A 72089-nucleotide genomic window follows, 5' to 3' on the forward strand; every position below is an offset into this window, starting at 1 on the left:
TGATAGATTCTTTGACTAGAAGGAAATGAGCCACTTTTGTAAGCTTGTCGATGACAACGAAGATAGCATCATTCCCTCGCTTGGACTTGGGAAAGCCAGTGACATAGTCCATTTCGATATGATCAAACTTCCATTCTGGAATAGCAAGAGATTGGAGGAGACCAGATGGTCACTGATGTTCTGCTTTCACCCTACGACAGACATCATATTCATTCACGAATTGAGCAATTCTCGCTTCATGCGAGTCCCCCAATGCAACTGCTTGGGGTCATGGTACATCTTTGAACTGCCTGGGTGGATGTAAAGAAGAGAATTGTGCGCTTCGTTCATTATGACCTTCCTTAGATCGCCCTTAGGAACCACTAGCCGGTCCTCGAAGAATAAGGTGTCTTTGTCATCAATGCGATAGCACTTGTATTTGGGAAGGCCCTTGGCAACACCATGTTTCACCTTCTTCACCATGGTATCAAGGAGTTGTGCCTCACGGATTTGATCTTCTTAAGTTGGAGTGACTTTAAGGTTGGCAAGAAAACCTTGAGGAACAACTTGGAGGTTAAGCTTGCGGAAAGCTTCACAAAGATCAGGTTGGAATGGCTTGAGAATTAAGCTGTTGCAATATGCCTTTCTGCTCAATGCATCTGCAATCACATTAGTCTTGCATGGAGTGATTCAATGCTTGGATTGTACTCTTGAATCATTTCGACCCAACGAGTTTGTCGGAGGTTGAGGTTGGGTGGAGTGAAGATATACTTGAGGCTCTTGTGATTGGTGAAAATGTCCACTTGCCTTCCCAACAAGAGATGTCTCCATGTTCTTAATGCATGGACAACTGCCGCCAACTCAAGATCGTGAGTGGGGTAGTTCCTTTCATTTGGCTTCAACTGACGAGAAGTGTAGGCCACAACTTTCTTCTCTTGCATTAACACAGCACCGAGACCTTGCAATGAGGCATCACAGAAAACTTGGTAGGGTTTGGACTCATCAGGAGGAGTTAGGACGGGAGCTGTGACGAGTTTCTCTTTGAGAGTGTTGAAAGCAACGTCACACTCAGTAGTCCAGGAGTACTTGACATGCTTCTAGAGGAGGTTAGAAAGAGGCTTAGCAATTTTTGAGAAGTTCTCAACAAATCTTCTGCAATAGCTTGCAAGCCCAAGGAAACTGTGGAGCTGCTTGACATTCTGAGGAGGCTCATAGTTCACAATTGCAGAAACCTTCTCCGTATAAACAGAAATGCCCTTGGCGGAGATGATGTGACCAAGGTAAAGAACTTCATCAAGCCAAAACTCACATTTGGAGAACTTTGCGTAGAACTGATACTCTCTGAGCTTGTCGAGCACCAATCGCAAATGCTTGGCACGATCATTTTTATTCTTGGAGAAAACCAGGATATCATCGAGATACACCAGGATGAATTCATTGGTGTAGGGGTTGAAGATGAAGTTCATCATGCGAGAGAAAGTTGGAGGGGCATTTGCAAGCCCGAAAGACATGACAGTATATTCATAAGAACCAAAGCTCGTTCTAAAAGTTGTCTTTGGGATATCTTCTTCACGAATGCGAATCTGGTGATACCCCATACGGAGGTCAAGCTTGGAAAACACCTTTGCACCTTTGAGTTCCTCGAATAACTCGTTGATGTTGGGAAGTGGGTATTTATTCTTGATTGTCTTCTTGTTCAATGGGAGGTAATCGACGAAAACTGCTCCGTGCCATCCTTCTTCTGGACAAAGAGAAGACCACAACCCCACGGAGATGAACTTGGTCTAATCAGACCCAGACTTTCTTGTTCATCGAGCTATTTCTTCAATTCTTTCAGCACTTTTGGCCCAATCTTGTGTGGGCACATGCAAACGGATTCTGTACCGGGCTCAAGATCAATAACGAACTCGACTGGCCGATAAGCAGGCATACCCAGAAGCTCTTCAGGAAAGACATCTTGATACTCACAAACCACTGGAATATGAGAAATAGCGTCGATGTCGCATTTCTCATTGAGAGAGAACAAGCGAATGGTTTCATCACGAGCGGCAAAGATGATCACATCTTCAGAAGGATGTGTCAATTTAATCTCCTTGGCAGCACTATCAAGAAAGGCCTTGTGCTTAGAAAGCCAATCCATGCCAAGAATGAGATCCATATCGGAATCGCCGAGTACAATTGGGGAAGCCGGAAATTTATAATTTCCCATCTTGATGCTAACCTCAGGAACTATCAGGCGAGAATTCATGATCTTCCCCTGTCGGTACAACAGACCCCGGGTATGTTGCCCAACTATGCACCATCTCAAGACAGGGATTGAAGGCCCAAGAGATTTGAAGAGCCTATATACAACCAAGGAAGACCAAGGATGGGTCAGAGAACAAGATATCTACGGGGAAGAGCCTCCCTCGTCGGGCAGGCGAGCCCGGCAAGGAGCCAGGCCACCACCAGAAGCAAGCAACCAAGACTCCCCGGCAGCGCCTGCCAGGGCTTGCGGGGTCTGAACCACCCCGCCAACCGTGCAAGTACGACCCACGTCGTCAATCAGTGCGGTGTCAAGCTGCAAGGTGATTAAGTGGCAGCATTTGCCACATGGCGGCCATCTCTTATAGAAGAAACCCATAGGTGACACCCGTCCAGCGATGTGTCAACAGAACAGATGCGGAGCTGGCAAGATAAGCCTGGCAGGCCTTGCGGGGAAGCTAGTGATGTGACACAGAGCGGTGCATTTAATGCATCCTTTCAGCCCGCAGAGTTAGGTATGATAGCAGTGTTTGCTATCATATCAGTGGGTAATGACCGTTTTTCCACTGTGGTGACCCCTTAATCTATAAAAGGAGGCCCATGGCAATCGTAGGAGGGGGGTAGAGCGATGGAAACTTGACAAACCCAAGCCACCATACGCTTGTGGTCACCGTAGCCCTGAGGCAGGGCTTGTCGGGCGAGTGTACCACGCACCACCATCAATCCACCAAAGCAGGAGTAGGGTCTTACGCCTCGCGGTGGCCCGAACCTGGGTAAATTGCTTGTGTGCTCTCTGTCGTGCTATCGCGCGCTGGTCTGCTCTTTGAATAACGCGATGTCCGCCACTGAACCAACAAGGGGCCACCCAGTCCCATAGGTGGCCGCAGATATCCCACGACATCTTTGGCGCGCCAGGTAGGGGGCTCGCTTGTGCGAACCTGAAAGCGTGCACAGCGCGTCATCTTCGCCGCCATCTTCATCTTCGACGACGCCATCGACCATGGCACCCAAGGAGAAGAAGTCCGGCCCTTCGGCCCAGCCATCTACCTCGAAGGCCCCTCCGCCCGCGGCCTTAGATGCCGCGGGGGATGCGGGGACAAGTGAGGACGTGAGCGCTGATGGGGGTGTGGCAGGAGCAGGTCGCGCCATCGCTACTCCCCCTACGGCCCACACGGGGGCTGAAGGCATCGGAGGAGAACAGCTTCAGCAGCATTTTGACGGTCAAGCTCCGCAAGGTATGGATGGGAGGGTGACTCCGCTTGCATCCCCTCCTCCCACCGACGGGCATAGCCACAGCAACGGCGCTCGGTCCGGGGCTAGCCTCCGTCGCCCGGCCGTCCCTGCCACGGGGGCGATCACGGCACGTGTGTCTCCTCCCGAGCGAGCCGACCCAACCATTGCACCTAACGGAGCTGCAGACCCTAGAGCGCCATCACCGCGCGACCCCGCTTCACAGGTGGCTGCCCCACCGCAGCGCGGGCACGCCACCGACGCCACCACGGGCACCGTCAGGAGCCAGGCGATGGTGCGGTTGACATCATCAACTTCCATGCCAAGCACAGCCATGGAGGCTATGGCGCGGGCCCGGCTGCTACTAAGGTTCCTGCCAGCAGGCGAGCAAATGGATGAATGGCGTGCCACCATCAAGAGTCTGCTCGGTTTCGCTGAGGCTGGGGGCTCACGGCGCGTTGGCCCGCCACGACCTCCCCAAGTGACAACAACTGCTCGTACTGCTAGCCGAATGGAGGGGGTTGTCCCCACCGTGCAGTCCCCACCATTGTAGCAGGCTCTAGCGCAGCAAGATCAAGATCTCGACGATGTCTCGATGGCCTCGTCCGACCCTCGAGCATGTCCGGGCCAACGGCGAACCCTAGAGGATAGGCGGCGGGGAGACGCGCGCGTCGTCGTGGGACGGGCTCTCGATGACCCCCGCCAGACCGACGGGTGCGGTGGCCTCAATGTCGACGAGCCTGCGATCGGTGTTGGCGGGTGCCTACCTTTCGAGGTCGGCTGCCCTTCCTTTACACACGAGTTGCGGCAAGTCCGTTGGTTGTCCATCCACACGTTCAAGCCGGAGATACCCGAGAAGTACGACGGGATACTGAATCCGGCAGAGTTCCTGAGCATCTACACCATCATTGTTCAGGCTGCCGGGGGAAGAGACGAGAAGGTGTTCGCCAACTACTTCCCGTTGGCTCTCAAGTCCAATGTGAGATCTTAGCTCATGCACCCGCTGGAGAACTCCATTTCATCATGGGCAAAACTATGCCACGAGTTCATTGGTGCCTTCACCGGTGGCCACCAGGAGCCCGGCAGGCCCAACGACCTACAGCTTCTCCAGCCGAAGGAAGGAGAAACACTCCATAAGTATTTAGAAAGATTCAGTAAAGTCCATAGGAATATTTTGAATATCCATCCAGCACCTGTTATAGCCGCCTTCCAGTACAATGTGCGCAACCGTCGCATTCGTTCTAAGATGAATGTGCGGTTACCCAAGACTGTGAAGGAGCTGTACACATTAGTGGATAAGTGTGCTCGGATAGAGGAAGGAAGGAAGGAAGTTGCCCGGGGAGGAGGATTGCATCAATGTTGATTCAGAGGAAGAAGATGAATCAACCAATCAAAAAAGGGCAAGAAGCGCAACAAGAAGCCAAGAGATAATACAATGATGACTGTGGAAGGTTCTGGCACACCTAGTACCGGCAAGAAGGACAAGGCTAAAGCCCCTGGCAAGGAAGTTGCCGCATGCACTGCCTGCCGGGAAGCCGCTGCCGTGGAGAATGCCAGGAAAGGTGATGGGCCGTACAGCAAGATCCATCGGACCAAGGGCCATGACCTTCATGAATGTTATCAAGTTGAGCAGCTTGTCAAGAGACAGAGAGCAGAGTATGATAAGCGTGATAAGGAGAAAGGTCAGAATGCTGCTGGCGGAAAGGGCCGAGGCGGTGAAGCAAACCGCCCCAGCAAACCCTTTTGGAACCAAGGAAAACCTGCCAGGGGCCAAGAGAAGGAAACATGTGATGATTTGAGTGATGGAGGGAATGAAGAGGAAACCAGTGAGCAGGAATTTCAGAGGGACACTGATGCCCTATGCATTGATGGGGGTGCGTCTTTGCACTCCTCCCATCGCCAGCTCAAGCGATGGGAATGAGAGGTCAATGTTGTGGAGCCAGCGCCAGAGGCCCGGAAGCCGCTCAAATGGTCCCGCACGCCCGTCATCTTTGATGAGGAGGACCATCCTTGCCGCACCACCGCAGTAGGGTGTTTGCCGTTGTTGGTCTCCCCAACAATTCACAACCTCAAGGTCACAAAGATGTTAGTGGATGGTGGGGCCGGGTTGAATCTAATTTCCCCAACAGTTATTAACAAGCTTCAGATACGATAGGAAGAGCTGGAGGTTACCGGCACGTTTCAAGGAGTCAATCCCGGCAGGAGCCGTCCCAAGGGAAAGATTATGTTGCTGGTGACGTTTGGGGGAGAGATGAACTATAGGACCGAGAAAATTGCGTTTGATGTGGTTGAGCTCCCCCTGCCGTATAATGGGATTCTGGGACGACCGGCCTTGGCCAAGTTCATGGCAGCATCCCACTATGCTTACAACACTTTGAAGATGCCTGGGCCGTTGGGAGTCATCACCATCCCATCAGATGAGAAGGATGCGATTATCTGTGTGGACAAGATGTATCAGGATGCCGTCGCAGCAGAGGCTGCGGCAGCAACGGTCCCCGCCAAGGAAAGCAAAGGAAAGAAGAGGGATTTTAGGACCTCCGGGAAGGAGTCCGGGAAGCGTTCCCCCTCCGAGTGCACAACACCCATTGACGACGTGCCGGAGTGTTCCAACAGCAAGAGATCCAAAGTTGCAGCCCCCCAAGTGAAGAAGGTCCCGGCAGGGCTGGCTGGTGTTGATGGTACTTTCACCATCAACGCCACCCTTGACGACAAATAGGAAAGCGCGCTCGTTGCCTTCCTGCGGGCGAATATCGATGTGTTTGCCTGGAAACCATCTGATATCCCCGGTGTTCCCAGGGAGGTAATCGAGCACCACCTTTCTGTCTGCCCACATGCCCGACCTGTCAAGCAGAAAGTTAGGAAGCAAGCCTTGGAGTGGGAGTAGTTCATTGCCGAGGAAATCAAGAAGTTAGAGGCAGATGAATTGGTCAGAGGAGTGCTACACCCTACATGGCGGGCAAACCCAGTGGTAGTTCGGAAGGCGAATGGGAAATGGAGACTTTGCATTGATTTCACAGATCTCAATAAGGCTTGCCCAAAGGACTCATTCCCCTTGCCATGCATCGATCAGATTGTGGATTCTACTTGAGGGTGCGATCTCCTCTCCTTTTTGGATGCTTACTCCAGATATCACCAGATCTTCATGTCCAAAGAAGATGAGGAGAAAACTTCATTCATCACTCTATGTGGTAGATACTGTTTTGTGCACATGCCTTTCGGATTGAAGAGTGCCGGGTCTACTTTTGCAAGAGCAGTCCAGATTGGTTTTGAGCCACAACTACACAGAAACATAGAAGCCTATATGGATGACATTGTGGTCAAGACCAAGGATAAGGCCACCCTTATCCAGGATTTGGAGGAGACATTTGCTAATTTGTGCAAGATCAACCTGAAGCTTAACCCGGAGAAGTGTGTATTCGTTGTTCCCTCCGACAAAGCTACTTGGATTCTTCGTGTCCCACTGGGGATCGAAGCCAACCCCGACAAGATCAAGGCCATTGAGTAGATCCAAGCGCCAAGGACAGTCAAATATGTAAGGCGTTTGATGGGATGCGTTGCCGCGCTGAGCAGATTCTTCTCCAAATCCGCCGAGCGCGCCCTGCCGTTCTTCAAAAAATTTAAGAGGGCGGGACCAATGAAATGGACCCCGGAAGCAGATAAAGCCTTGCAAGAATTGAAGGCTTACCTGTCATCTGTGCCCACCTTGGTTGCACCCAAACACTGAGAGTCGTTGTTGCTCTACTTGGCGGCAACCAACCAAGTGGTCAGTGCATCTTTGGTAGCACAGCGGGAAGCAGAAGATGCGGAAAGTGGCTAGATCACGGCAGAGTCAGCAGAGGAATAGGACAGCAGTAAGGACGGCAACGAGAGCAGCCCCAAGGACGTGGCAAGGAAGAAAGTGGTGCGGCGCCTAGTTTACTTCGTCAGCTCCTTGTTACAAGGAGCTAGGTCGAGGTACTATGGCGTGCAGAAGTTGATCTTTGGCCTCATCATGGCCTCAAGAAAACTGCGCCACTACTTCCAAGCCCATGAGATCACGGTTGTTACTCGTTTTTGTGTTGCAGAGGATACTCCGAAACCCTGAGGCTACTAGCAGAATAGTGGAGTGGGCTTTGGAGTTGTCCAGCTTTGATTTGAAGTTTGAGAGCACTTCAACCATTCTAAGCAGGATGCTGACGGAGTTTATTGCAGAATGGACACCTATCCCTGATGAGGAAGCAACAGAAACAGCTCTCCCCGGCAAGGAATCACCCTAAGAATGGATTATGTATTTTGATGGTGCTTTTTCCCTACAAGGTGCAGGAGCTGGCGTGCTTCTTGTTGCCCCCTCCGGGGGGCACCTGAAGTATGCCATCCAAATGCACTTTGCCCGGGAAGAAGCCACCAACAATACAGCTGAGTATGAAGGGCTCCTTGCCAGGCTCAGGATTGCAGCATAATTGGGAATCAAGAAGCTGATCATTCGAGCAGATTCACAGTTAGTGGTGAGAAAAGTCAACAAGGATTACCAAATCCCATTGATGGAAGCATGCGTTGAGGAAGTAAGGAGGTTCGGGGAGCGCTTTGATGGGTTGTAAACAGAGCATGTACCCCATGCGGAAAATAGCATAGCTGATCACCTGTCAAAGTGTGCTGCGCAGAAGCTTCCTGTGGAACCAGGAACTTTTGTTCTCCACCACATTCAACCCTCCGTATCTCCAACCACAATGGCCCGGAAAAGGAGAAAGTTGGACTACGGTAAGCCTCTCCTGATCGAGCCATCCACTCCTGTGAGAGACCCTGCCGGAAATAACTCCTCACAGCCTGTCGGATCACCCCCTCCAGCCGAGCCTATGGACCCCGCAAACGAGGCTGGTGCTCCCATAGCCGAGGAGGAGCCGCTAGTCCTCGTTGCCGAGCCTCAGGCTCCAACTTGGGCAAGGCACATCATCCTCTTCCTCCAAACCGGAGAACTCCCCGGCAACCTAGATGAAGCTGAGAAAGTAGCCCAGAGGGCCAGTATGTATCAGTTTGTCGATGACACTCTGTATAGAAGGAGGCCTAACGATGTGAAATTGAAGTGTGTCTGCCGGGAGGACGGAAAGGAACTGCTAGCTGAAATTCACAGCGGAATGTGCGGCTCACACATTGGATCAAGGGCATTAGTTGGGAAAACATTCCAGCAAGGATTCTATTTGGCCACAGCCCTCCAAGACGCAGTTGAGCTCTTCACGACTTGTGAAGCCTGTCAGTTCCATTCTAAGAAAACACACCTGCCTGCCCAAGCTCTTCAGACAATCCCTCTGTCATGGCCATTTTCGGTCCGGGGGCTAGATATCCTCGGCCCCTTCCCCTGAGCAATCGGGGGCTTTGAATTCTTGTTCGTTGCCATCGACAAGTTAACAAAGTGGCCAGAAGTGACTGTCATGAGGAAGGTGACTGCTCAGTCAGCTATCAAGTTCTTGAAAGAATTGGTGTGTCATTTCGGAGTTCCGGCAAGGATCATCACTGACAACGGCACCCAATTCACGAGCCACGCCTTCATGCAATATGTTCAGACCCGCGGATGCAAGATCTCATTTGCCTCTGTGGCACACCCCCGGAGCAATGGATATGCTGAGAGGGCGAATGCTAAAGTGCTTCGTGGACTCGACGGAAGGACTTTCTATACGTTGCAGAAGCACGACAGGCGCTGGATCGAGGAGCTGCCGATAGTTCTGTGGTCCCTCGGAACGACACCTAATCGAGCTACCGGGCAGACTCCCTTCTCCCTGGTCTATGGGACATAAGCAATTATCCCCACAGAACTCATTTACGGGTCTCCCCGGGTGCTTGCCTACGATGAAGTAGGGCAAGATCAGCACCGGCGTGACGACGCTGTGCTACTCGAGGAGATCCGTCTCCGGGCCGCTACGTGTGCTGCATGCTATCAGCAAGCCCCGCGTCGCTATCACAGCCACAGGGTTCGTGCCCGGTGTATTGAGGAAGGTGACCTTGTCCTTAGGCGCGTTCAGTACACCAAGGGTACACACAAGTTATCACCGAAGTGGGAAGGCCCTTACCGGGTAGTACGAGTCTCCGGACCCGGCACAGTCCGTCTAGAAACCGGAGATGGCACACTGTTGCAAAACTCATGGAACATTAAGCATCTCCGTAAGTTCTACCCGTAAGGCGCAGAGGTTGTCGGGCCCTGCCCGACAGCCACCCATTGTACATGGCATTGCCGAAGTTGCATGTAACCCCTTGTACAAGCCGGGGCGATGACCCCGTGCAAGAGAAAATAAAGAAGCACTGTAGGGGGGCCAACTAAGATCGCATGCATGCACAAGCACACCCAGATAATTGCATGAGCACTTCTTGAGCATTTGCATATGCATATAGATAGGATTGCATCCTGCTTTCATTCTCATCTACATGGAGTTGCAGGTTCTTGCCGTAAACCTGGCTTCAACAAAGGACGAGAAGATTGCACGACACGGGGATCCCTGGCAAGCCAAACAGATAAGTTCACCTTTTGTCCATTAGTATTCTGTAAAGCTACAACTTTGCATGAGAAAACCTTGCCTCTCTTTGAAACTTATGTGCTCCCATCCATGACTCGAACGCTGCTTCGGTCAGGGTGGTCGCAATGACCTTTGGGAAAAAGGAGTTGGCAGGGGGCTGGCCCCTCTGTCTGTTCCCCGGTAGACGAAGAGGGTGCCGGCAGGATATCTTGCCGGGGAAAACTCGTTTATTTTATTAAAGAGGCACTTTTGCCTCTGCATGGACATACACATGCATGAGTTCCCGACAAGATACATCTTTTTCATTCATATGTAGTTACAAGTACAAGCATTACAGAATACAAAGATGGACTCGAGAGATTACATTATTTGAATTAAAATTTGGCAATTGCCGGCAGATTTAAGATTAAAAAAGATAAGTGCCCCATGATCCCCTCTTTTCGTTTCCCCTCCTTCAGGCACTGCGGCAGAAGGAGGAAAAGACGAGAAACAGGGCACCCAAGCGGGAGCCCACCCCGATCCCGTCAGGGCCTGTCAAGCACAGCCTGACAAGACCGGGAGTGGCGAGGCTGAGAAGAAGGAGTGCGGGAGACGGGGCGACGCTTTCTGGTCGCCACCTCCAGAGTCGGCAAGAAGCCCTGGCTTGAGCGCAGGTGGAGTCATCGACGAAAGCTCAGGCGGAAGAGTGATGGAGGCGAGGAGAAGGCGCCAAGAGAACATCCCTCCCCGGCTACCACCCGAAGAGACTGGTGATGATGGTGCCGGGGAGGGAGGAGAAGAGTGGAAGACGAGGCGGCGGGTGAGTGAGTCCTGGATTAAGCGGTCCTCGGGCGTCCGGCCTGTGTGACGTCGGCCGTACTAGTGGGCCATGAAGATACAAGACAGAAGTCTTCCTCCCGTGTCCGGATGGGACTCTCCTTTGCATGGATGGCAAGCTTGGCGTTCGGATATGAAGATTCCTTCCTCTGTAAACCGACTCTGTACAACCCTAGGCCCCTCCGGTGTCTATATAAACCAGAGGGTTTAGTCCGTAGAGGCAATTACAATCATACAGGCTAGACATCTAGGGTTTAGCCATTACGATCTCGTGGTAGATCAACTCTTGTAATCCTCATATTCATCAAGATCAATCAAGTAGGAAGTAGGGTATTACCTCCATCAAGAGGGCCCGAACATGGGTAAACATCATGTCCCCCGTCTCCTGTTACCATCGACCTTAGACGCATAGTTTGGGAGCCCCTACCCGAGATCCGCCGGTTTTGACACCGAATTTGGTGCTTTCATTGAGAGTTCTGCTGTGATGTCGAAGACGGGATTGATGGCTCGCCTTGTTATCAAGAACAGTATCACCTCCAGAAGAGCCCTGGCCTCAGGCCAAACCCTCCGGTTGGGCGCCTTTACCATGACTGCCCGTTCGGCTGTCAAGCCGATGATGACTTCTCAGGTCATCGAAAATCGTCTCCGTGTTGACTCCAAATACTCCAAACAGATTGATCAGGCGGAGTTGTCTTCTTTAAACGAACTCCTGGATCCCATCGCCACCATGGGGGTCGCTACAGACTACGATCAGATTGGGCTGAAACCCGATCAGAGAAAAATCAAATCTCCGCCGATCACCCATCAGATAGCGGTCGTAGAGGAGCAAAACAACAACTCTTCCCCTGTGTTGAAGACAAGCTATGTTCGGACTTCCGAGCTCGAAGAGCCGGATACCTGTCTGCGGGACGACACTCCCAGTCCTCCGAACCTAGAATCGGGCGTCGAGCCTGGAAAATTATTTAACATCTCGGAGCCCGAACTAATAAGCTCAGAAGTTTTTCAAACTCCGGACTGCAAATTGGGTCAGGGATCGGATTTAAAGCCACCCACCCACCACAAGCAGTATTCGCCAAGCAATTCTGGCCCTCCTGATATATGCGAACTCATGTACGTACGGCAGCAGTCTTAGGAAACAGTCCATCACTTTTGGGCTAGATTCCTCCTTGTCAAAGACAAGATTAAAGATTGTCACGACGAGGATGCGATTTTAGTATTCTGCAATTGCACGGACGAAGGAATCCTCATAGCCATCAACCGCCGTCGCGTATTACACTTCGCTGACTTGGCAACCATAGTACAGAAGTACTACGCAATGGAAAGCGCCTGGAAAACTCAGACAGCTCGCTGGGAACCACCGGTGTCCACTCAACCGCTCTGGCGGGCAAAAAGGATGCACCCTCGCAGGACACCCGACCCCATAGTGAAGAAAACTAAGCCCATTACGGGACGCGGAACCGTTCTGGAGGGATGGCTCGATAGGCCATACAAAATACACACGACACCGGATACCGTACCAACCCACAGCCTTAGAGCATGTTGGATACTCCGGCAAGTGGCCAAGAGCGGCGGGGATATCTTCACCAAAAACACCTCAGAGCAACGCCCCCCGGAAGTTGATGACCTCAGAGTATTGACGGTCTTCAAGACTTTCGCTTCAAACAATCTGCACAAGAGGGCACTCCGCGACCTCGCCGAAGTCTGCCAAGTCGCAGCAATAAATCCCTGGAACGACATGGCCATAACTTTCAATGCCAGTGACGAACCAAAATTCTAGTCAGTCCGGGCACCAGCCACCTTGGTCCTCAATCCAATTGTGGATGGCTTTCGGCTCAGTAAAGTGCTCAGGGACGGCGGCGACGGACTAAACCTCAGCTACGAGGACACACTCAATAAAATGAAAATAGACAGGAGCTGCATCGAGCAAAGTAATACGACCTTCCGAGGAATCATTCCCAGCCGGGAGGCACGATGCGCGGGGAAAATTACACTCGACGTGGTATTCGGCCCGCCGGAGAATTATCGGTCCGAAGAGATAACCTTCCAAGTGGCCCCTTTCAAAAGTGGATATCACGCCCTGTTGGGGCGAGATGCATTCACACGCTTTCAAGCTATACCTCATTACGGGTATATGAAGCTCAAGATGCCCGGGCCCAACAGCATTATCACACTCGCCAGTGATCCGGACATAGCACTTCGCACCGAAAACAAAACCGCATCACTGGCCCTCGAGGCACTGTCCGAGGCCCTCGCGGCTGAAGAGTTAACCGCAGTATGCTCCACGGTGGATAGGGACTAAGTAATCATTGATAAGCGGCCCAAATCCACCTCCTTCAAACCAGCAGACGAAATAGTCAAATTTCAAGTCCACCCGACGGACCCCAAGAAGACAACTTCCATCGGGGCACAGCTGGACCCAACGGTTGACGCCGCACTACGAGCATTCCTGCGCGAGAACTGGGACATATTCGCCTGGCACCCTTCTGATATGCCAGGAATCCCACGCAGGTTGGCCGAACACAGCCTCAATATATTGAAGGGATATATGTCGGTCAAGCAAACACTGCGACGCTTTTCAGAACTCAAAGGACAAGCTATGGGGGAGGAGCTAGCCAAGTTAATCGAGGTCGGATTGATCAGAGAAATAAAACACCCGGGCTGGCTAGCAAACCTGGTGATGGTGCCAAAGAAGGAGAAATCCTGGTGCCTGTGCGTCCATTTCAAAGACCTCAATAAGGCATGCCCTAAGGATCCCTTCCCCCCCCCCCACATCGATCAGATTATTGATGCTACTGCAGGACACGACTCACTGCGTTTCCTCAACGCATACTCCGGATACCATCAAATCAAGATGAAGGAGTCCGATCAAGCCGCACCGACATTCATTACCCCATACGGGCCTTTCTGCTTCAACACTATGCCCTTTGGGCTTAAAAACGCCGGCGCCACCACCAACGCATGATTCAAACATGCTTGGAGAAACAAATCGGCAAGACAATTGAAGCATATGTGGTTGATGTCGTCATCAAGACTAGGCACGTCGAATCATTAATAGACGACCTGCGTCTCACATTCGACAACCTCCGTACATATGACATCAAGCTCAATCTGGAAAAGTGTGTTTTCAGCGTTCCCGCTGGAAAACTGCCGGGCTTCATCATTTCCAATAGAGGAATTGAGGCAAACCCAGCCAAAATCCGAGCTTTGTCACAATTGGCTACACCAACAGACCTTAAACAGGTCCAAAAACTAGCCGGATGCGTGGCAGCTTTAAGCCGCTTTATCTCCAGACTAGGAGAAAAAACATTGCCACTTTATCGCCTTCTCTGACGCATCGACCACTTCGAGTGGACAGATGCGGCAACGGCTGGACTGGAAGAAGTAAATGCTCTTTTAGCGAGCAACCTAGTCCTGGCCGCGCCGAACATCGGTAACCGATGTTATTATACATCTCTGCAACACACCTGGTGGTGAGCGTGGTGCTCGTCGTTGAGCGAGAGGAGGACGGACACAAATTCCCACTTCAGAAACCGGTATACTACGTATCCACTATCCTCACACCATGCAAATCCCGGTACCCTCATTACCAAAAGATAGCATATGCGGTCTTCATGGCATCCCGGAAGCTACGACACTACTTCCAAGAGTGCTCGATCACGGTGGCTTCCGAAGTACCACTCAATGACATAATAAACAACCGCGACGCTACGGGCTGGATTGCCAAGTGGGCCACTGAGCTCCCGCCATTCGACATAACATACAAACCACGCCGAGCCGTTAAATCCCAACTATTGGCCGACTTCGTTGCCGAATGGACAGAGGCCGAACTCCCTAATGAGTACGGTACATATTCCAACTGGGTCATGCACTTCGATGGCTCTAAAATGCTGGTCGGCTTAGGAGCGGGCTTTGTCTTAATATCCTCCACTGGAGACACAGTCCAGTACGTACTCCAAATATTATACACAGACTCCAACAATGGAGTCAAATACGAGGCCTTATTGCACGGTCTTCGGATGGCTGCCTCCATGGGCATACAACGCCTGAGGTGCGCGGGAATTCAAATCTCGCAATATCCCAAATAAATGGAGACTTCCACGCCAAAGATCCGAACATGGAGGCCTATCATAACGCCATACTCAAAATATCAGCTCGGTTCGAGCGACTCGAGTTTCATCATGTGGCTCGAGAAAGTAATCAAGCGGTGGATGTCCTTGCTCGCATTGGCGCCAAGCGTGACCCCGTCCCGCCTAACATCTTTCTGGAAAGGCTCTTCAAGCCATCCGTGGTGTGGTAGGGTGAGAGCAGCAACACTAGTCCGGATCCGATTATACCCCCAGATTCAGAACACAATACCAATATCATCGGGGGCTCAGCCACCGAAATAACACCATCGGCCCATCTGATAATGGCAGTAATTTCCCCATGGACCGAACCCTTCTTGGCCTACCTTAATAGGCGAGAGCTCCGAGGATCAGAATAGGCTCGCTGCATTGTTCGGCGCTCGAAAGCCTACGAGGTCCACGACGGAGATCTCTACAAGAAAAGCGCTACTACAGTCCTCCAAAGATGTATCTCCGAAGAAGAGGGACGGCAGCTCCTGGCCGAAATCCATGTTGGTCTCGGCGGCCACCACGCCGCGGCTCGGGCCCTTGTAAGTGAAGCCTTCCGTACATGTTTCTTTTAGCCGACGGCCCGAGCAGATGCACAGGACCTTGTCCAACGTTGTGTCGGATGCCAGATTTTTGCCAATCAAAGCCATATGCCACCTACCGCTCTACAAACAATCCCCATTACTTGGCCTTTCGCAGTCTGGGGGCTTGATATGGTCGGACCCATTAAAGGAGGAAGCCATAAGAAAAAATATTTGCTGGTCATGGTAGATAAATTCAACAAGTGGATAGAGGCCAAACCAGTTAAAACGGCCGAAGCCGGACCAGTGATAGACTTTATATCCAGTGTCGTGCACCGCTATTGTGTCCCACACAGCATCATCACCGATAACGGCTCCAATTTTATAGTCGATGAAGTGAAAACCTGGCACGCTAACCTGGGCATTAAGCTCGATTACGCCTCCGTCTATCACCCACAAACAAACGGTCAAGTCGAACGAGCTAATGGTCTTATCATGAGCGGCATTAAGCCTAGACTAGTGCGGTCTTTGACAGAATCAGACAAGCACTGGGTTGAGGAGCTCGACTCTGTGCTCTAGGGGCTACGGACCACACCCAATCGCACTACTGGATACACACCATTCTTCATGGTGTACGGCGCATAGGCCATTTTGCCCTGCGACATCATTAATGACTCACCTCGAGTGCACATGTATGAAGAAAGAGAGGCCGAGCTTGATCGGCAGGACAGTCTAGATGCCCTGGATTAGGAGCGCGACGTTGCAAAAGCCTGTTCTGCATTCTATCAACAACAGGCTCGCAGATACCAAAGCAGAGAAGTGCGGGCCAAGACTTATAATGTTGGTGAACTCGTTCTACGCTTGCCAGAAAAGAAAAAGACAAACTCAATCCCAAGTGGGAGGGTCCCTTCATCATAGATGAAGTTCTCACTGGAGGAGGGTACCGCCTCCGTGATGCATCGGACAATCGCTTAGAGCCGAACCCGTGGAATGCCGGCAGACTCTGAAGATTCTACGCCTAGAGCAGTAATCTTTGTTTGTCTTCTTCTCCCTTTGTTTCAATCTTTTCTCTCTTTAACTTTTTTTCTAGCTCTATAGCTCTTGTGCAGCCAAACCGCACACCTATGACGTACAGATCCTTAAATGTATACGCTCGTGATACCTGGGGGGCTTCTTTTATAGAAACTTATTATTATTTTCTGAGCATCAAGCTCACCACATATGTGTTCTTTCCTCATATGTACCTTTTCTTCGCCATTATATGCACCATTATGACTTCAGTTTTTGCCAAGCTGGGTTGACTTGCTCCTGTGCTTATGCCCTACATTCCCGTTTGTTCGGCTAGGGCATAAAGGGAGCACCTCTGCGATTGTTACAGTCGGGTCATCCGGACTTGTACCTCAGACTGGGTGAAGCCGAAAGCTAGCGTTCTTAAGGGAATATTCGGTCGGCGGACTAAAGACGTTATACCCTAATTACACTGTGAACCCCCAGGTGTTACATATACTGCAATTTTTCAATCACAGTTCGGGCATGCATACTAATGCATGTTCACCCAGGGAAAGGAACCCTTAACGGAACTATTCTCCCTGGAAGATGTTTCTTACAATCAACAAGTAATATAACATACCTAGCCGGATACAACTTGTCTGTTCAAGCAACTATGACCCCTACGCCTGCTTTCCACGCATACCCCGGTCTATATTGCCGCTCCGGTATTCGGAAACACTCCGCATCTTCGGGTCCAGAGGTCGAAGCAAAAAGGTCTGCCATGACAATCATTTTACAATCCGGCTAGGGACAAATTTGTCAATTGAAGTACATAGTCACTTGGACTCAAAAACTTCTTCCTCTATGCCGTCTAACAGGCTGTCTAGCTTACAATCCTGTTGGGAATACTTGGTGGTTATCTTTACTTGGTCATATACCAAACTAATTGGAATTTCTTGTCCATCTGACACCAGAGGTCCGACCCGGGCCATATGATTCGGATCAAGCTTGGTGTACCGTGTTTTCACCATGGCCCAGGCCTCTCGCGCACCTTCTCGGCAGGCCGATATCTTCCATAATCGATAGAGGTGCCGAGCTCCTTGGAATAGCTTCACAAGCTCGTCCATACTTCCTGCAGGGGAGGCGGGTGGCCACCAAGTATTGGCAACGCTCTGCATTGCTTGCCGAGCTCGCTCGTGCACTTGGGACAGCTCTTGCAGCAGATCACCTTGAGATCCGGACATTTCCTCTTCGGGACGGCCAGTCAGCATACCTGCAGACATAAATCTGTCAGCTCATTTCTTTGCTGAATTACACGGAGGTAAGTTCAAAAGCATACTGAATATGCCACCTCGTAGCCTCCTATTTTGCTTTACGGCGTCAGCTAGCTGGGCTCGTACATCTTTTAGCTCTTCGCCCAGCAGGGTGTTGGAATCCTGCAGCTTGTTCTTATCATCCCTGACCCGTGTCAACACACGTTCGCCTGCGGCCAATTGCCTTTCGTCTTGTTGTTTACCCGCCTGCGTGACTTTCAGTTCCTCTTTCAGTTGATCTACTGATCCTGTCATCGGAAATGCAACAGTATTAACATTACTGGTACATGATTATACTTTTTCTGGATGGAGGGGAACATTACCAGGCAGTGCCTCCTTGGACTTCTCCAGTTCGGCGGAAACAACAGCTAGCTGAGTCCGGCACTTTTCCAGCTCATGAGACAGCATGGTGTTCTTCTCTGTGAGTACCTGATTATACAATGATCCTTAAATCAGTTGTTTCAACTATTTCAAGTCTCGGGGGCTACTGGTACATCATTACCAGATCTGTACAATGCGTACTTACCCGCATATCTTTCAAATACTGGTCAATGGCTCTGGTAAGCCCATCCCGAGCAGCTCGGATGTACGCATCAGCCGAGCTGAAGGCATCGAATGCCTCTTTAGCAAAGCCGGGGTCGCGAAGAGCGGCCCTCCGGCATCGATGATTCATGGCACTCTCTACTTTAGAATTCGTGAAGGATACATTATCCGAATCCGCTGAAGGAGGACAATCCAGCATTACTCCCGTGTCTGCCCCCGCCCTAGAAGTAGGGTCTGGAATTTGACTAGTGGGGCGCGACCGACAAGCTCCTCGGACACAATCTGGCGAACGCTCTTCCTGATAAAACACAGCGGACAATGTCATGGTTTGATGTGACTGCCATAGGGCATATTTAAAGCCATACCTCTTTGAGGAAGGTTCGGCTGTGTTGTCATTTGCCTTTCTCTTCGAAGACCCACCCGACACAGGCGCCGCTCTCTTCTGAGACGCCTCTGGTGCAATATGACGCGTCGAGCGGCTCCCCTTTGGAGCACAAGATAGTGCGGCGGGTGAGGCATAATGGGAAAGCTCCTTCGGAGGAAATGTCTCCTGGTTACTTACATATGAGGCAGGAAGGAGGCCGGGATAATCGGCCGTGATGGCCAATTCTGTGCCATCATAGCTCGCCTGGTAGAGGACTCCTTCCTTGAGCTCTACGAATATGTCCGGATCTTCTTCGAATCCAGGATCGAGGTCCCGGTTATGATCCTCCAGCTATGGAGCGGAGCTATAGATCCCCGCGGCGACCCTCCGCCATTCCTATTTGACGGACGGGTTAATGTCGGTTAAACATGACTTGGGGAGGGGATTGAATAAAGTGGTGGGATTAAAACTCACCCAGCTAGGAGGATTGTACATGGAAAATCCCTCTCGGCGCGTAAGACGAGTAAACTCCTCTTTCTCCGCTTTATACAGATCGGCCAATATTTTGGCCAGGGCGGCGAGGGAATACAGACCCTTTCGTCCGCAGCGTGAGGAGTCATCTTACCCATTGTAGTGCCACATAGGGAGCCCCCTAAATTGGAGCGGCTGAACACCTCGCGCTATGGAAGTTGCCATTACCTCGATTATTGATAATCCGGACTAGGCAAGTGTCCTTATCTTGCCCATTAATTGTTGGACCTCTGCGCTATCTTCCTGCTCGAGGCTCCGAGGATGCCAGCTGTGACGTTTCCTCAACGAAGCGTTGGAAAATTTAGGAAGGCCCATCCGGACTGGGTCGGGGAGAGCGACATCTTCAATATAAAACCACTCCGAGGGCCACTCTTCGGATGCCTTCTTCGGCGTGCCGGACAAATATCCGGTCCCGGCTATGCGCCATATCTCGGCGCCACCCACCTCGAATACGGATCCCTTTTGGGTACCAGGGAAGAGGCAGAAAAGTTTCCTCCATAGATCAAAGTGGGCCTCGCAGCCCAGGATTAGCTCACAAAGAGCGACAAAACCCGCGATATGCAGGATGGAGGCCGGAGTGAGGTTGTGCAGTTGGAGGCCGTAGTACTCTAGGAGACCTCGGAGGAAAGGGTGGATTGGAAACCCGACGCCGCTTATTAAGAAGGATATGAAGCACACTCGCTCCCCCTGGTTGGATTAGGGAAATTTTCCGCCAGGGCTTCGCCTGTAAAAAAGGTTAATCCTGCCGGGACGGGGACTAGATCCGCGGGGGGAAGGAATCCCTGCGTTTGAAGCTTACTCAGCTGGTCATAGGATACTGAACATTTCTCCCAATCGCCTTTTTCGGAGCCATGGGGGCGGGAGGAAGAACTGGGAATGCTAGCCATGCTGGAATGGTTTCTCCTAGCAAGCTCTAAGGATTTTCCGCCTGGTGTGAGATGGCATCTGAGATCCAATCCACTTAAATATACGCCTTTCTTACATGGCCAGGCTGTTATGTGCAAATAATACTCTGACCTTTCGTGTTCGCTCGACACGTGGAAGCCGAAGCAATGGAGGCGCAGAAGCCAATGGGTACGCCATTAAATGGAAAGCCGAGTATGACTCTTCAGATTAGATGCTTAGAAGTATTCGGAGGAACAACCCGCCTTGCAATGCCGAAGACTATCAACGCGCCAGACACATCGTCATTGAAGCCTGGTTCGGGGGCTACTGAGGGAGTCCTGGATTAAGGGGTCCTCGGGCGTCCGACCTGTGTGACGTGGGCCGGACTAGTGGGCCATGAAGATACAAGACAAAAGACTTCCTCCCGTGTCCAGATGGGACTCTCCTTTGCGTGGATAGCAAGCTTGGCATTCGGATATGAAGATTCCTTCCTCTGTAAACCGACTCTATACAACCCTAGGCCCCTCCGGTGTATATATAAACTGGAGGGTTTAGTCGGTAGAGGAAATTACAATCATACAAGCTAGACATCTAGGGTTTAGCCGTTACGATCTCATGGTAGATCAACTCTTGTAATCCTCATATTCATCAAGATCAATCAAGCAGGAAGTAGGGTATTACCTCCATCAAGAGGGCCCGAACCTGGGTAAACATCGTGTCCCCCGTCTCCTGTTACCATCGACCTTAGACGCACAGTTCGGGACCCCCTACCCGAGATCCGCCGGTTTTGACACCGACAGCGGGTCGATGTTCGGAGAAGAAGGCATCCGGGCCATCGTACTCTGACCTGACCACCTGCCACCCGCCTTCTCCGTCTTCCCTCGTTTTCTCCTCACCACCGCTGCTGTCGGAAAGCGCCAAGCCCCCGGCACGACGCCTCCAGCGGAGAAACAACAAGCAGCCAGAGTTGCCGAAGGGCCAGAGGCGCGTCGCACCCCTCCTTGTTGGCCAGGAAGGTGCGCTTCTCATCGACAACGGTCCCAAGGCTTCCGGGAGGGGCAATGCTGGGATTACCAATGATCTCCAGCCCTGCCTCCCAGCCGAGCTTCAAAGAGACCAAGAGGTTCGCCGCACCAAGGACCAGGCTCACTCCCCGAGCGTCAGCACCAACATGAGGCAGCAATTGCCCCGAACAGAAGCCCGCAGGCTGGCCCCGGGCCCTTCCCTTCAGCATTACCAGAAGAAGTAGAAGACCAGGAAAGAAGGAGGAGAGGAATGCAGAGGTGGATGACTTCACCCTCCTCCGCCCCTCCTTTTATAGGCCGGGTGGGGAAGGGCAGCTGCTCCATCAATAGGCAACCGCCGCCCTCCTTCGCCAATTCAAGACGGACGGACCCACTTCAAGATGCTCTTCCGCACCACGCGCCTCCGTTACCTACCCCGCGCTATGCATGCAGCATATGTGGCTAAGGATAAGAGCGCGCTGTGGGAAGAGTAATTTGGCGGTTTCTACCCCGTGTGTTAAAGTCATTCACGGGCCATCACTGATGCGGCCCCACCACTGTTGGCTTTACACCACGCACGGGGGAATCGAAAACCGCCCCTAAGATCAAAACTAATGAAGCAGCAAAGGAAAACTTCAAGGGGCCAACCCCTTCAGCAGCCCTGCCTGTGCACTTATTAGACCCTACCCCGCCGACGCTCCGCAGCGCAATCGGGGCAGGCTCGGGGGCATCTGTCGGTGCAACAAACCCCGGGTATGTTGCCCAACTGTGCACAGGCAAAAGATCAAGATTGAAGCACCATCTCAAGATAGGGATTGAAGGCCCAAGAGATTTGAAGAGCCTGTATACAACCGAGGAAGACCAAGGACGGGTCAGAGAACAAGATATCTACGAGGAAAGAGACTCCCTCGCCGGGCAGGTGAGCCCGGCAAGGGGCCAGGCCACCACCAGAAGCAAGCAACCAAGACTCCCCTGCAGCGCCTGCCGGGGCTTGCAGGGCCTGAACCATCCCTCCAACCGCGCATGTACGACCCACATTGCCAATCAGTGTGGTGTCAAGCCGCAAGGTGATTAAGTGGTAGAATTTGCCACATGGCGGCCATCTCCTACAGAAGAAACCCACAGGTGACACCCGTCCAGCGACGTGTCAAGAGAACAGATGCAGAGCTGGCAAAATAAGCCTGGAAGGCCTTGCCGCGCAGCTAGTGATGTGACACTGAGCGGTCCATTTAATGCACCTTGTCAGCCCGTAGAGTTAGGTATGATAGCACTATTTGCTATCATATCAGTGCGTAATAACCGTTTTGCCACTATGGTGACCCCTTAATCTATAACAGGAGGCCCATGGCAATCGTACGAGGGGGTTAGAGGGATGGAAACTTGACAAACCCAAGCCACCATAAGCTTGTGGTCACCATAGCCCTGAGGAAGGCCTTGCCGGGCAAGTGTACCATGCACCACCACGCTCATTTCCACCATCAATCCACCAAAGCAGGAGTAGGGTCTTACGCCTCGCGGCGGCCCGAACCTGGGTAAATTGCTTGTGTGCGCTCTGTCGTGCTGCCGTGCGCTGGTCTGCTCTTTGTGCAACGCGACATCCCCCGCCGAACTAGCAAGGGGCAACCCGGTCCCATAGGTGTCCGCGGATATCCCGCGACAACCCTGGAGAGACAATGGATAAAGTCTTGGCTAATAACTCAGCCATCAAGTCACGCATCTCATAAAAAGGTCTTGATATGAAAGAATGCGATGCACTTGAATCAAACAATACTTTTGCCGGAAAAGAGTTAACGGAGATGTTACCCATGATCACATCTGAAGAATCCTCCGCTTGAGCTGCATTCAACATGTTCACCTTTGCAAACTTTTGATTGTGCTTGACAACTGCATTGCTTGAAGACCTCACAGGAGGAGGAGGCGGAAGGCGCCTCTGGGTCCACTTGTTTGCATAGTGCCCTTTCATACCACACTTGTTGCAAGTAACCCCTGAGAGCTGGTGTTGATGATGAGGAGGAGGAGGACCAGCTGTCCTCAGAGCCTGAGACTGGGACTTGTTCTGATAGCCTGGGTTGGGTGGGTGGGAACATCCACGACCACCTGAGTGCTTCTGCTGGTAGGGCTGACGAAACGGAGGAGGTGGAGGAAGCCAGAACTTCTGTTGCTTTGCTGCCACTTGGGAGGAAGAAGACGAGTGGACTGCATCCCTGAGTCTCTTCTTGGAAGCTTCACACCTGAGCTGAACTGCTTCTTGTTTTAGAGCCATGTTATAGAACTGATCAAACTGAGTAGGCTCAACAAGAATGAGAGCTAACTGCAGATACTCTCCGAGGCCACCCCTGATTCATCAGGAACGTCTTGGCTTGCGAAGCGAGCAAGATTCTGAAACTGGATGATGTATTGATACACGGACATGCTTCCTTTCATGAGATTGCGAAATCCCTCACGCTTGCTCTAGACATCACTTGTTGGAATGTGATGAGCTCGAAAGTCCCGGCAGAAGTCAGTCCAGGTAATTACTCGACCCCCTCTAGAGTCTTTCTACTGCTCATACCAATCTGCTACTTGGTCCTTGAGCTGAAAAGAAGCGAACTGGACGTAGTCCTCAGGCATGACATTGCTACATTCAAAATGCTTGTTGATGTCCATGAGCCAATCATCAGCGTCCATGGCCTGAACACAAGCGCTGAAAGACTTTGGCTGATTTGCAAGAAACTGGTTGAGGGTAGCAAACTGAGGCTGATTGTTGAATTGCCCTTAGCCTTGGTTCCCTTGGTTGCCTTGGCCTTGATTCCACTCTTGCATGAGCCGAATCAGCATCTCAGTGTTGGCGTTGGTGGCCACCATCAAACCTTGCCATGCCTCCGGAGGCGGAGGAGGAGGCAGAGGGTTCGACTGCTCTCCATCGGTACGTTGCGGATGCAGACGCGTTGGGGGAGCCATCCTGAAGAAGGTAACATCCGTTAGAACCACCATAGAAATGATAGATAAGGTGAATCAAAGGCTAGACAGGTGCAATGAAGTCTTCACAATAAGCATCCAAATAGAGAGATCGAACGGATGCATTCCAAAGTCAAAATGATACAACCATTTGAGTGAGAAGCCATTTGAAAAGAGATTGATGAATAAAACAACAAGCTACAACTGGAACAAATACATGGTAAAGATTCCCCAATCTCATACCAAATATCTGTCGGAAGGATAACTAAGAGCTACTTGAATTCCCACCTATGAACTCCCGAAACTTTCTGGTTATGCAATCTGGTGTTGGGATACAGGGAGGCACAATATATATCGCACAACTAACAAGCCCTATGCTCCACTTTATCCATCCGTCAACACATAACCAAGAAAACTCCGAAAATCGTGCACCTCGACCTTCGAAAAGCATCCGCTATACTAGTTGTGGCAATACTCCCGAACTCCCTACTAGTGGCTTCGAGGTTATCTCACCACTAACTGCATAGAAGAGATTTTCGATGTCGGCGAGCTCAGGTATACCGGAACTGCAACGATAAAATTGTGACGACAACACCTCGGAGCTCAACTCCCGGGACACTGCCACAACCCCTAAATGTCAAGAGGTACCAAGAACAATGTTCTTGTCACAACAATATCGGAACGATCCCAAGATAACCACGTGATCCTAATTTTTTTTAGTGAAAATGAGGAGAGGGAAGTCAAAACATCTACGTTAGTAGTCCTCACTAGAGCGACGAAGGGGTTGAGGAGTAAAAAGAATCCTACTCTCCGATATATATATTCCTAAGACTCAAGATAGTTTTGTTCTAGACTCAACAACGTCAGCGGTTCGATCAAGCAGAGGATCCTAAGTCGGGATGGCTCTGATTACCAACTTGTAATGCCCAATATGCGACTATACTCCATACGTGTCAAGGCACGACTAGGGGCATAAGTGCATATTGGTATGGTCGCAAGAGTGGTTGTATCTTTGCTCATCTCATGTACTGATCAGATAGAATACGAGCTGTGGCTTACAATTGCCACAATGTCACACAATATCATCAAGTTAAACAATCATTCAAGATGAACACAGAGTCCGGCTACGGACAAAATCAAATGAATAAAAGACAACCACCAATGCTATGTCCCGATCGACCCTACTGGGCACCACTACTGATCATCGTAAAGGAAACATAGTAACGGCCAAGGTCTTCGTCGAACTCCCACTTGAGCTCAGTGGCATCACCTGCATTAGTCTCATCGATACCTACAACTGTGTTTGTAGTATCTGCTGAGCCACGAGGACTCAGTGCTACCTCTTGAGCACCGCGTTAGTTTTCCGTTGAAGAGGATAGGGTGATGCAGCAAAGTAGCGTAACTATTTCCCTCAGTTTTTGAGAACCAAGGTATCAATCCAGTAGGAGGCCATGCACGACTCCCTCGCACCTACACAAACAAATAAATCCTCGCAACCAACGCGATAAGGGGTTGTCAATCCCTTCACGGTCACTTACGAGAGTGAGATCTGATACAAATGATAGGATAATATTTTTGGTATTTTTATGATAAAGATGCAAAGTAAAATAAAAGCAAAATAAAAGGCATCGGATATAGCTAAGAGTTGGAAGATTAATATGACGGAAAATAGACCCGGGGGCATAGGTTTCACTAGTGGCTTCTCTCGAAAGCATAAGTATTTACGGTGGGTGAACAAATTACTGTTGAGCAATTGACAGAATTGAGCATAGTTATGAGAATATCTAGGTATCATCATGTATATAGGCATCACGTCCAAGACAAGTAGACCGAGTCCTGCCTGCATCTACTACTATTACTTCACACATCGACCGCTATCCAGCATGCATCTAGAGTATTAAGTTCATAAGAACAGAGTAACGCTTTAAACAAGATGACATGACGTAGAGGGATAAATTCATGCAATATGGTAAAAAAACCATCTTGTTATCCTCTATGGCAACAATACAATACGTGCCTTGCTGCCCCTACTGTCACTGGGAAAGGACACCGCAAGATTGAACCTAAAGCTAAGCACTTCTCCCATTGCAAGAAAGATCAATCTAGTAGGCCAAACCAAACTGATTCGAAGAGACTTGCAAAGATAACCAATCATACATAAAAGAATTCAGAAGATTCAAATATTGTTCATAGATAAACTTGATCATAAACCCACAATTCATCGGTCTCAACAAACACACCACAAAAGAAGATTACATCGAATAGATCTCCACGAGAGAGGGGGAGAACATTGTATTGAGATCCAAAAAGAGAGAAGAAGCCATCTAGCTAATAACTATGGACCCGAAGGTCTGAGGTAAACTACTCACACATCATTGGAGAGGCTATTGTGTTGATGTAGAAGGCCTCCGTGATCGATGCCCCCTCCGGCGGAGCTCCAGAATAGGCCCCAAGATGGGATCTCACGGGTACAGAAGGTTGCGGCGGTGGAATTAGGTTTTGGCTCCGTATCTGGTAGTTTGGGGGTACGTAGGTATATATAAGAGGAAGGAGTACGTCGGTGGAGCAACTGGGGGCCCATGAGGGTGGAGGGCGCGCCTGGGGGGGTAGGCGCGTCCCCCTACCTCGTGCCCTCCTGGATGATGTCTTGACGTAGGGTCCAAGTCCTCTGGATCACGTTCGTTCCAAAAATCACGTTCCCGAAGGTTTCATTCCGTTTGGACTCCGTTTGATATTCTTTTTATGCGAAACTCTGAAATAGGCAAAAAATAGGAATTCTGTGATGGGCTTCCGGTTAATAGGTTAGTCCCAAAATAATATAAAAGTGAATAATAAAGCCCAATAATGTCCAAAACAGATTATAATATAGCATGGAACAATCAAAAATTATAGATACGTTGGAGACGTATCAAGCATCCCCAAGCTTAATTCCTGCTCGTCCTCGAGTAGGTAAATGATAAAAATAGAATTTTTTGATGTGGAATGCTACTTGGCATAATTTCAATATAATTCTTCTTATTGTGGCATGAATGTTCATATTTGATATGATTCAAGATAAAAGTTTAATGTTGACATAAAAATAATAATACTTCAAGCATGCTAACCAAGCAATTATGTCTTATCAAAATAACATAGCCAAAGCAAGTTATCCCTACAAAATCATATAGTCTGGCTATGCTCCATCTTCCCCACACAAAATATTCATATCATGTACGACCCCAGTTTTGGCCAAGCATTTGGTTCATACTTTTAACGCGCTTCAGCCTTTTCAACTCTTACGCAATACATGAGCGCAAGCCATGGATATAGCACTATGGTGGAATAAGGTATAATGGTAGGGGTTATGTGGGAAGACAAAAAAGGAGAAAGTCTCACATCAACGAGGCTAATCAACGGGCTATGGAGATGCCCATCAATTGATTTTAATGCGAGGAGTAGGGATTGGCATGCAACGGATGCACTAGAGCTATAAGTGTATGAAAGCTCAAAAAGAAACTAAGTGGGTGTGCATCCAACTTGCTTGCTCACAAATACCTCGGGCATTTGAGGAAGCCCATCATTGGAATATACAAGACAAGTTCTATAATGAAATTTTCCCACTAGTATATGAAAATGACAAAATGAGAGACTCTCTATTATGAAGATCACGGTGCTAATTTGAAGCACAAGTGTGGTAAAAGGATAGTAATATTGTCCCTTCTCTCTTTTTCTCTCATTTTTTATTTGGGCCTTTTCTCTCTTTTTTATGGCCTCTTTCTCTTTTTTTAGTCTGGAGTCTCATCCCGACTTGTGGGGGAATCATAGTCTCCATCATCCTTTCCTCACTTGGGACAATGCTCTAATAATGATGATCATCACACTTTTATTTACTTACAACTCATGAATTACAACTCAATACTTAGAACAAAGTATGACTCTATATGGATGCCTCCGGCGGTGTACCGGGATATGCAGAATCAAGAGTGACATGTATGAAAGAATTATGAACGGTGGCTTTGCCACAAATACAATGTCAACTACATGATCATGCGAAGCAATATGACAATAATGGAGCGTGTCATGATAAATGAAACGGTGGAAAGTTGCATGGCAATATATCTCGGAATGGCTATGGAAATGCCATGATAGGTAGATATGGTGGCTGTTTTGAGGAAGATATAAGGAGGTTTATGTGTGATAGAGCATATCATATCACGGGGTTTGGATGCACCGGCGAAGTTTGCACCAACTCTCAAGGTGAGAAAGGGCAATGCGCGGTACCGAAGAGGCTAGAAAATTGTGGAAAGGTAAGTGTGCGTATAATCCAAGGACTCACATTAGTCATAAAGAACTCATATACTTATTGCAAAAATTTATTAGCCCTCGAAGCAAAGTACTACTACGCATGCTCCTAGGGGAAGGGTTGGTAGGAGTTAACCATCGCGCGATCCCGACCGCCACACAAAGGAAGACAATCAACAAATACGTCATGCTCCGAGTTCGTTACATAACGGTTCACCATACGTGCATGCTACGGGAATCACAAACTCCAACACATGTATTTTTTAATTCCACAATTACTCAACTAGCACAACTATGATATTACTACCTTTATATCTCAAAACAATTATCAAGCATCAAATTCCTCATGAAAATAATTAAAGAAAATTGCCATGCTATTTTAAGACTCTCAAAATAATACAGACAAGCATGAGAGATCAATAGTTTCTATAAAACAAATCCACCACCGTGCTCTAAAAGATATAAGTGAAGCACTAGAGCAAAACTATATAGCTCAAAAAATATAAGTGAAGCACATAGAGTATTCTAATAAATTCCGAATCAAGTGTGACTCTCTCAAAAGGTGTGTACAGCAACGATGATTGTGGTAAACTAACAAATAAAGACTCAAATAATACAAGACGCTCCAAGCAAAACACATATCATGTGGTGAATAAAAATATAGCTCCAAGTAAAGTTACCGATGGAAGTAGACGAAAGACGGGATGCCTTCCGGGGCATCCCCAAGCTTTGGCTTTTAGGTGTCCTTAGATTATCTTGGGGTTCCTTGGGCATCCCCAAGAGTAGGCTCTTGCCACTCCTTGTTCCATAATCCAGCAAATCTTTCACACAAAACATGAAAACTTCACAACACAAAACTCAACAGAAAATCTCGTAAGCTCCGTTAGCGAAAGAAAACAAAAGACCACTTCAAGGTACTGTAATTAACTCATTCTTTATTTATATTGGTGTTAAACCTACTGTATTCCAACTTCTATATGGTTTATAAACTATTTTACTAGCCATAGATTCATCAAAATAAGCAAACAACACACGAAAAACAGAATCTGTCAAAAACAGAACAGTCTGTAGTAATCTGTAACTAACGCAAACTTATGGAACTCCAAAAATTCAGCAAAAATAGGAAGACCTAGACAATTTATTTATTGATCAGCAGAAATTGGAATTAGTATTTTATCACGTTCTGGTGATTTTTAACAATTATTTTCGTGAACAGAAAGTTTCTGGAATTTTCTGCAAGATCAAATAACTATCATCCAAGAAGATCCTATAGGTTAAACTTGGCACAAACACTGATTGAAACATAAAAACACATCTAACCAGAGGCTAGATCAAATATTTATTGAATAACAGCAAGGAAAAATATTGGGTTGTCTCCCAACAAGCGCTTTTCTTTGAAGCCTTTTAGCTAGGCATTGATAATTTTAATGATGCTCACATGAAAGACAAGAATTGGAGCACAAAGAGAGTATCATAAAACATGTGACAAACACATCTAAGTCTAACATACTTCCTATGCATAGGCATCACACCCAATATGTGATACTATCCTAAAGAGACTCGAAGGTCCCACCAAGGATAGAACCGCATATTGACACGCTTTTGCAAGGTGGATGTCGTTACATCAACAATACATAAAAGATGGGGATACATACAAGGCATACAGATGCCGCAAGAATACATCATACATAAGATCAACATCCGACTACGGATTAAACACGAACAGAAACTCAAACGACATCCACCCTGCTAGCCCAGGCTGCCGACCTGGAACCTATCCCCTGATCGAAGAAGAAGCAGAAGAAGAACTCCAAAACAAATAACATCGCTCTCGCATCATGATCATCGCAAACCTGTACCTGCAACTGGTGTTGTAGTAATCTGTGAGCCACGAGGACTCAGCAATCCCATTACCATGGGTATCAAGACTAGCAAAGCTTAATGGGTAAGGAAGGGGTAAAGTGGTGAGGTAGCAGCAGCGACTAAGCAAGTATGGTGGCTAACATACGCAAATAAGAGCGAGAAGAGGAGCAACGGAATGGTCGTGAAGCTAGCAATGATCAAGAAGTGATCCTTAACTCCTACTTACGTCAAACATAACCCAGAAACCGTGTTCACGTCCCGGACTCCGCCGAGAAGAGACCATCACGGCTACACACGCGGTTGATGCGTTTTAAATAAGTCAAGTGTCAAGTTCTCTACAACCGGACATTAATAAATTCCCATCTGCCACATAACCATGGGCTCGGCTCTCGAAAGTTTATACCCTGCAGGGGTGTCCCAACTTAGCCCATTATAAGCTCTCATGGTCAACGAAGGATATTCCTTCTCCTGGGAAGACCCGATCAGTCTCGGAATCCCGGTTTACAAGACATTTCGACAATGGTAAAACAAGACCAGCAAAGCCGCCGGATTTGCCGACAAATCCCGATAGGATCTGCACATATCTCGTTCTCAGGGCACACCGGATGAGCAAGACGTCGGGTTGGCATAGACCCTGGTTGCCCAGGGGGCGCCGGACATCGCTCGGTTTGGACCAGCACTTGGAGAAGCACTGGCCTGGGGGGGCTAAAATAAAGATGACCCTCGGGAGCGCGACTCCCTAGGGAAAATATATAGGTAGTGGATAGGAAAATATAAAACCAATGTTGGGCCTTGCTGGAAGAGTATTATTCAAAGCGAACTGTCAAGGGGGTCCCATAAATCACCCAACCGCGTAAGGGACGCAAAATCAAGGAACATAACACCGGTATGACGGAAACTAGGGCGGCAAGAGTGAAATAAAACATCAGGCATAAGGCCGAGCCTTCCACCATTTACCAAGTATATAGATGCATTAATTAAATAAGAGATATTGTGATATCCCAACAAAATTCATGATATCCATGTTCCAACATGGAACAAACTTCATCTTCACCTGCAACTAGCAACACTATAAGAGGGGCTGAGCAAAAGCGGTAACATAGCCAAACAACGATTTGCTAGGAAGGGTGACATAGGTTAGAGGTTGACATGGCAATTTGGGAGGCTTGAAGAGCAAGTGATAGGTAGCGCAGCATAGTGATAGAACGAAGCAACTAGCATAGCAATGATAGTAATGAGATCCAAGGTTACGGTCATCTTGCCTGAAATCCCGCTAGGAAGAAGAACGAGTCCATGAAGAAGATGAAGCCACGAAGACGAACGAATCCTCACGAGCGCAACGAAACAGGAACTAACGAGAAGGAGCACAACTGGAAAGAAGCAAACAACAAGGTAAACACACAACACATAAACAAGACATGATGCACAACCAAGCCGGATGCATGACAAAGCTACATGAAGCTACTCATGGCAAGAGATGATGCATACAAGAGCAACACATCAAAGCAAGTTTAAATGAGGCCGGAAACAACATATGACAATTCCGGTAAGTCCTCATATGCAAATTTCGAAATTGGTCCAGATCTGAATAAGCCTTATGTTCAAGTTGTTAAAAAGCAAGTTAAGATGCACCAAGATGATCTACACGAAATTCTAGTCAAGTTACATATAAAGTTCGTTTAATTCGGAGCTACGGCCTAGAAGATATGAGCAAAACAAGTTAAACATGGCATTGATGCAAAATGCATTCAAACATCAAGCAAACACACTCAAGATAAGGATGCAACAAGGTTATATGAAACTACATGCAAAATTAAGCAAGTTTCATATAGAGCATGCTCAAAATGGAGCAACGGTGCAACACTTACACTCCAAACAAGATATAACAACAATCTGTTCAAAACAGCAACTAGGCATCTTGCAAGCATCATGAACATATGCTACAGCACCCCAACATAAAAAAGGCATGGACATGAAGTACAGGTAAAGCATTACAAAACATGAACACTGAGATATCTCCATAAATCAATAGAACATGCTCAAAAGGACATGTCAAAATTGCAAATAATAACAGTTCACAGACTTAACAGAAAATCTCTCGGCATGGCAGAAATAACATCAGGTTGCAATGTTTAGAGCTATCAAAGAACATCCTACAGGAACAGATCATAGACAACAAAGGAATGGCATGAATCTACTAATTGCATAGAATAAAAATCCATTACTGATCACGAGCCAAAAAGGCATAGAAGATATGATGGAACCCATGTAAACATAGCAAGTTTCATAAACAGATTCAGACTTAGCAGAAAAACTGAGCATGGCATAAACAGAATTATGAAGGCATCTTTGCGAGCTCATATCACTCATCACAAAGAATTTCATGGCATGTGAAGGCATCCAACAGTAAGATGGCATAATTATAAAGCTAATCATGGCAAGAGCATGTTCATAGGGTGCATGGATCACTAGCAAAACACATGTCAAAACTGAACTTCATGTTAATAGGCTGACAGCAACATTATTTAGCAATCTGAGAGCAAGTTTGCAACAAGCTACAGCAGGCTATAAATGCAACCAAGGGCATGGATGGATAGAGCATAACATTTATAACAAAACATCCTTAGTGAAGATCTCCATATTATGCATGGATTCACTTGTAGAAGCAGGTTTACATAGCATCACAATGTTACAGCTAGAGACTTGGCAGAAATGACTAAGTCACAGAGATCAGCAACATCACAGAGGCTATTTTGCATGCTTGTGCTAGTCACCACATAGATCACAAAAATACACGACAATCACCCCTGGAAATATGGCATGATATAGTTCAAAACTCATGTAGAGCTCATGCTCTTAGGATGCACACACAAAATGCAACAAAAATAACAAATCAGCAAGTTCTGTAAACAAACAGCAGTTAACATCATATAGCACTCTTGCAATGATTATTAGGGCATCAAGATGGACTCAAACAAGCATAGCACAATGGAACAAAATGACGAGCATCTCACAATGAAAATTAGGTATATTATACATGCAAAACATGGCACCGAGCATGAACTTATGGCAGGGCAAGTATGCACATAAGATGTTTGAAATCTAGGACTTGGAGAAAATAACCACCTCGCGGGAAAACGGGATCGGGCGGTTCAGCAGATCTGTTTGGCTTGCCGGGTCCGGGACGGGATTGGACGGGGTTGTCCAGGTCGGGGGTTGGAAGAAGACCCATGGAAATGGCGTAGTGGGGCTCCGGCAACGCTCGGGGTGGCCGGGAATGGATCTGTGGCGGCGCGGGCTTGCCGGATCTGCGCGCGGAGGGGTTGGAGGCGACCATAGGCGACGAATCCGGAGAGGGCGGCGTCCCCTGCGATCTGGTATAGAGGGAGAGAGAGATCTTGAGGGAAGGGAGGAGAAGGAGACGGGCAAGGGAAGGAGCAGCAGGGCGGCGGGGATGCTGACGTAGCGGGCGCTGATTGGTAGGAGTGAGGTGGCGGTCAGGCGGCGGCGCAGCGAACGGGGCGGCGACACTTGGCGTCGGGGGAGTGCACCGGCGCTGAAAATGAGGAGGGAGCGGCGGCTGGCTGCGGGAATTGAGGAGGGGGGTAGGTAGGAGGCCAAAAATGGCAGGGGAGGCGTCTATATATAGAAAGGGGGCTAGGGTTAGGGGTTTTGCTCCGTTTCGGAGCCGTTTGATCGCCATCGGACGGTCCGGAGCGGTGGGGGTAGGTAGTTGGGCCTAGTGGGCTGTGTAGATGAGTTGGGCTGAGAGGAGAGAAGAGAATAGTAGCCCGACAATGGTTTTCGGAGACCGAAAACGTCCGGCGGATACACCAGCTATATTGCGGCTACATGTTTAACGGTTGGGCTATCAAACGGACTCCGAATGCGATGAAACTTGGCAGGCGGTCTACCTACACTATAACAAGACCTCATGCCAACTTTCATCCCAATCCGAGAACATTTTTATGCCACTTATAAAATAATATTTCAGAGGTGCCACGGGCGCGTGCGAGTGTGAAAGGGCTCGGAACGGACAACGGAGAGAACTGGGAGACCTGGATGGATTCAAGTTTTGAAAACATGATGATGCAATGCAGATGATGACATGACAAAATGCAACACGCAAACAAATGACATGGCAACAACAACGAATAACTGGAAGACATCTGGCGCATCGAATCTGGGGCGTTACAACACTCCTCCACTAACAAGAGATCTCGTCCCGAGATCTTAGGACCGAGACGGAAGAGAAAAGGAAGAGTTGAAGTAAGAAATGCAAGAGAGAAGATGAACAGCGCAATGCCTCCGGAAGAATTGAAAGAATGGAATGAGAAGAACGGGGGAAGAAGATGACAACTTCTACCATGAATGAAATTGAGAGCGTCCTTAGAAGGAAAACATTGAACCGAGTTGTTGGAAATTCAACAACAAAAGAATAAGCTTGTTGTGGACTTATGGATAACATCTCAAAATTATGAGGTGGTAACCTACCACAAGCGGAAAAGATTGAAAAGCTGAGAAGAACGAGGAAATGCAAAACTCCACTTCAGAAGAATATGGAGAATTAATTGCACTTTGAGAAGCAAGAAGAAGATACATGAGCTACGCCTACAAGAATCTTGATGAACACTTGAAGAATGAATTAAATCATGACGAGCCACCGTGATGAACTTCGGTAACAAAAGAATGACGAGATAAAATTGAATGATGAAAGGGATAAGATTAAATCCTTGCAATGATTTGGATGGAGGTTCGCGACGAAATCGGCGAGAAGCTTAGAACTCCGGAAAAGAAAAGATGAAAACACTTTGAACCGAGAATGTGATAAGATGAACAATCTCCTAAAAGAAGAGATAAAACCACTTGAAGAAAGAAGAATAAGTATTACATTATGCTTATCCTCCACCAATTAAATTGATGAGAAACAATGGATTTGCATACTACTTATTCTCGTTGGAAAGATTAAGGGGGGATATAGCGCGAAACTTGAGAAAGTCTTTGTCGGGGATATACCCCGCGATGTAAACCGGCCGGAGGTATAACCCGGCCAGACTTGGCGGTTTACTTCAGACCTGGCTGAGACTTGACGATTCACTGGCATCCCGTTTGGACCTGGCGGTTTACGATTCATTGGTAATCCGGCAGGCGGGTCAAAGGAGCGACAAAACCCGGTGGCCCAACGGGCGGTTCATGAAGGCCGATTCATACTATGGTGGGCCGGTTTAAGAGGAAAGGCATGAGGAATATTTACCTTACAAGGAGTTAAGACCAGGACTTGTATCCGGTTTGTATTAGAGATAGACTAGTCCTAATCCTAGCAGGACTCCACATGTAACCCGCCCCTTCAACCTATATAAGGAGGGGTAGGGCTCCCCAAAGAGGGAGAAGAGACAAGTAACAAGAAACAATCTCTAGGGCTAGACACCGAGAGCCGGTTCCCGGCGACTCTCCCATGATCATAATGAGACCTAGCCTCAAACAGCATGTAGGGCTATTACCGAATGATGTTTCCCGGGGCCCGAAGCTGTCTAAATCCTTGTCTTATGTTGCGTTTCTCGACTCCGCCCAACCCCTCTCAAGCTACCACATAGATGCGTTGGCCTCGCGACTAATTCCTGACACTAAGGACATCTGCCGTGACAATTCCACGACAGTTGGCGCCCACCATGGGGCGTGACGCACGGTGGTGTTGAGTTCTTGGAGGGATCTCATTCTGGGATCGAGAAACTCGTGATTGATCGATGAAAAGATCCGGCACGGAATAATCGCGTGAGCCGCCAGATAACCTTGGGAGTGCCGGCAAGTTTGTCATTTGGAAATCACAATTATGGATAATTTTTGGAGATGTCAGATGCGAGATTCATCATAGACGGAGAGATTTTTTAGGGTTTCTCGTGTAGGGTGGTACACGGACTCCCAAGAAACTTGCCTTTTGTACACATGACGTGGAGGAGGGAAGACAAGCTACGGCCGACTCATACCTTTACTACTAGTCTGACTCTAATTGGACACAGTTTACCAAAACCGTCAAGGATTTCTACTACAGATTTAATCCGTGTGGCGGACGTGTGTGATTGCTGCTATGCCCTCCCATCCACATGCGGTTGACCGAGTCCTAAGGGGGTTGAGATCTGTACTTCTCACTTGGGCTGAGTACTATTTGGCGTTTTGATGAAAAACAATCAAGTACAAAAACGTGGAAGGAAGGGGCTCAAGACCAACTCCCAAGGCGACCTGGGCCCTGACAAATTTATCGCAGTCGCTCAATGCCAGGTCATGTGATTGTGCAACCTCGAGTGACCTGCTGCATGACGCCAGGGTATTGATCAATTATAAACAGCCGCTGCTTCGCCGCGCCTCTGCTGCCTCCTCCATCGACGCGCCACGCCTCTGCCTCATTGCACGGGCTCCAGGCACACTGAGCCACTGTACCTGACGTCGTGGCCGCGTCACCTCACCGCAGCAATCGCCGTCATCGCTGCCGGATCAACAGCGCGCCTCCACCTTGCTCTTCCCGCCCGCTCGCCAAGTTACCTCGCCGGCGCGTCGAGCCACCTCGGCCACGCCGCCTCGCCTTGTTTCCAAATTGCTCTGCAGAAATCTGCGGATATAATCAGGTGCACTCGTCTCCGTTAAATTACTCTGCGTATTAAGTGCATATTATACAAAACATATGTTGTCTGCTCATGCTATTTTATGCTCGCAGATCTATTCAGCTCAAGAGTTTTTTGCTGGCGTTTTTTATTGCGTCACTTCCAACAATCTTTTGAGTCGCCATGATGCGCGATTCAGACAGCAGACGCGCGCTTCATACAGCTTGCAACGTGGAGGACAACTCGCTCGTCCGTGACGGTTTACAACACTTTGGGCGACTTACCCGTCCGACCCCATGGCCGACTCTCCCGTCCATGCCGTTTTACAATGCCACGGCCGACTCGTCTGTTGATCGGGCGAATAAAGTGATATCCTTCTAAATATAATTTTGGCACATATTCCTATTGTCAAAAAACAATTACTCTGGCCTGTAATATTTTATGCAGGACGGCTATTAAAAGAAAAAGGGATGGTATTACACCGTGGAGGCATGTTCGGTTGTGCCGCGCAGCTTCATGGACACGCATATCGCGGTCCGGTTTACATCAACGCGCCGGTCGACTCACTCGTCCGCACCACCTTACAACGCCGCGGACGACTCGCCCGTCCGCCCTCGCCGCCGGTTCATGCGTCCGCGCTGGGTTGCAACGTGCAGGACAACTTGTTCGTTCGCACCGGCTTACAACGCCGCGACCGGCTCATCTGTCTGCTCCCGCGGCCGACTCGGCTGTGATTGATTTCAGCTTCACTGTGATGATCATCAACTCCGCGGTGGATAATTTCTGGCCTGACATATCAGGTGAAATCAATCCAGTAAATTTTTATATATTATATATTGTTTTCTTTAAAAAAGAGCAATTACTCTGGCTTGCGATGTTTTTGATGGACAATTGTTCACTACATCAACACGACGTGGTTGACTCGCCCATCCGCGCGGCTTACCGCGCGGGCGATTGACTCGCCCGACCACACCGGTTTACAATGTTGCGGCCGACTCATCTGTCGGTGCCACCTTTAATATTGTGGTCATCTTTACTGTCCGTCTCTCGTGGCCTGATCTACATCAACACACCGGGCCGCACCTGTCTGCGTAAGCTAATTATTGAATATGAGCAAGTCACTGCTTGGGAAGCCCGGTTTTCTTCCAACGACTTGGAGGAAAATTATCATGTGTTATCAGCCGCCGTCTACACTGGACGGCTCAATGGGCAGGCGCACAAGTCGCTGCCACTACAGTTTGGTTAACTTCAAAACATCTAGTTGGAAGGAACCATTGGCCGATTTGCTGACACAGCTCATACGGGATCATTTATAACCCGCCACAGTCACCTCAACCTTCTGTGGATTCACATCGCGCTATCAACATCAATGATGTACACCTTATGCTATGGTCAATATGGAGAATCTCAAAGCCAACTCCTCGAGTCGTCTTGAGACTCGGTGGCTACAATGATATGACTCGGCAGCATTGGTCGGTTTCAATGCGTTCAAGAACTCCGGGTCATTGGAGGAAAAAATAACCCGGTCCCGGTGGCTACCGCCATATTGGTGAAAATCTAAAGGCCGTCAGAAAATTTCTGGCTTAAAAAGAAGGATTCCGGCTTAGATCCGGATCAAGAGACTTGTTATCTCCCACAAAGCACTGAAGCTCTTAATATCCGGTTTACAATCCGGTTTCAATGAAATTTATCTGCCACAAAGCTTTGAAGCTCTCAAATCCGGTTCCAAATCCGGTTCAAGGTAAATTTGTCTATCACCAAGCTTTGAAACTCTCAATATCCGGTTTAAGAATTTCCGGTTCAAAAACAATTTATCTCTCACAAAGTTCGAATTCTCAGGAAAAATTAAAGGGACCAAAGAGAGTCTGTTACAAAGCACAACTCAAACATAGGTACCCTGCTTTAATGACCATTGGGAGCTGATCGTATTCGAATTTAGCTTAACCCTTTTGGTGTGACCCTGATCGTATTCGAATCAAAGTCGTTAAATATTCTCATGATCACTAGGGGGCTTCCTGTTCAAACATAGGTCGTATTCGAACCAAAGAGAACATAGCTGACGGTACCCTCTTGATCGGCACGCTGCCGAGCTCACTAGGGGGCTTCTTGATCGTATTCGAATCATAGCTCAACCCCTTTTGGGAACCGACGAGGATCGTATTCAAATCAGCGTCGTTAAACAACTCTTAAGGTCATTTGGGGGCTTCCTGTTCAAATATAGGTCGTATTCGAACCAAAGAGAACATAGCTGTCAGTACCCTCTTGATCGGCAACGCCAAAGCCACTGGGGGCTATATGATCGTATTCGAATCTTAGCTTAACCCCTTTGGGACGGTTTTCTGATCGTATTCGAATCAGAAGCCTCAAAAATTTTGAAGTCTCCTTTTGCAAACAATTTTGGATTTTATTTGAAGCTCTTTTGATCATATCTAAAGTGTATATGAGTGGTAGCTATTTAACCCGGTTTGACTTTGGATGATAAGTCGCCATCATATGGCAATCATAAACATTTGGAAGTCTTGATTTCTAAAGATTGGGTTATCACCCTTACTGCACAGGTCACATAAACCGGCAGTGAAAATTCAATATCACAGGTATAATATTATTATTATAGTTATGTTTCAAAGTTATGATTCATAACAGGCTTATCTGTGACTCCTTGTTACACATCAATGGTTATATGTGAGATATTATGACCCGCCCTGCGGTAAACCGCCAAGGGATCTTGTGCTCTAATTATGTGCAGGATAAGACTACATTTGGGTGGTTATCCGCCCTGGTTTTTGACGTTAGGTCGCCAGGGCATATGTTGTTTAAACTCTGCAGGATTTACAGAGCTATGACTTACATAAATGATTAAATTCAAGCCCATCATCAAAGATTGAAATTGGTGTCTCAAAAGGGTTATCAATTCTTGATTTTCTCAAAGGCTATAAGCCGCCGGGTTATAAAAATTCCGGCTTACAATGGAGGCATATTAAATTGCCATCGGCCAAGAGCCGTCGGGTATTTAAACTCCGGGTTTACTTATCAACAGATGAGGTATTCAAAGTCGCTTTGGCGCAATGGCTATTATTTTATCAATGGATATGATTTATTCTACAATGGAAGGAATAGTCCCGAGTCGCTGCAGGCTTACGACCCGGCACTTGGGGGCTACATTATTCAAATTGATATTACATCGAATATGCAAGTCCCATGTTACTGCCAGCATGTACCATGGCACTTGGGGGCTAATGCAAAGTCATTGTTTGCTCAACGTATTGAAGACCCGACTCATCACATTCTAAATGAGTCGGCTACCAATTGCTCCTGTCGAAAATTCAAGGTACACAAGCCTTAATCCATTATATTGAAAGATCCACTACTCAGTTGGTAGAGTACAAAGCTCTTAACCTTGTGGACGTGGGTTCAAGCCCCATGCTGGAGATTACATCATATGTTGTTATTATCAATGAATCATATACAAAGTCCTAGCTCGGTAATATCTTACTGACCCGGCCCTTGGGGGCTACACGTTGCTGGTCAAGTTTACATGATCGTATTTACAAAGTCCCTGCTCATTATTGCATAATGACCCGGCCCTTGGGGGCTACACTGGTTGAAGTTTTTATGAGCATAACGCAATTACAAGTCCCAGGTTGCTGCAAGCATGACAACCCGGCACTTGGGGGCTACATATGTGGAATATTCAGTTTATGACTAATGATTGAGATGAATAACCCGGATTTCTTCAAGGTTGCAACATTTATATTGAAGCAAGTCTTAAGTTATCACTATGTTCTCCCTTTAAGACTTGGGGGCTACAGGTGATATGCATATAAGGAGAAAAAATCTTCAAATTCTCAGTTTGGAGCAGACCAGATTAACCCGGTGTCTGCAACAATCATAACCCGGCATCATTTATTTATAACCCGACAATTTTGGCAATCATCGGCAAGATCTACATCTTTAAACCAGCTGAATATCAGTTGAAATATTTCAAGACCAATATTTTTGTCAAATCAGAGCATTGAAGGCCGACTCAAATGGATTATTTCTTATAATATTTCTTTACAAGAGCCAATGTCAGCAAATGGATTATGAAGCTGGCCTATTGACCCGGATATTCCAGGAGAAAATGTCAAGGACTTAAGGATGATCAGGTGCCGGCTTACAAGAATATTTAACCCAGAGCACAGCGTGTCAAATTTGTTCTTGTGTTTATGTTGCAGGATCAGTTTAACATGGATAAATCCAAATTAAACTGGGGGCTAATGTCGGTGATATACCCCGCGATGTAAACCGGCCGGACTTGGCGGTTTACTTCAGACCCGGCTGAGACTTGACGATTCACTCGCGACCCGTTTGGACCTGGCGGTTTACGATTCATTGGTAATCCGGCAGGCGGGTCAAAGGAGCGACAAAACCCGGTGGCCCAACGGGCGGTTCATGAAGGCCGATTCATACTATGGTGGGCCGGTTTAAGAGGAAAGGCATGAGGAATATTTACCTTACAAGGAGTTAAGACCAGAACTTGTATCCGGTTTGTATTAGAGATAGACTAGTCCTAATCCTAGCAGGACTCCACATGTGACCCGCCCCTTCAACTTATATAAGGAGGGGCAGGGCTCCCCAAAGAGGGATAAGAGACAAGTAACAAGAAACAATCTCTAGGGCTAGACACCGAGAGCCGGTTCCCGGCGACTCTCCCGTGATCATAATGAGACCTAGCCTCAAACAGCATGTAGGGCTATTACCGGATGATATTTCCCGGGGCCCGAAGCTGTCTAAATCCTTGTCTTATGTTGCGTTTCTCGACTCCGCCCAACCCCTCTCAAGCTACCACATAGATGCGTTGGCCTCGCGACTAATTCCTGACACTAAGGACATCTGCCGTGACAATTCCACGACAGTCTTCGTGAACCACCGGTAGGGCTGGAAAGAACGAATGAATTGATATGATAACAAAAGAAAGAATCTTGAACGAGCCTCCGTAGGAATTGAAACGAATGACAAAAAGAGAATGAATCACCGGTGAGAATTAGAAGGCAAATATGCTCAAGGGGATTTAGATGCAAAAGAACAAAGAGATCATGAAGCGTCGGGATAATTGGATAATGGTAGCTGAAATGTGAGGACGGAGAATTCTTCTGGAACGATGGCCTCCGGCGAAAAGAAACGGAAAACAACTCCTGATATACTGCGGATTGGTAAGAAAGAATAATTGACAAACAGAATAGCTCCGGAAAATTAGAAGATCAGGTAAGATTCTGGGAAAAGACCTGTGGGTTAGGGCCCACTGAAAAGAAACACCGTAGGAAAGGATTGTCGAATGAGAAATGATGCACCGGAACGATTGAAAGGTTTGAATGAGGTGACAACCTCGAATTAGATGGATGCAAACACGAATGTTCTGAGATGTCTTCAACACTCCGGGATAATAGAATGGCGAAAGGAGGAACGAGCAAGGGGAAAACACTTCGGTCAAGGAAAAGAATACGATCAACATCGAAAACTTGAATTGGATCCACCGGAAAAGGAAATGAGACGAACAATGATTAACTAGGCGAGAATTCACCGGTTGAGACAACTGAGGAAAGACTGAAGATACTCCGCACGAATGAAATTGATGCTCGAAAGATACTCAGGCTCCGGGAATAAGAGGGTGGGAGGGCGGGAAATAAAGGCAACTTGGAAGGTAGAACCGACGAATAACTTGAGGAGAAAGCACCGGTTGAAATATTCGAGGAAAGAATGCAAAGGCTTCGCACTAGTAGGATGGATACTCGATTACGGGCTCCGGCTTCGAAAAGAAAAAGGGTGGGTGGGTGGGAAAAGAAGACAACTGAGGACAGAGAAACAACTTCGTTGAGAGAGAACTAAGGATTGAACTTGCAAAAACAAAGAGGTCGAATCGACTTGACGAGAAAATGCACCGGATGAAAAGAGCTGAGAACCAACTATCAAAAAAATAACTGCGTGATCCTAAAGAAAATTTGAAGGGGAAGAGGAGTAAATCAAAACACCCACGCCAAGATTCCTCACCAGAGCGACGAAGGGGCTGAGGAGTAAAAAGAATTCCTACTCTCCGATATAGCTAGACTCAGAAATAGTTTTCTTCTAGACTCAACAACGGCCAACTACATGATCAATCAAGGGGCTCCTATGGTCGGTCGAGGCTCTGATACCAACTTATCACGCCCAATATGTGATACTATCCTAAAGAGACTCGAAGGTCCCACCAAGGATAGAACCGCATATTGACACACTCTTGTAAGGTGGATGTCGTTACATAAACATTACATAAAAGATGGGGATACATACAAGGCATACAGATGCCGCAAGAATACATCAATACATCATACATAAGATCAACATCCGACTATGGATGAAACACGAACAGAAACTCAAACGACATCCACCCTGCTAGCCCAGGCTGCCGACCTGGAACCTATCCCCTGATCGAAGAAGAAGCAGAAGAAGAACTCCAAAACAAATAACATCGCTCTCGCGTCATGATCATCGCAAACCTGTACCTGCAACTGGTGTTGTAGTAATCTGTGAGCCATGAGGACTCAGCAATCCCATTACCATGGGTATCAAGACTAGCAAACCTTAATGGGTAAGGAAGGGGTAAAGTGGTGAGGTAGCAGCAGCGACTAAGCAAGTATGGTGGCTAACATATGCAAATAAGAGCGAGAAGAGGAGCAACGGAACGGTCGTGAAGCTAGCAATGATCAAGAAGTGATCCTGAACTCCTACTTACATCAAACATAACCCAGAAACCATGTTCACTTCCCGGACTCCGCCGAGAAGAGACCATCACGGCTACACACGCGGTTGATGCGTTTTAAATAAGTCAAGTGTCAAGTTCTCTACAACCGGACATTAATAAATTCCCATCTGCCACATAATCATGGGCTCGGCTCTCGAAAGTTTATACCCTGCAGGGGTGTCCCAACTTAGCCCATTATAAGCTCTCATGGTCAACGAAGGATATTCCTTCTCCTGGGAAGACCCGATCAGTCTCGGAATCCCGGTTTACAAGACATTTCGACAATGGTAAAACAAGACCAGCAAAGCCGCCCGATGTGCCGACAAATCCCGATAGGATCTCCACATATCTCGTTCTCAGGGCACACCGGATGAGCAAGACGTCGGGTTGGCATAGACCCTGGTTGCCCAGGGTGCGCCGGACATCGCTCGGTTTGGACCAGCACTTGGAGAAGCACTGGCCTGGGGGGGCTAAAATAAAGATGACCCTCGGGAGCGCGACTCCCTAGGGAAAATATATAGGTAGTGGATAGGAAAATATAAAACCAATGTTGGGCCTTGCTGGAAGAGTATTATTCAAAGCGAACTGTCAAGGGGGTCCCATAAATCACCCAACCGCGTAAGGGACGCAAAATCAAGGAACATAACACCGGTATGACGGAAACTAGGGCGGCAAGAGTGGAATAAAACATCAGGCATAAGGCCGAGCCTTCCACCCTTTACCAAGTATATAGATGCATTAATTAAATAAGGGATATTGTGATATCCCAACAAAATTCATGATATCCATGTTCCAACATGGAACAAACTTCATCTTTACCTGCAACTAGCAATGCTATAAGAGGGGCTGAGCAAAAGCGGTAACATAGCCAAACAACGGTTTGCTAGGAAACAACGGTTTGCTAGGAAGGGTGACAAAGGTTAGAGGTTGACATGGAAATTTGGGAGGCCTGAAGAGCAAGTGATAGGTGGCGCAATATAGCGATAGAACGAAGCAACTAGCATAGCAATGATAGTAATGAGATCCAAGGTTACGGTCATCTTGCCTGAAATACCGCTTGGAAGAAGAACGAGTCCATGAAGAAGATGAAGCCACGAAGACGAACGAATCCTTACGATCGCAACGAAACAGGAACTAACGAGAAGGAGCACAATCGGAAAGAAGCAAACAACAAGGTAAACACACAACACATAAACAAGACATGATGCACAACCAAGCCGGATGCATGACAAAGCTACATGAAGCTACTCACGGCAAGAGATGATGCATACAAGAGCAACACATCAAAGCAAGTTTAAATGAGGCCGGAAACAACATATGACAATTCCGGTAAGTCCTCATATGCAAATTTTTAAATTGGTCCAGATCTGAATAAGCCTTATGTTCAAGTTGTTAAACAGCAAGTTAAGATGCACCAAGATGATCTACACGAAATTCTAGTCAAGTTACATATAAAGTTCATTAGATTCGGAGCTACAAGGTAACATGAAACTACATGCAAAACTAAGTAAGTTTCATATAGAGCATGCTCAAAATGGAGCAACGGTGCAACACATACACTCCAAACAAGATATAGCAACAATCTGTCCAAAACAGCAACTAGGCATTTTGCAAGCATCATGGAAATATGCTACAGCACTCCAACATGATAACAAAAGGCATGGACATGATGTACAGGTAAAGCAACGGACATGGCAAAATTGCAAATAATAACAGTTTCACAGACTTGGCAGAAATCACTGGACATGGCAGAAATAACATCAGGTTGCAAAGTTTAGAGCTATCAAACAACATGCTACAGGAAAAGATCATAGCAAACAAAGGCATGGCATGAATCTACTAATTGCATATAACAAAAGTCCCTTACTGGTCATGAGAGAAAAAGGCACAGAAGATATGATGGCACCCATGTAAACATAACAAGTTTCATAAACAGATTCAGACTTAGCAGAAAAACTGAGCATGGCATAAACAGAATTATGAAGGCATCTTTGCAAGCTCAAATCACTCATCACAAAGTATTTCATGGCATGTGAAGGCATCCAACAGTAAGATGGCATAATTATGAAGCTAAGAATGGCAAGAGCAAGTTCATAGGGTGCATGGATCACTAGCAAAACACATGTCAAAACTGACCTTCATGTTAAGAGGCTGACAGCAACATTATTTAGCAATTTGAGAGCAAGTTTGCAACAAGCTACAGAAGGCTATAAATGCAACCAAGGTCACGGATGGATACATCATAACATGTATAATGAAACACCCTTAGTGAAGATCTCCAGATTATGCATAGAACTCATGATACCAGCAGGTTTACATGGCATCACAATGTTACAGCTACAGACTTTGCAAAAATGACAGCCTCAGAAATCAGCAACATCACGGAGGCTACTTGGCATGCTTGTGCTAGTCACCACATAGATCACAAAAATATAAGACAAGCACCCATGTATAGATGGCATGATGTAGTACAAGACTCATGTAGAGATCATGCTCATAGGATGCACACACAAAATGCAATGAAAAAGACAAATCACCAAGTTACAGCAGTTTCAGCAGGTTAACATGATATAGCACTCTTGCAACGATGCTTAGGGCATCAAGATTTACTCAAACAAGCATGGCACAATGGAACAAAATGAAGAGCATCTCATGATGAACATTTTGACATATTATATGCATGAAACGGAGTAGCCCACATGAAGTTATAGCATGATGAACAAGACACCAGAATGCAAGAATTAAGGGACGGAGAAAATCTGGACCTCGACGGGGGAGATCCAGGTCGGGGGTTGAAGAAAAGGAATGGCAGCGGGGCGGCGAGTAGGGACTCCGGCGGGGCTCGGGACAGCCGGGAATGGGTCCGCGGTGGCGCGGGCTTGCCGGATCCGGGCAAGGCGGGGTTGGAGGCGCTCCGGTGAGGCGGCGACTGGACTTGGAGCTCGCCTCCCATGGTGGCTCACTGTAGGACGAGAGAGACAGAGAGATTAGAGGGGAGAGAGAGCACATCGGGGGGAAGAGAGGAGCAGGGGTGGCGGCTGGCCTTGTAGGTCGCCGGCGTGGTTCCTGGACGCCGAAGTCAGGCGAAGTCAACGGGGCAGCGGGGCGACGGGGAGCTCAGGATCGGGCTCCCCCCGATTCAGATCGAGCGGAGCGCTCGGGCGCGGGGGCGAGCGCGGCTCGGGCGCGGGGGCGAGCGCGGCTCGGGCCTGGTCGCGGGCTGCGGCGGCGGCGCTTGGGCCCGGGAGGGCTGGAACCGGGCCTCGGCGGGCTGCGGGAGGTGGGAGAGCTGCGGGGCGACGTGGCAGCGCCTGGGTGGCCAGGAGCGGCGGTGCAGGTGGCGGCGGACCCTGCTGGGCAGCGCCAAGTGGCGATGGGGAAGTGCGCCGGCGCTGAAAACGAGGATGGAGGCGGCGGTGACTGCGGAAATTAAGGAGGGGGTAGGTAGGAGGCCAAAAATGGCAGGGGAGGCGTCTATATATAGAAAGGGGGCTAGGGTTAGGGGTTTTGCTCCGTTTCGGAGCCGTTCGATCGCCATCGGACGCTCCAGAGCGGAGGGGGGTAGGTAGTTGGGCCTAGTGGGCTGTGTAGAAGAGTTGGGCTGAGAGGAGAGAAGAGAATAGCAGCCCGACAATGGTTTTCGAACACCGAAAACGTCCGACGGATACACCGACTATATTGCGGTTGTATGTTTGACGGTTGGGCTATCAAACGAGCTCCGAATGCGACGAAACTTGACAGGCGGTCTACCTACTCTAAAACAACACCGCACGTCAAGTTTCATACCATTCCGAGAACATTTAAATGCCACTCACGAAACGAGGTATGAGAGGTGCAACGGGCGCGTGTGAGAGTGTCAGTTCGCGAAACGGACAACGGGGAAAAGGACCGGATGCAAGTTTCGAAAAACATGCAGATGAAATGTAGATGATGACATGGCAAAATGCAACACTTAAGCAAATGACATTGCAACAACGACGAATAACTGGAAGACACCTGGCGCATCGAATCCGGGGCGTTACACCTTTTAGCTAGGCATTGATAATTTTAATGATGCTCACATGAAAGACAAGAATTGGAGCACAAAGAGAGCATCATAAAACATGTGACAAACACATCTAAGTCTAACATACTTCCTATGCATAGGCATCTTATAGAAAAACAAATTATCATAGCAAGCAAAAACTAGCATATGCAAGGAAGCGGAAAGGAACAATAGCAATCTCAACATAACGAGAGGTAATTTAGTAACATGAAAATTTCTAAAACCATATTTTCCTCTCTCATAATAATTACATGTAGGATCATAAGAAAATTCAAAAATATAGCCATGACATAACATATTCTCAACACGATCCACATGCATGTGAAGTTGACACTCTTCCAAAATAGTGGGATTATCATTAACTAAAGTCATGATTTCTCCAAGCCCACTTTTATCAAAAATTTCATAAGATTGAGTATTATCCAAATATGTGGGATCTAAAGTTGACACTCTTCCAAACCCACTTTCAATATTATTGCAAACACTATTATCAATCTTATATTCATCATGGGGCTTAAATAAATTTTCAAGATCATAAGAAGAATCTCCCCAATCATGATTATTGCAACAGGTAGTGGACATAGCAAAACTAGCATCCCCAAGCTTAGGGTTTTGCATATCATTAGCATAATTTACATCAATAGAATTTATAATAAAATCATGGCAATCATGCTTTTTATTCAAAGTTCTATCGTGAATCACTTCATAATGCACTTCATCACAATTTTCAGATTCACGGATTTCAAGCAAAACCTTACAAAGATAATCTAGTGCATCCAAATCACTAGGAATTGGTTCATCATAATTGGGTCTCTTAAAAAGATTGGCAAGTGGATGAGGATCCATAGATATTAGCTTCTCTGTTTAGGAATAAATACTCAACTATTTCAACCAAACGAGCAAACGAGCCAAGTAAGACATCAAGGCAAACGAAAAGACAAACGGAAAAGAGAGGGCGAATAAAACGGCAAGGGTGAAGTTGGGGAGAGGAAAACGAGAGGCAAATGGCAAATAATGTAATGCGGGAGATAAGGGTTTGTGATGGGTAGTTGGTATGTTGACTTTTGCGTAGACTCCCCGGCAACGGCGCCAGAAATCCTTCTTGCTACCTCTTGAGCACTGCGTTGGTTTTCCCTCGAAGAGGAAAGGGTGATGCAGCAAAGTAGCATAAGTATTTCCCTCAGTTTTTGAGAACCAAGGTATCAATCCAGTAGGAGGCCACGCACGAGTCCCTCGCACCTACACAAACAAATAAATCCTCGCAACCAACGCGATAAGGGGTTGTCAATCCCTTCACGGTCACTTACGAGAGTGAGATCTGATAGATATGATAGGATAATATTTTTGGTATTTTTATGATAAAGATGCAAAGTAAAATAAAAGCAAAATAAAAGGCAACGGATATAGCTAAGTGTTGGAAGATTAATATGATGGAAAATAGACCCGGCGGGCATAGGTTTCACTAGTGGCTTCTCTCGAAAGCATAAGTATTTACGGTGGGTGAACAAATTACTGTTGAGCAATTGACAGAATTGAGCATAGTTATGAGAATATCTAGGTATTATCATGTATATAGGCATCACGTCCAAGACAAGTAGACCGAGTCCTGCCTGCATCTAGTACTATTACTCCACACATCGACCGCTATCCAGCATGCATCTAGAGTATTAAGTTCATAAGAACACAGTAACGCTTTAAGCAAGATGACATTATGTAGAGGGATAAATTCATGCAATATGACAAAAACCCCATCTTGTTATCCTCGATGGCAACAATACAATACGTGCCTTGCTGCCCCTACTGTCACTGGGAAAGGACACCGCAAGATTGAACCCAAAGCTAAGCACTTCTCCCATTGCAAGAAAGATCAATCTAGTAGGCCAAACCAAACTGATAATTCGAAGAGACTTGCAAAGATAACCAATCATACATAAAAGAATTCAGAAGATTCAAATATTGTTCATAGATAAACTTGATCATAAACCCACAATTCATCGGTCTCAACAAACACGCCGCAAAAGAAGATTACATCGAATAGATCTCCACGAGAGAGGGGGAGAACATTGTATTGAGATCCAAAAAGAGAGAAGAAGCCATCTAGCTAATAACTATGGACCCGAAGGTCTGATGTAAACTACTCACACATCATTGGAGAGGCTATGGTGTTGATGTAGAATCCCTCCGTGATCGATGCCCCCTCCGGCGGAGCTCCGGAACAGGCCCCAAGATGGGATCTCACGGGTACAGAAGGTTGCAGCGGTGGAATTAGGTTTTTGGCTCCGTATCTGGTAGTTTGGGGGTACGTAGGTATATATAGGAGGAAGGAGTACGTCGGTGGAGCAACAGGGGGCCCACGAGGGTGGAGGGCACGCCTGGGGGGTAGGGGCGCCCCCCTACCTCGTGCCCTCCTGGATGATTTCTTGACGTAGGGTCCAAGTCCTCTGGATCACGTTCGTTCCAAATATCACGTTCCCGAAGGTTTCATTCCGTTTGGACTCCGTTTGATATTCTTTTTCTGGGAAACTCTGAAATAGGCAAAAAACAGCAATTCTGGGTTGGGCCTCCGGTTAATAGGTTAGTCCCAAAAATAATATAAAAGTGAATAATAAAGCCCAATAATGTCCAAAACAGAATATAATATAGCATGGAACAATAAAAAATTATAGATACGTTGGAGACGTATCACTCAGCAATCTCAAAACCCACGATAGCAAGACTATTTAAGCTCATAGGAAAATTATGGGTATATAGTGGAGTTGCAGCAAGCACTAAGCATTGTACGGTAGCTAGCTTACGAATACAAGAATAAGATGATAAACTACGCAACGGTCGCAAACTAGTAGTGATCAAGAAGTGATCCTGAACTACTTACGTTCAAACATACCCCACCATGTTCACTTCCCGAACCTCGTCGAAAAGAGACCATCATGGTTAGACACGCGGTTGGTGCATTTTAATTAAGTTAAGTGTCATGTTCTCTACAATCGGATATTAAAAAATCCCATCTGCCACATAACCGCGGGCACGGCTCTAGAAAGATTAAACCCTGCAGGGGTGTCCCAACTTAGCCCATGGCAAGCTCACGATCCACAGAGACAATCCTCCATCGTGGGACACCCCGAGCATTCTCGGAATCTCGGTGCACAAGCTCTTCGAAGAAAGGAACACTATCTCAAGGAGATCTCCCGGTGAGTCAGACCCATGTCCAGAGCCGCGCGCTCTCTATCTACGAACTCATCCGTCTATGCGAAGTTGACGATAGCCAAAATACCTCGAGTTCCCCCGAGGCGGCACCGCCGACTGCTGGGTAGGTGGACCAACACTCATGAGGAGCATTGGCCCGGGGGTTGATTAAGAATCCTCAAGTTAATTACTCCCTATGCAAAATTCTAGTTGTTATTAGGCAAATGGTAAAACCAATGTTGGATCTCCTCGGGAAAGCTTTACTTTAGGCGAAGAGACAAGGGGGCCCCATAACACCCCGACCATGTTAGGAATGCAAAATTCAAGGAACATAACACAGGTATGACGGAAACTAAGACGGCAAGAGTGGAACAAAACACCGAGTAAAAGGCCAAGCCTTCCACCCTTTACCAAGTATATAGATGCATTAATTAAATAAGAGATATTGTGATATCCCAACATATCCATGTTCCAACATGGAACAACCTGCATTGCACCTGCAACTAGCAACGCTATAAGAGGGGCTGAGCAAAAGCGGTAACATAGCCAAACAAATGGTTTGCTAGGAAGGTGGGCTAGAGGCTTGACATGGCAATAAGGAGGCTTCATAAACAAGTGGTAGGTAGCGCGACATAGCGATAGAATGAACAACTAGCAAGCAAAGATAGAAGTGATATCGGGGGTAATGATCATCTTGCCTGCAATGTTTTCAGAGGTATCGAATCCTTGCTCCTCGTGTACGTACTCGACAGGGTCCTCGTACTCAAACTCGTCTCCCGGAACTACCCAAAGAAAAGACAAGCATACAATGAACAACCACTCATGGCAAGAACATGTTATGTATTCAAGACTAACAAGGATGCATAGGAAAAAAGGTATGCATGGAGCTACGGAGCTATCGGAACGGAAGGGACGAACACGAGAAGGAAACAATGGAGTCATGAAAGATATGGGCAGAATATTGGTAACCCAAGCATGCCACTAGAAAGATTGAAAGATTTCGAATGAAATCGATATGAAGAGCACCGGAAACGGATGCACGGTTTGCAAATGACGAGCCAAACAAGATGCAATGCAATATATTGAAAACAGCAACATGCAAACTTAGATGCAAAGTTTAAATATGATACGGCACCCAAAAAGTAAGACCAAATACACGGCGGTGAAGTACAGGGGAAGCTCTACAAATTATGAACACTGAGCTACTGCTAGAACTCAATAGAACTTCTTTAAAACAGCATGGCAAAAATGCAAAAGATAACAGTTTAACAGACTTTGCAGAAATTCACCGAACATGATAGAAACAACATCAGGTTGCAATGTTTAGACCCAGTAAACTACATGTTACAGTAACCTATCATGGCAAACTTGAGCATGGCATGCTAGTAATAAAAGCAATTAACAAAACTCCCTTGCTAAACTTGTTCGAAAGATCCACAGAAAAGATGATAGCATCAATGCAAACATGGCAAATGATATGAACAGATTTCAGACCTAGAGGAATTTCATTGCATGGCAGAAACAAATTCATCATAGCATGTTTACAAGCTTGTGGCACTCATCACAGTGCACAAAATGGCATGAAATAAATTCTAGCATGTAGTAGGCATGTTGAAGAGCATGTTCATGTGCAAAATTACCCCATAGCATATTTGCATCAATAAACCCATAAAAGACAAAACAGTAACATGATGTAAAATCACATGTGTGCAAACTTGCTCAAATGTAGAAAATGATGCCACCACTGGATTGGTCGGATTTTTCTAGCCCCAAAACCTATATAATATGCCTATGTTGCCGTATAAAAATCCCCATAAATATGCAAAAACATAACCTGCCTAAAATGGAAACATATGCATATGCCAGAACGGGCATATCCCAGATCTGGAATAAAACAGGAACCAAAAAAATGCTATGAGTACCCAGGCGGTACCCAGCTGTTAGGCTGACTGCTGGGCCTCTGGGCCACGTGGCTGGGTGAGTGTGCGTGTGAGGATGACAGGTGGGGCCGGCCCGTTAGTGACCCCAGCTGAAGTAAAAAGGGGGGTTATTTTTGTGCGCACGCGGGAATTCGAACCCGGGTCGCCAGAGTCGAACTAGCTCGGCTCGACTAGCTGGGCTGGGTCGGGGGTCTTACTATGAAGGGGGTTCGGCTCCTCTTGAGCCATTTCGAGGCCATGGCTTCTTCTCTAAGACAGGCGAAAACCATGACGACATCGGCGGCAGCAACGGTGACGGCCGGGCCGGAGTGGCGGTGGCGGGCACGCGGGTTCGGCAGGGGCGTGTGCGCATGGACACGCGCGTGCAGATGCCAGAGCGCGAGCTCGTGCTTGCCTCGGGCGCGGTATAGGACGGTGAGACGGCGCGAACGCGGGGTGAAACGGAAGCGCAGCGTGGCTCTAGGGCGCGCGCGAGCAGTAGCGAGGTACTGCAGGGGCGCGGGTGCGGCGCTCGTGCAGCGAGACACACGAGGGGATCCGGAGGAGTTAACGCACGGGCACGCTACGGCAATAACAACAACTACAAGCTAAAAAATCAGACTACGCTGGAGCATCGAGAACACGAAGATGGCATGGATCTAGTGGTGACTTCAATGATCTAAACGCGGCAGGAAGAGTAGGGAGGGGAGGTAGGTATACCTAGCTCACCCTAGGATGCGAAGACGTCAACGGAGATGAGCCGGCGACGATGCCGTCGATCTCGGAACTTGGCACGGCTTCTGACTGAGGGAGGAGGAAGCAGAGGGTGTGGTCGGGGCGCGATCTTGGCGTCTCCCTCGGGGATGGAGAGGAAGCAGATGACGACGGGGACGACGGGGAAGCAGACGGTCGTGCTGAGGCGGAGGTGGTGAGCCGGCAGGGCGCACTACACCGGCGATGAGCACGAGCTCGCCTCGGCCATGGCGACGATCGGGAGAGGCAGCAGATGCGTAGAGCCCTACCTGGTGTTGTTGCCGGCCCTAGACTACCCCTAGGCTGCTGACTCTCTCTCACGTTCTCTCTTTGCTGCAGGGAGGTAGACGATGAAAGAACTGAAGACACTTGAGTTTTTCTGGCGACCAACGCCCAGCCCAACGGCTGTACTTTCTTTCAGCACAAACTGAGGCAACAAACCATCAGCTCAGCGGGGGGTTTATACACAGGCACACGCACGCACAACGCAATGCCTCCCCGCATGGCTCGCGATCCACTTCCCTGGCTGCACCCACGACGCGCTCCAACGCGGACGACTCGAGCCTGCTCAAAAGAAAGCCAGCTGCGGCTACTACCTGAAGCACCAACGGCCTCGGACTCTAACATGACACACACGCGCGCACCACGACACAAACGCAAACACGCACACCACGGACATGGCAAACCCACCACGGTTTATTCCTAACATTCTCTCCCTAAACCGTGACCTACAGAAGGCCTGGCTCGGCATCGGCGTTGGCTAGCAGCGCCTCCTCCTTCCATGGCTTTGTGCACTCCCAACGGAAGTGTTCGTGAATGCCACAGTTGTAGCATCTCCCTTTCTTTCCCGAAGACTTGACCTTCGTCCGAGCGTGCCACTCAGCTTCCGTGAGTAGGAGTTCGCCACCGCTCTGTTCGCCGCCGTCCTGCGTGTGTCGCCGTAAGCGCTCGTCGAACGCCTTGAGCCTGCTCAGCGCCTCCTCGAATGCCATGGTCTCCATGTCGCAGAACTGCTCGATCCCGGCCACCGCGGAATACAACCGGTCGGGCACCGTGTCGAGGAGCTTCTTCACCATGGCGGCGTCGCCGAGCGTGGAGCCGAGGCCGGCGTACCTCGCCGCCATGCCGCCGATCTTGCCGGCGTACACGTCCAGTGACTCGCCCTCCTCCATGCGCAACTTGTCAAACTCCCCGCAAAGAGTGGAGAGCCGCGCTGCCTTGACGCGGTCGGCACCGACGAACCTCGTCTTGAGGCTGTCCCACACCTCCTTCGCCATCTTCTTCGACGACACCTGCATGAGAAGGTCCTCCGAGAGCGCGTCGAAGAGCTGCGCCTTCGCCGTCCTGTCCTTCTTCCCATCCACCGCCGCGACGTCCGTCGGAGACACCGCCTCCCAAAGGCTTGATGCGTAGAAGATAGCCTCCGCCTTGATCGCCCACACCGTGTAGTTCTCCGTCATGAGCGGCGGCAAGGAGAGCGTCACCGTGCTCCCTGCGGCGCCGTGCGGTACCAACCTCATGGAGTCGTCGAGGTAGCAGCGCAGGATCTTGGGCATACAAGGCTTTGTATACCAATTGTTGTTGCCGGCCCTAGACTACCCCTAGGCTGTTGACTCCCTCTCTCACGTTCTCTCTTTGCTGCAGGGAGGTAGACGATGAAAGAACTGAAGACACTTCAGTTTTTCTGGCGGCCAACGCCCAGCCGCACCAACGGCTGTACTTTCTTTCAGCACAAACTGAGGCAACAAACCATCAGCTCAACGAGGGGGTTGTACACAGGCACACGCACGCACCACGCAACGCCTCCCCGCATGGCTCGCGATCCACTTCCCTGGCTGCACCCACGACGCGCTCCAACGCGAACGACTCGGGCCTGCTCAACAGAACGCCAGCTGCGGCTACTACCTGAAGCAGCAACGGCCTCGGACTCTAACGTGACACACACACGCCGGCACAGCGACACAAACGCAAACATGCACACCACGGACATGGCACACCCGGCACGGTTTATTCTTAAAATTCTCTCTCTAAACCGTGACCTACAGAAGGCCTGGTTCGGCATCGGCGTTGGCGAGCAGCGCCTCCTCCTTACGTGGCTTCGTGCACTCCCAACGGAAGTGTCCGCGAATGCCACAGTTGTAGCATCTCCCTTTCTTTCCCGAAGACTTGACCTTCGTCCGAGCGTGCCACTCAGCTTCCGTGAGTAGGAGTTCGCCACCGCTCTGTTCGCCGCCGTCCTGCGTGTGTCGCCGTAAGCGCTCGTCGAACGCCTTGAGCCTGCTCAGCGCCTCCTCGAATGCCATGGTCTCCATGTCGCAGAACTGCTCGATCCCGGCCACCGCGGAATACAACCGGTCGGGCACCGTGTCGAGGAGCTTCTTCACCATGGCGGCGTCGCCGAGCGTGGAGCCGAGGCCGGCGTACCTCATCGCCATGCCGCCGATCTTGCCGGCGTACACGTCCAGTGACTCGCCCTCCTCCATGCGCAACTTGTCAAACTCCCCGCAAAGAGTGGAGAGCCGCGCCGCCTTGACACGGTCGGCACCGACGAACCTCGTCTTGAGGCTGTCCCACACCTCCTTCGCCATCTTCTTTGTCGACACCTGCATGAGAAGGTCCTCCGAGAGCGCGCCGAAGAGTTGCGCCTTCGCCGTCTTGTCCTTCTTCCCATCCACCGCCGCGACGTCCGTCGGAGACACGGCCTCCCAAAGGCTCGAGGCGTCGAGGATAGCCTCCGCCTTGATCGCCCACACCGTGTAGTTCTCCGTCGTGAGCGGCGGCAACGAGAGCATCACCATGCTCCCTGCGGCGCCATGCGGTACCAACGACATGGAGTCGTCGAGGTAGTAGCGCAGGATCTTGGGCATACAAGGCTGTGTATACCAATTGTTGTTGCCGGCCCTAGACTACCCCTAGGCTGTTGACTCCCTCTCTCACGTTCTCTCTTTGCTGCAGGGAGGTAGACGATGAAAGAACTGAAGACACTTGAGTTTTTCTGGCGGCCAACGCCCAGCCGCACCAACGGCTGTACTTTCTTTCAACACAAACTGAGGCAACAAACCATCAGCTCAACGAGGGGGTTGTACACAGGCACACGCACGCACGACGCAACGCCTCCCCGCATGGCTCGCGATCCACTTCCCTGGCTGCACCCACGACGCGCTCCAACGCGGACGACTCGGGCCTGCTCAACAGAACGCCAGCTGCGGCTACTACCTGAAGCACCAACGGCCTCGGACTCTAACGTGACACACACACGCCGGCACCGCGACACAAACGCAAACACGCACACCACAAACATGGCACACCCGGCACGGTTTATTCTTAACATTCTCTCTCTAAACCGTGACCTACAGAAGGCCTGGTTCGGCATCGGCATTGGCGAGCAGTGCCTCCTCCTTAGGTGGCTTCGTGCACTCCCAACGGAAGTGTCCGCTAATGCCACAGTTGTAGCATCTCCCTTTCTTTCCCGAAGACTTGACCTTCGTCTGAGCGTGCCACTCAGCTTCCGTGAGTAGGAGTTCGACACCGCTCCGTTAGCCGCTGTCCTACATGCGCCGCCGGAAGCGCTCGTCGAACGCCTTGAGCCTGCTCAGCGCCTCCTCGAACGCCATGGTCTCCACAACGCAAAACTTCTCGATCCCGGCCACCACGGAATACAACCGGTCGGGTACCGTGTCGAGGAGCTTCTTCACCATGGTGGCGCCGACGAGCGTGGAGCCGAGGCCGGTGTACCTCGCCACCATGCCGCCGATCTTGCTGGCGTACACGTCCAGTGACTCGCCCGCCTCCATGCGCAACTTGTCAAACTCCCAGCGAAGAGTGGAGAGCCGCGCCTCCTTGACGCGGTCGGCACCGACGAACCTCGTCTTGAGGCTGTCCCACACATCCTTCGCCGTCTTCTTCGTCGACACCTGCATGAGAAGGTCCTCCGAGAGCGCGCCAAAGAGCTGCGCCTTCGCCGTCTTATCCTTCTTCCCATCCACCGCCGCGATGTCCGCCGGAGACACGGCCTCCCAAAGGCTCGCAACGTCGAGGATGGCCTCCGCCTTGATCGCCCACACCGTGTAGTTCTCCGTCGTGAGCGGCGGCAAGGAGAGCATCACCGTGCTCCCTCCGGCGCCGTGTGGTACCAACGTCATGGAGTCGTCGAGGTAGTAGCGCAGGATCTGGGGCATACAAGGCTCTGTATACCAATTGTTGTTGCCGGCCCTAGAATACCCCTAGGCTACTGACTCTCTCTCACGTTCTCTCTTTGCTGCAGGGAGGTAGACGATGAAAGAACTGAAGACACTTGAGTTTTTCTGGCGACCAACGCCCAGCCGCACCAACGGTTGTACTTTCTTTCAGCACAAACTGAGGCAACAAACCATCAGCTCAGCGGGGGGTTTATACACAGGCACACACACGCACGACACAACGCCTCCCGCATGGCTCGCGACCCACTTCCCTGGCTGCACCCACGACGCGCTCCAACGCGGACGACTCGGGCCTGCTCAATAGAACGCCAGCTGCGGCTACTACCTAAAGCACCAATGGCCTCGGACTCTAACGTGACACACACGCGCCGGCACCGCGACACAAACGCAAACATGCACACCACGGACATGGCACACCCACCACGGTTTATTCCTAAGACCTGGTTCCATGGCGGCACGGAGAAGGGGGAGGGGGAAACCCTAGGGGCACGAGGACGCGACTTTATAGGGGGCGCGGGCGCGGCTGGCTCGCCACTGTGGCCATGAGCTGATGCCCCTGATCTTTTACCGTGAGAGAGAGAGGGGACCAAGGAGGACGAATGAGAGGGGGGAGGAGTCACTGGAAAGCGGGTCCCTCTTAGGCATCCACGTGGTTTTTACCACGGGAGAGAGCGAGGGTTGCGCTGGTGGGCTGGTGTTGCGCCTGGCGTGCGGGGCTAGCTGGGCCGGCCTGGAGGCCGAAGCCCAGGTGGCTGCTGCTGGTGCTGCTGCTTCCCTTTTCCCTTTCTCAAACAAAAAAACTAAAGGAAAAAGTGCATGGGGCTAGAAGAAGAAGCTGGGAATAGTAAAAATGTTCCCAGGCTCCTGGAATTGTGCACTATTTTTATAAAATGGTCTGGGAAATTTTAGAGGTAGAAAAATAATTCAAGTTTGAATCAACTTCAAACTTGAACCATTTTTGAACCCAACCAAATCAAGTCCAAAAGGGATGAAACTTGGCAGAGAGGTTTAGGACATGGTGATAGAATATTGAGGCAATTGAACATTATTGGAGGAGGGTAAAATGGCACTTGCAAAAAGAAAGAAAGAAAGAAAGAAAGAAAGAGAAGGAGGGGTGGTGATGCATGGATCACACATGGGTCAAGCAACAATATAACATGCTTGAAACACACAATGCACATGATGGGGATGGAATGCAAAATGACACCAAGCACAATGTAACATATGATGAGGCCATGATGCAACAAAGAATGGCAAAAGAAATATGACAAGCGATGACAAAACAAGGCAATAAGTAAACAACAAATAGAAACAAAAATGGAACCCAAATGGAATTGGAAGAATATCAAGTTGGATATATTGCCAAAATATGGAAGTGTTACAAATGGGGTGTTACACATGCCGCTGCCATCGAGGCTCTCCTACAGGCGGAACCGGATGTCGTGGATGTGAACCGGGCGGCGGAGGCTCAACTTAACGCGGAGCGCGTGGATGCCGCTGCCATCGAGACCCTCCTGCAGGCGGAACCAGACGTCCTGGACTTGAACCGGGCGGCAGAGGCTCAATTCGACGCGGAGCGCCCGGATGCCACTGCCATTGAGGCCCTCCTGCGGGAGGAACCAGACGTCCTGGACTTGAACCGGGCGGTGGAGGCTCAACTCAACGCGGAGTGCGCGGATGCCGCTGCCATCGAGGCCCTCCTGCAGGCAGAACCGGACGTCCTGGACTTCAACCGAGCGGTGCTCTCATCCATGCAGAGCGCCCGCATGCTCTGCGTGAACGAGTAGCTGGAGGCCGAGGACAACCACGGTGCAGAGACACACGTTGGCAGCTACGGCTGGTTCGTGCCGGCAGCCAAAGACGACGAGGCCGTCTCGTTCCGCGAGCAGTGATAGTTTTTCTTTATGTTGTTGTTTTTCGGGATCCTTTGTTGTGTAAAAACATATATTGTTATGCAAGTCGCCTGACTTTCATCATTTGGGTCAGTCTACCATTTTAGGCGGTTGGATGAATATCCTACGTCTTCTAACCCTTCTTCCTCCCTATTCTTCTTCCCCAACAGACCACCGCACAGGCCGTACGAATCCTCCCCAACATGCGGTGGGATAAACATATTGTATGAACGAAAATTATGTGTTAGCGGTACGATGGCTGAGTTTGGTTTCTTCACAAGCGGTAGCACGTGTCTGTGAGGATGTCTTCCCTTTGTTGGGTTTGCGGCGTGCAAGAGCGACTGTGTGAGGGCGCGGTGCGACCGCGGCGTGCAGGAGCGACTGTGTGAGGGTGCGGTGCGACCACGACGGCCGTGCACAAGTGTACCTCCTTTTCATTTTGAAAACTTTAGGCAAGCTTGGCAAAAATGTGTGGCGAAGTATGGCAATGCAAGGCCTAGACTCAAACAGGATACAAGTACGTACGTACTAGGAGTACTAGTGTTAAAAAAGAAAGGCGGGGTTTTCCTTTGCGGGATTAATCGATACAAATCCTTGTTTGACGTATCAATTAATGCGTATTTTTTCTCCAAAGCCCAAAGAGCTAACCATCTAACTCCTCATCGCATTGATTAATGCAGCGCCATGCAAACCAACCTTCTCACTTCCGCATGCATGCAAGGGTATATTAATGCCCTTGGTTACTACTACGAGGCACACCCCATCAATTTTGCCTCGATTAGTGTTAGTGGCCTTTTGCAAATTGTAATTTTTATATACTAGCCTTGTGTACAAAAAAATGGAGATAGTAACTATTTGACTTCCTTCCTCATTGCGGTGACATCGACGTTATCTCGAACGTTGGGGTTTGGCGAAGTGCGTTAGACGGAGAACACCATTGAGGGAGACCACGGTAACTCGTTCGCAAGTTCCGCCTGCTAGCTGAGATAACCGCCTTATTTGCATCCAGGAAGTCCGTTGAACCAATGGACGCGTAAATGTACTAGTAATACTAGTACACAATAGTGCCGTCCGTCTAGCTTAGTGCGGTGAGGTGGTTTCTCGAAGAAGACGATGAAGAAGCGGAGTCAGTGAAGAGTGAAATGAAGGTTTCTTCGTCCGTGCTTTGTGATTTGACACCTCACTGCTTTGTGATTTGTGATAGAAGGGACATGGGAGTAGACTCTGTGCTCTATACTATACATGCGTCCAAGCACGGGAGAAAGAGGAGAGCTTCGGTTCCATCTTTTTGCCTTTGGCAGCGCCGTCCACAATGGTTCCCATCAATGCCAAAAGCTACTTTCATATTTGGCTACACATTGTGGATGGCCTTAACCGTACCACTTGGTTTTGCTCCTGTGTGCTATCTATACGGATCCCAATTATATTGATCTAAAAAATTATAGAATCAAGATTAGTAAAACCGAGGTGATTTTGCCGCGTGGATGGCGGGGGAGGTTTCTTATTTTTAGAGGACGTTGGCCTGGCGGTTTGCTAACATGCGGTCCCACGTGTCAGTGCTTTACCAAGCCGATCCGCGTCCCACATGAGGCAGAACAACGACAGAAGCAACACGTGGTTAACTTGAAGAAGATGAGGGAGAAGTGGATTCAACAACGAGTGAAATGATGGTTGCTTCATCCCTCCAACTTCTTTTTTAGCATTATTACTTCATCCCTCCAACTTAACTGCGGGAATGGTGTAGCTTTGTGATTTGACGCCTCATTGCTCATTACTACGCCGGCACCATGACTGGGGTGCTTCACCCTTGCTGCTCTGCACTGTATTTCGGTATGGCACGTGGACCCGGTAGATTGATGTCCCACATGTCGGTGAAAGGGACTAGAAGATTTATGAAAGCGAGCGCTCCACTCTTACGATGGAGGAGTACACGATACGGCGGCCTAGTGAACTGTTACTTTTACTGTATAGTACTATAGTACTATAGTTTTGCTATTTCTCACGATCCATCAATACAAACCCAATTAAACAGGTAAGGGCGGGATTCTTCCCGCGCGTTAGATGATACTGGCCATACATTTCAAAGGCAATTTTAATGTATGCAAATTGAATAATTAAGTAACAATATGATATCTAGTAATACTAAAAACACATATGATTTATTGTGTTAGAGTGTAGTAGTAGTGCTGTATTGCATAGTTGTTAGATGTAACATGCGAGAACATGTAGAGATGTAGTTTTGGAAGGCCTATAGAGAGAAAAGCGTAATACGGTCATCGGACTTCAGAATACGCTCATTACGGTCACTATATACGTTTTGCGGTGATTATACGGTCACTTGCTCACCATTCAGCATCGGATTGCACTCTGTTGACCGGCCAAATAGTCTGCATGGCACCATGTTGACTAGTTAAATTGACCACGTTCTTGTGGGTCCCACCTGTCAGTTCGCATAGGAAAAAGATCAGATAAACACAAGTTTACGCAGGCGCGACAAGACTCCAACCCGTGCGCGGGAACCACCTGGTTGTGTATGTGTCTGTCGGGGCCTGATGTGTGCGCATGCACGTGTAGGTTCAACACTTTAGCATGAGAGTGTGTGTTGGTCGTGTGGTGTGTGCATGCATGTGTGCATGTGTGCATGTGAGTTTTGCGTGCATGCGTGGTTGTTTGTGTACGTGTGAGTGTTGCGTGCGTGCGTGGCTGCATGTGTTCGTGTGAGTGTTGCGTGCATGTAGTTCGTGTGCATGTGTGCGTGTGTGTATAATCACCACACCAGCTCCTGTGTGTTAAAACAGACGGCTCAGCATACCAATACAAGGCCACCTTGTCCGCTGTGCCCGCGGTCATGGCTTCGAACCGCCGTCCAATATTTTTTTGTCATTTTTTTCATTCTTACTAGCAAGATGCCCGTGCGTTTCATGTAACATCAAGATGCATTTGTATGACTAGTTTATCTTGTGAGAGAAAAGGATGAACGAGGGAAGGCGTTATTTGCAAATGTGGAGAGGTGTGTGGGTACCTTTATTGCAAAATTGCCATAGTTTCTTTCCTATCCGTCAGATATAAATTGGACGACCTATATTGCAGGATGGCAGGCACACCATCATCACCAAATCTGTTTTTTCATAAGAGTGTAGAGTAGATACAAGCCGACAGGTGGGCCCAATGGTAGTGAGATAATGTGATGCAACACTAGAGGTGCCACGTGGAGCATTTAACTGGTCAACTAGTCGTGTCTTGAGCAAATACAGAGCTGTACGGTGAGCCCGTGACTGTATAATAACCACAAAACGTAAATGGTGACCATAATGAGTGGATTCTGAAGTCCAATGTACGTATCGTGCTTTCGCTTCAAATACAATGACCGGCATTGTATATATCGCGAGAGAATGATGAAACATGCGTGAATGTGTTGGGGCGTACTTTTAGAGGAACTGGAGATAGTTTGTGTGCGTACGTGAAAGGGCGTATAGGGGGTGTATGCGATGGAGAGAGATGCTCTTCGTTTCTCTTTATTATGACTAACTTTATATATAGTATAAAAATATAAAAATTCATAGTGCGGAATAATTATCATTGTGGGCACCATGCAATGCAAATTAACATTCATACTCCTCCATATAACTTTGTAATGTTGTATATATGTAGAAATTATAAAATATTTTTTTGCCCACACTTTATTCAAAAGGAATGTTGTATGTGAAATAAACATGAAGAGAAGGCTTTTTAGATCAATGGGGTACGTGATGTAACATGTGTGAATGTGTAGTTGATGTATTTGGCAGGTCCTAGAGAGGTATGTGTTTGTATTACGTATTCGAGAGAGGCATGGATAGAGGGGCCGGCGGGGGGGAGAGAGATAGCACGACAAATGAGAGAGGTCTAGAGAGAGAGAGACGAATATGATGTCATGGAGAGAGATTCCCTTGAGTGTGTATATGCAAGGGGGGAGGGGATAAAGGCACGAGGAGAATTTTTTTCTGTGGTGTCTGTGTTGGTATGTGTGGGTGTGAGAAGATAATGAGACCTGGGGGCAGAGGGTGTGTCACCGCGTGAGGTCCGGTGGGCCGAGGTGAGGCCCTTGGTTCAGTTCCATCCTGCGCCACATTGGTCTGCCCGTGACGCATTTAGGGAGACCCATGGATGACTAGTCATACAAGACAAAGATAGCAGAATCGTGAAGGACTCTGTTTCACTAACAAAGCCGGCTAGGATTTGTAACCCTACGTCCTCGGACTAAGGTAACCCCTTATCTCTGATATTACTATTCATCCAACCTAACTTTAAGGGGCATCCTACATAATGCTCTGCTAGAATCAAACTCGTCGATTAGGAAGAGAGGTGTGAGACAATGCGTGAGAGACAGGCCTAAAGATAATGTGCGTACAGGAGACACGTAGGCAAGTCTATGTATATAGAAATAGGTTGATGGGGATTGTGCGTGTGTATGCTTGTGAGAGGAAGAGTGCTTGTGATAAAGGTTAGTGAAAGCAGTCGTAAATGGTTACGAGAGGGAGGGAGGGTTATATCGAGAGCGTGTTTGCGAGAAAGATACCTCGGGAGAGAGTGTGTGAGCATGTGTGAGAGACCACCGATGGAGAGTGAAACTACACGTAAAAGACTGATGTTCACATTGATTAAAGATATAAATTGTATCCAAATATTAGGATGGGATCATGATATTTGCAATTTGCGTAAGGAACGGTCATTGATCCATCACACATCTAGATTCTATCGAATTTGAGCATGTCTATGTTATTATTTGACATAATTGATCCACATAGTTAGTATTTTGAACTCCAGACAATGCATCGCTTTAGCAATCGAATATAAACGTGAGTATAGTTCATGTTGTGTGTGTAAAGCACATTATACATACGGAAGTTACACAATGAACATTATAAATAGCTAGCTATGAACTAGCATACATTTTAATTCAACTTAAGGTGGTTTAAAAATTTCGAATTCAACATGAAGTCCATTCAATTATTTGAATTCGATATCATGGCATTTGTAAATCATACCTAAATTATGGGGGCACCAATCTCTGCTCTGCTTTTGTACATAATAGCATATATAGTAGTGTACAAAACATATTCAAATTTAGCTCCTCCATTCCAAAATAATCGTAGTTATAGGATTTTCAAGTGTCAAAATTTCAAAAAGAAGCAGATAATTTAATGAGGTTTTCAAACATACAAGGTAAAACTTAATGTTGTCTATTTAGGTCAATCCTCAAAGTTCAAGAGTACTCTAAATGTGAATGCTTATGTTTCAAAATTTCGAACGAAGCGCCAAAAGGGCATCTACTCGCCCGAAACCGCGTGAGACCAATGTTTGGTAGTAGAAGGAAATTACTTTTCTAACTTCGACCCGTGAAACCTACCGGCCCGATGTCCAAAGGTCTAAACCGGGGTAGGTTTGTAGCTTCATCTAGACGCCACGCAACCGCCTCCGAAAAACATTCATACACAATGGTCGCCTAAGCACACATGTGCGCAACGGAAATCGCTCTCGCCCACTATTTGGGACACCTGGGATTACCATCCTACCCCCAACCCGCAGTAGGTCCGAAATTTAAAAGGGGGGCAAAGTTTGTACTTTCCCCGAATTTCAAACAAGCGCTTCCCATCTGTTCAAAAAAGCCAAAAACAAGCGCGTCCCAGACCGAAACATGGTTCTCCCATAGCCCCCCCCGGTCTGATTCCCCATTCATACTCCATGGGCGCCAAAACTACCTCTCCACCAGCCGCGAAACCCCGGTGTCCTCCGTCCGCCACCCCATCCCACCCATCAACCGCCGCCCTCCTCCATCACGCCGGAGCCAATACCCCGACGTTGTCGTCCACCGCAACCTCAACCGCAACGACCTCCACGGCAAGTAGTTGAAGCCGAGGCCGAGCTGTCCGTACCCGAGCCAGTTCAACCACGCCGGCCTGCGCCTCACCGCTGCCGCTCCAACTTTGCCACAGTCCACCGCACCGGAGCTGTTCCTTCTACGCTGTCCTTCGCCGCCACGGATTTGCTTCCCCTCCGCTGACATACGGCCATGGCAACACAGTCAGAAATTTGGCCATGGGTTCATCCAAGGATGCACCATCCTCCAAAACATCGGTTCCCCCGGCAAAAATAAGAAAATCGCCGCGACATATGAAGGACACAACACTTGCAACCAGAAATGGTACTCCTCTTCCCTTATTCCTGCAAATCTTATGTGTCTGCTTGCACGGTATTCATCCCACATAAGACACTAGTTGACTGCTTCTTCTTGATACTAGATGTTCCTAGTAACTCGCGATGCACAAGGTTTCTCCTCATATACTATTTCACCTTAGCTAGAGGTTTGTCGCCCCCCTAGATTTCAATTCCTGGTCAGTTGATTCCCAATTAACGGAAGCATTCCCCAGCGTAACAGGCGCTAGTCCGCCTATTACGCTGGGGAAGTAGCGCCTCGGTGTTTATCTTAGGGGCGTGTGGGGCCTAGAGCTACTGGCACCTGATCTGGAGGTCGGCTAGGATTAAAGGGATGGCCTGGGGGCGTGCCAAGCACGGCGGTGGTGTGAGGTCGAGGGGAGGGCGGGGCGGCGGAGGCAGGGATCTGGGCCGGTGGTCGCTGGCGGTTCGAGAAAGATCGTCAACAGTGACTGGCAGGAGGTAGACGAAGGCCATCTGCCTGTTCCTTATAAATCGGACGGTTCATAAAAAAACGACTGGCCTATTTATTTTCAGTCGACTGTTATTTTGATAAGACCACATGTGGTGGTGTGCTGGAGGAGTACCTGCATTTCCCAGCCATTCCTGTGCTCATATATTACAAAATCATACGGAGTAGAATCTAATTTTGTTTGCCATGCAATGTTGTAGAGCTATCATATGTATCATGTCAATTTTTTTCAGCCACCTGATGTCTGCTACTTTTACAGTGCACTAGTTCTGCACACACTTCACCCATACTCTCACTATTGTGTTATTATGCAAGGGTATTTCAGACTCTGCTGCCTTGACAGAAGCAGAAAAGAAAAGAGAGAAGTCACTCCAGCGTGGTACGCGGCTAGGCCATACACGTTTCAGCCTTATAAAGGGTGAAGTGTCAGCAGATGGAGACGGTAAACATAGCTCTTGAGTTGATGACCTCGCTCGCGATGAACCACCATCCCAGGTGCTTGCTTTAACTTCATGGTGTCATATGTGGTTATGTACGATCGAAAGTATGTCTAGAGGGGGGATTAGACTACTTCACCAAATAAAAATCTAGCCTTTTCCCAATTTTAAGTCTTGGCAGATTTTAACAACTTAGCACAAGTCAAGTAATCAACCTACAGATGCAATTCTAAGAGTATAGCAACGGAATGTAAAACAATTGCATATGAAAGTAAAGGGAGGAGTTTGAGGGAGCAAACGCAATGTAGACACGGAGATTTTTGGCATGGTTCCGATAGGTGGTGCTATCGTACATCTATGTTGATGGAGACTTCAACCCACGAAGGGTAACGGTTGCGCGAGTCCATGGAGGGCTCCACCCACGAAGGGTCCATGAAGAAGCAACCTTGTCTATCCCACCATGGCCATCGCCCACGAAGGACTTGCCTCACTAGGGTAGATCTTCACGAAGTAGGCGATCTCCTTGCCCGTACAAACTCCTTGGTTCAACTCCACAATCTTGACGGAGGCTCCCAAGTGACACCTAACCAATCTAGGAGACACCACCCTCCAAAAGGTAATAGACGGTGTGTTGATGATGAACTCCTTGCTCTTGTGCTTCGAATGATAGTCTCCCCAACACTCAACTCTCTCTCATAGGATTGGATTTGGTGGAAAGATGATTTGAGTGGAAACCAACTTGGGGAAGGCTAGAGATCAAGATGTATGTGGTTGGAATGGAATATCTTGACCTCAACACAAGTGTAGGTAGTTCTCTCTCAGAAAATGTATGTTGGAAGTGTAGGCATGTTCTGATGGCTCTCTCCACGAATGAAGAGTGGGTGGAGGGGTATTTATAGCCTCCACACAAAATCTAACCGTTACACACAATTTACCAAACTCGGTGGGACCGAATCAGAAAACTCAGTCAGACTGATTCAGTTCAAAATGTGAACGTTAGGATTTTCGGTGGGAACGACATGTCAACTCGGTGGAACCGATATCATTAGGGTTAGGTCATAACGTAATCTCGGTGAGACCGATTACACAAACTCGGTGGGACCGATTTTGGTAATAAGCAAACGGAGAGTTGGTTAGGCAAACTCGGTGGGTCCGACTCGCTCATTTCGGTTGGACCGAAATGTTACGAAGGGGAAACAGAGAGTTTGCATTGTGAACTCGGTGGGATCGATCACTCATCTCGGTTAGACCGAAACGTTACGAAGGGAAACAGAGAGTTTGCAATCCCGTATTGGTGAGGCCGAGATCCCTATCGGTGAGACCGAAGTGACTAGGGTTTGTGGCAATGGCTATGTCGGTGGCGCCGGATAGAAAGTTTCGGTAGGGCCGAGATTGACTTTTGGTTTGGGACATATGTGGATGTGAGAAAGTGGTTGAGGATTTTGGAGCATATCACTAAGCATTTTGAGCAAGAACCTCATTAAGCAACACCTCATCCCCTTTTAATAGTATTGGATTTTCCTATGGACTCAATGTGATCTTGGACCACTAAAAGTAAAATGTAGAGTCTTGAGCTTGAGCCAACATGTGTCCTTAGCATTTTGAGGGGTCCACATTCCTAATTCATGACATGGCAATCATTGAGCTTTCCTGAAATATTTATCTTGAGATAGCATTAGCTCAATGAGCTATATGTTGTTAGTAGTTACCAAAACCACCCAAGGATAGTTGCACTTTCAATCTCCCCCTTTTTGGTAATTGATGACAACATATAGATCAAAGCTTCGACAAATGATAATAAGATTGAAATACATCATCGCGTTGAGAAGTATGTGATAAGCAAGAGCTCCCCCTAGATTTGTGCATTATTTAAAATTTGCTTTTGAATGCAAATGCACAATCGATTAGGATCATGGGTCACTCTTCCATGTCACATACATCTTGGTGGAGCGCTCAATATGATAAACATTAAAAAACATGCACTCATCACCAAATAAAGTGAATGATCATATAGAGATATAAAAGATAGTATCATCCAAGCAAGCATTAAAGTAGCATATGATCAATCACACAAGTATCTCACACAAGGACATAAAGTATCTCACACAGGCACACAATAAAAAGTTCAACCAAAAGCAAAAGAAGCGAAACACTCTCTCGAAGCCTATGATCTATACATATTTCTCCCCCTTTGGCAACAAGTTACCAAAAAGTTCAAATATGCATAGTGCTATGTGTCTCTTAGGCTTGGTCTTCAGGAGGTGGTGTAGAGAGAACTCCAAGGACGAAAGCATTAGTTGATGTAGTTGGAGCTTGTGGAGTGGCTGCTGGAGGTGGCACTACAAAAAAATACACTTCCGTGATGATACGTGTTTGTCACAGTAGGTCGCGTTTTTTGTCATGCATGTACATCCATGATGATTTTATGACAGAATCAAGATAGTCATACATGTGCTGTCATAGAAGTGTTCCATGACATTACCAAAATTATCATCACGGAAGTGTCCACTTCCATGACGATAAATCGCGCGTCACATAAGTGCTTTCGTCAAGGGTGACCGACACGTGGCATCCACCGTAACGGAACGCCGTTAAGCTATCGGGTCCGGTTTTGGATCCGATAACCCGTTAACAGCCGGGACCAATGGGAAATTTCCATGTGTAAAATTCTGATTGGCCGGAGGGAACACCTGTCAGCTCGTCAGTGGGCCAGATGTCGCCCGTCCATTGGAGGAGACATGCCTACGATACGTCGACACGTGGCTGGGCCCAACAGAGGCCCATATAGGTTAAAAAGGCAGGCCCAGTCAAAGGCCCATAGTACTTACTCAGGTACTAGTGGGCCAGCCCAATAACGTCCTGCTTAAAAAAGGCCCATTTACGGCCCGGAGCCAGATCTGGCCCATTAATTGTTCGCCGAATATTTGGGCCCATTTACGGCCCGAAGCCAGATCTAGCCCGTTAATTGTTCGCCGAATATTTGGGCCCAATTACAGCCCAGTGACTTTCGGCCTGTTAGAGGCCCAATGTAGACATGGGCCCATTTCAGCCCGGTGTGACTTTCGGCCTGGGAATGGCCCATGCTGCCCATGGGCCATATATGGTCTGACGGGACATCGGGCCCACTAACGGCCCGTGATAAAGGTGGCAACAGTTAAGCCCAACGTGACTTTGGGCCTGTTAAAGGCCTGTCGCATAATTCGGCCCGTTGATGTCTGTACTAAGCTTTCGGCCTCTTAAAGGCCCGTGATATCAGTGGGCCAACTAAGGCCTGAGATATGTTTCGGCCTGGTAACTGCCTGTGATATACCTGGGCCAAAAAAGGCCCAGTCTACATTTCAGCCTGCTGAAGGCCCGTCGACGACTAGTGAAAATTGTGGCCTAACATGCATTCGGCCTGCTAAAGGCCCATGGTTTCATCTGGGCCGTAACAGGCCAGTACAATATTCAGCCTGTTAATGGCCCAACGCTACGTGGGGCAAACTAAGCGCTGGGTCCACAAAAGGCCCAACTAAAATATAGGCTGGTGTAAGTTGTGGGCCTCGCGCAAAGTGTGAAGGCCCCAATCATTCGGGCCCAAGAAAGATGCAGGCTGGCTCAATTGTGGACCGCTAAAAACCAGGCCTGTTAGAGGCGAATGTTTCGGCCCGGTCGACTACATCTGATTTTTTTTCAGATAGCGAATGATGGCAGTAACTAGTAGGAATTGAGAACAAACCTACTCTATACAATAAAGAAATTACGGCATAGTAACTAAGAATAAACCTACACTATACAATAAAGGATTTATGGTATATTACATCCACTGGGCATCGAAGTTCGCCACAAGTGATCATAAAGCGCAACGAAGAAGCAGATTACAAAAACTGGGCACCATTGCAGCGTAACAAAATAATACTGAACCGAGACCACTTCCAAGACAGTTCAAGAAAGGTTAGACTTGCGCGGGAACTGCTGCGCAAGCTGCTGAGCAAGGCTGTGAGACCGGCCTAGCATGTCGGTCATAGTTTCCAGGTGTAGCTGTTTAGCGATGAGGTTCTCATTGGTGTTCTCCGTAATCTTTCTTAGAGATAGGACTTCAAGTCGAATTTGAGTTGCAGAATGCCTTTCTGCTAGAACTTGGTACTGAAGAAGTCGAACTGATTCAGACAACGAATTCCGTGAGCTTGTCTGACTGCTAGTATCAAGTAACTTGAACACTGCATCAAGACAAGACTTTGGGGTTGTCTCTCTATCTTGAAGATGTTTTGCCTTCTTTGCTGCAATATATGTTGGGTTTGTCTCACAGCCTTCAGCAGACTTGTGCATGCCATCAGGCATATCACCCTGAAACAAAGCAGAGAGATGACAGGTTTTGCACGTGTATAAACAAAGATGATAACTGTGTTGTCAATTCCATCCAATTTCAAATTAGAAAATAAAGAGTAAGTTCAAAATATCAATAACATAATTTGGCATTGTTCATAATGCGGGGAGCTTCACCACACTACTGGATTACCATGTCAACATAACAAGCATAGATGAAGGGCAAAGAAAATCATTGTATCTATTTTGGTTAATGTGCATAGCATTTTGTTTATATCATCAGCCACATCAGTAAGATAAAATAGGAGATAACAAGGTGCAAACGCGGGCTGCTTCACCACACACTGGATTATAGATCCACAAAAACAAGCATACATATAGGGAGTATTGAGTAATGTGCATGGCATGAATAAGGAATTTTATTTTACAAGTAAAACTTAGAACTTACGGTTCTTGCGAACATGCATTTTGGTAGAAACAGCAAAGTAAACAGCAGTAAACGATAGGGAGTATGAGCAAATTAAACAACAGTTGAGGATAAAGGCTTTGGAAGGACTAACATACATTAACAGTTAACACCGACTTTATAATGCCCTTCTCCATGTCAAGGGAAGGATAACTCAAGAATTTCAGCACAGAATCTTCTTTATAAGCATTGCATGTACTCTACATTTTGTAGAGAGTAATTATAGATATGATAATACTAGAAGGGATAGAGGATAATGAAGATAAGATGCAGATTGATGCTACATAATCTACCAATCCCTGGAAGTACAAGCGTTACAAGACAAAATGTACTGACAAGAGCAATGGGCTACACTTCTGCACTGACATTGTCTGTGTATTCTACTTTTTGGTAAGATTAAATATAGATCTGATCTTTTTTAGTAAATGGTGGCAAGGGAGATAAGATGCATAATGCTACACAATGAACCAATCCCTCTTCCCATAATACAAGAGTGTTTTGAACACTGGTGTACTATACAAAACGTTCTTATATTATGGGACCGAGGGAGTAGCTGTTAATGTATGTACAGTGATGGACGACGTTCAGTCCTTACAAGAGGACTGCAGAGCTAAACCTCTTCAAAAGCATTGAGTTGATTCTAAATTTATGTAAGAGTCCATACGGATCTTATAATGTCCACCAAATGGACGATAACGAGGCTAACATGTGCAGTGATGCTACATAATCAAACAACTATGAAAGTAAGTATGGTCATACAGGGCAAGAGGTACTC

The sequence above is a fragment of the Triticum aestivum genome, chromosome 6D (genome assembly GCF_018294505.1).
Source record: "Triticum aestivum cultivar Chinese Spring chromosome 6D, IWGSC CS RefSeq v2.1, whole genome shotgun sequence".
NCBI lineage: Eukaryota > Viridiplantae > Streptophyta > Magnoliopsida > Poales > Poaceae > Triticum > Triticum aestivum.